Genomic DNA, 60948 nt, shown 5'->3' with positions numbered 1-60948 from the left:
TCATTCTTCCTAAATCTTTGTGAGAAAGGTAAAGGTAGAGATATATCTACTTGCGGCAACACCTTTGATTGCGTCGACAGTTTCGAAGGTCGTACATTAGTCATATGAGTGATAATTTATGGAACTTCTTTATCTAATTCACCGATTCTTCAGATTCAACCTTGTCAACAGTGATCACTCCATCCGTATCTTGAAGTGCTACAGTAAAGTCGATAAATGATTCACCAGTTTGTTTACCATTCTTAAGAGTGATAGCCTTATAATGTTCTTTTCCCCTCAGACTAGGATTTTCTGTGTCACTACATAATGAGTCTGGTGGTCAAGTATTCAGATTTAAAGCAAGTTGTCCTAATTGTGCCTCCAATGCTCGAATGGAGGATGAATTCCCTTATACGATAGCTTCCGTGCGAGTAATATGCTCCCGCATTAACGCATCAAGAGTTGGTAACGGGTAAGAAGTAGAAGCTTGAGTATACGGGTTGTGGTCGATGTCCTTGAACATGCTGATTCAGTATTGAAGAGTGTTGTGGCTGCATTAGATTATGGTGTGGATGTGTCTGGCCTTGTTGTGGATGCATCTAAGTGTGCTGATTGTAGTTCTACTGTTGTTGATTGTAATTCCCTTGTCTGGGATTATAATTGCCCTAAGTAAAAGTATTCCCATATCTGAATGTCGCAGCATTTTGTCCAACATTTTAAGTTCCCCAAAACTGTTGTTTGCATGTAGAATTGTTGTAAGAGTTACCATAAGAATTGTTATGGATGTTACTAATATAACAGACATTCTCTGCATGTTGTTAACAATCTTCATAGCTACGATTGTCACTACAAATCTCCTAACAAAAAGTAGGAACATCAACTTGCTGAGCAACTTGTATAGGTGCAACGCCATTAGTCCCTTGCATATTTTTAATCATGTTTGTGAGAGAAGAACCTTGGCCACTTAGTGTGGTTATTGTATCAATGCAATAACTCTTGGAGTAGTTTTTGCTTCTGTAGCTCTGTACATAGGGTATTGATAATCATTCCGAGCAATTCTCTCAAGAATTCTCATAGCATCATTATAAGTACAATCCAGCAAAGGTCCATCGGCTGATGTGCCAACAAGATGCCTTATATGTGAATTCAGCCCATTATAGAAAATCTTAATTTGTGTTCCTAGTTGAATGTCATACATGGGACCACGTCGAAATAAAGATTTATAACATTCTCATGTGGTGTGAATATTTTCATCATTCAGCTGATGATAAGTAGTAATATCATTTCAAAAATGAGCATTCATTGTTGGCGGGTTAAATCGCAAAATAAACTATGTTGCTAGTGCATCCCAAGAAGTAATTAATCAGGCAAGTAGCCCAAAAACCCAAGTATGGGATCTTCCCTGTAAGGAATAAGGAAATAATTGTATCTTCAAGGCATCATCAAGAACATCTTGTTGACTAAAGGAGGCACAGATCAATAAAAAGGATTTAATATGCTCTCTCGCATCTTCATGTGGTAGTCTAGCATATTGTCCATTAGAGTTCGGTATTTTAAACATTACTTGCTTGAGTTCAAAATCCCCAGCTTGGATTGCTGGCCTAACAATTCCTGGATGTAAATCATCCAAGACAAGCACTAAAAAATATTGTATAGTCCTATTTTGTATGTGAACAGCTTGCGACAATAATGGGTTATTAACATTTTACTCTTTCATCGGGGGTATGGCTGCATTGTTCCTCGGTAGAGTCATATTTCTTTATTCAAAAAGTCTACTCTAAACAGTCCTTTCAATTTCAGGATCAAAATCAGCAAGAAAATTTGATTTCCTTCGGGTCATAAAAGACCTAAAATAAAGTTTAAGAAATAGCAACGAAGAAGAACTAGTTAGTTAATACTAAATAATATATAAGGAAAATAAAGTGCAAAAATAGACAAAAACAAAAATAAACATCAAACAAACGCCATTCCCGGCAATGGCACCAAAAAATTAATCGGTTGTTTAACGTCACAGCAACAATGTGCCAGCATACACTATCGATGCAAGTATAGCAGACAAATGTGAGTCTATCGGATACCAACCACAGGAATGGGTGTCTTTTGTCTATTATTGTCGGTGCAATTATTAGATATAAAGGAGATAAATTGTGAGGATAGTTGTCAATGCAATAACTTGAAAAAAATAAAATAAAATATGATAATGATAAATTGGGATCCCCAACATGCACATTAACCCACCTTCCGATGATGGTAAAAGGGAACTATTTAATCTGAGACTTAAACATGCACATTAACCCACCTTCCGATGATGGTAACAGGGAACTATTAAGAACAAGTGGAAAATTCCTCTAATCCTCACTCAACTTCCATTGTAATGCTTGTTGGCTCGAATTGTCACTACACTTTCCAGTGTCAGTGACTGATATAACACTTCCGTGTTAAGAAACATTCAAACCCCAAGATTAAAAAATAAAAGCAAGATTTACTAACATAACATTTAACCAAGAATTCATGTGTACTTCCATACATATAGAAAACAGAGAGTAATCACCAGCATTTAGAAAGAAATAAGAAAGAATCAAGTGGAGAATATTATTCCTAGACAACTCGACTGAATCTCTATATTCTCTCTTGTCTCGCACTTAGGTCTCCACTTCAAAAGCTAGTCTGCATCTAGTTTTTATGTTGGCTCACCCGTGAGAGGCTTAAGCTGCCATGGCCACAAGCTTCAAGGTAGGAAGATGAAGGTGATGATCGAATGAAAAAAAAACTCCTCTTTTCTTCTCATATCAACCTTTTATATCCTCCTCCAACAGTACAAGTGTCCTTCCTTCAGAATTATTCTCTCCTTGTACGTATAGGTTCATTATACCATACTAGACAGCTCATGCAATTTTAGTTATTATCCGGAAAACTGTCAACTGCGGCGACAATTCTGAACGCTATGTGGAATTAACTCATGCAGTGACATTAATACAAAAAGATAGCAAAATTAAGGATAAAATAGGCTAAAATTCATTGAGTTATAAAATCCAATTTACTAAGTTGAAAATACTAAAATATACGCTAAGGATAACTAAATGGAAACAATTTAACCAATAAGTAAGGAGAAAAACCTATGTTCTTTCTAGTGCTATCACATATACAGAATAGATCAGATTCATATGCAGTTATTCCTACCCCCATCTGCTATACACCATCTTTAGCCATCCCAACACACCGTTAAGGGTGTCCAATGCCCAACCAACCCTACACACCATAGAGTGTCTGTATGACACGTTTAGAGAGATGCAGCCTAACTGCTAGACCGAAATGCTACAAAGCACCAGATTCATATTTATACGCATCGTGGCTTAGCCACTAATTCAGATCAGATTACTTCCTTCTTCAAAATATCCCAACCTATGCAAATGCAAATTACAAATATCCATAACATGTGTTCAATCATTCCAATTCATTTCACAAATAGATAATATAGATTAGTATCAGAAATAGTCATCACAGTACACATACATTTCTATCATCCATAATCAATTTTAGAGCATCAGAGAATCCTCATACAATCAAATTCAAATAATACATACAATGTGGAGGTCAGTGCTCGTGTTGGACAACACTCATGGCCTCAGAAACAATATTCAGATCCTATTTATATGGCAGACGGCTTCGCAAATGCCCATGCCTTTGCTCGTGTGGTTCTAAATTGAAAATAGTAAGTTACACGACTAGGACACACGGCCATGTCCTTGCCCGTATCGTTCACACGGTAGGGCACACGCCCATGTCCCTGACCGTGTGAACCCTGCGTTAACATGGCCATACATGGCCTGGACACACACCTATGCCCCTTGCCTATGTGGCTTAAATTCGATGAACAGTGAGCTACACGACCAACCATACGGCCTAGGCATACGCCCTTGTTCCTGGCTATGTGGTGTCGACAGCCTCGTTTTTCAGCATCCAAATTTCCTAAAATTAAAGGTTTTTGGTATGCAGTTGAAGAGATTTTGAAGCAATACCAACATAGAGGATCTCTGAAGCCTAAAACAGTCATTCAGTTACTCAATTAAGCCATTTAATCGAAAATAATTCCTAATTATGCGCTTAATGCCAATGTCGAAAGTTTCGACATGAAACCTTCTACGAACCCTATACTTATTGAAAATTCAACGACGATCACTGGAATTGTCGAGTTGTTATTCGCTACTTCCGCTATTCCCACCTAATAGGGAAACAAACGATCGTCTATCAGAGATTTTCACAACACGCCACATACTCAATTCAAAAAAAGCAAATTACGAAAAACAAAAGGGAAAATCGTGAAAACGCACGAATTGTCAGTGACTTACAAGATAGCGTTCCAACTGACGACTAACAACAAAATTTCAACTAATCTCGTATTCTTTACGACCATGATCAACAAAAATTAAAAGAAAAGAAAAAGAACGAATAAGAGGAAAAAGAAAAGTAGCGAAGAAGATGAGAAGAAACTAACTATAAATTAAAGTGGAGAACTAACGTTAATTAAAAATTAATTTCCAGGTAGATTTCTAGCGTTTGCCAAAAAGGTTCCTTATCGTCCTCTCCAGGACTCGAACACGAGACTTAACAGAATACAAAGACTTAACCAGTGAACCAGTAGGCTCATTCATGACACAAGTTTACATTGAATTGAACTTAACTATGTAATGCATGGATAGTGGTTATTTTTAAAATAATAAAACTTTTAACGATGCGACTCGAACTCTAGACCTTAAACACAAAAGCAAAGCACAGAACCACAGACACAGAAATTTAATTAACTGCAGAATCTCATGATTAAATTCTCAAAATTTTGGGGCTTTACAATTTAATACGCAAAATCCTAAATTCATGCTTTCGTTGAGCTACTCTGATCATCAAGCCATCAGCATAATTCGTAAATTGAATTATTAACAAGAAAATATTCTAAAAGCTTGAATCGAACATTCATGCAGGTGATTATGTATTTAAAACTGTATATTTGAAAAGATTTTAGAAGTCATTTTATTTAAAAACAAATGATTAGATTTAAATCGTAATGTAATAAAATATTGTAAAACACCATTTCACAATGTTGAAAATACTATAGTAGAGTAATACGTATAAAACTTGTTTAGGAAGATTTATTAAAACATCATGTGTGTCTTCATAAAATAATCATCATTTAATTAGTTCACAAGCCACCTACTATTTCGTAATTTGTCCAATTTTATATTCCATGCAAACTAAGCCCATGATTAATTTCTAAATCACACATAAAACATATAAGACTTACCGCAATAACCAGCGGTTCTTCAAGCTGCACTTACAAGTTAGTCGAACAATTACTCATACCATTCATCAAGCATTCACAATCTATCATTCAATCATCTATTTGAAGCAGTAATCAAAGTTCCAAATCAAACCAATTAAAGAGTTTGTAATGTCCAATTATAACCAAACAATTGTAACAAATTATAATTCTAAATCCTAGTATTTGCTCCCACATTTCCTTCCTCAATTGGATTTGAGAACACATCATCATACCAAGGTATAGTCTCATTATGGATCACTTGGATGACTTACTTCCCTACATCCTCACAAGCTAAATCACTGCAATGATATAAAAGAGTGGGTGAGCTTATGAAAGCTCAATGAGTGCTCAAACATACTATAAATAAACATATCAGTCAGGTTAGGTGAAATCGGCATACTTAAACGATTACTTTTTATTAAAGCTCACACACGATGATAGTTCAAACAAATTAAAAGGTTCACATAGAATAGGCAATTCGCATAAAATAACAGTTCATATGAAATAATAGTTCATGCATAATAATAGTTCACTCTATATAAAAGTTCATACAATGTAACAGTTCATTCAATATAATAATTCATTCATACAACATCGTAACTCTTATATCTTAAACAATGATAAATTGACATTTTTGAGATAATGAAACATATAAGGGACTCTACCACTACACATTAGATAAACTGATCTCCTTATAATGCCTCACTTTTGGACTCAAAGAGCCCTACGTTGTCTCCGATATAAGTGCAGCACAAGTGCTCACTCTCTAACACTCTCGACTCATAGAGCCCTACGTTGTCTCCGTTGAATGGAGCTATGCTCGACATTCCTTTATTCTCCAACGTTATCTCTGGGCATAATGTTCATCACAATAATGAGGGTGAGCACTCACAATCCTATGGCATGCCAACTATATCCAATGGTTCCATAATGTCACAATGCCAAAATATCTCTTTAACACATTCACAATATTAAGTATAATAGGGCTCGCAATTAAGCAGAGCTCGCACATTATAACACAGTTCACAATTCAAAATTCCTAATAGAGCATGGTTCGCAAATAATATAACTTTCATGCAACATATATTGCGCACATAACATAGTTCACATATCATGCATGACATAGCTCACATAAATCATTGTTCACATATTTTATTTAGCATAAGGCACACAATAGCTAAACTTACATATAGTACAACTAAAAATCTCACAATACACAGTTTGACAAATTAATACAGTTTGCCATATTAATACAGATCACCAAATTAACACAATTTGCCATAATGATATAATTTTCCAAGTTAACATGGTTTACAATAGAACACAATACACAAATATAATTGGCTCACAGTATGGTTGTGCTCGCACTTAGCATTTCACGATAATATAATTTTGGACTAATTATAGCTTGCATTACCGTAGAGCTCATAATTCACATACTGGTTCATGGATGCATAAATGTACATTATCAATAAAATTCACATGTTATAAGAGTTCACACTATGTTTTTTTATTAGTTCGTACACATTACAAAACCCATACACATATTTATATATTGTATATACACATACCTTTTTAGTACATCGGCTTGCCTTTAATATTATGCTCACTCACACACGCAGTAATTAAATGCACAATTCACACACACTTCTCATGTCAAGTACATGGTTTACAGCTATAGGCTTGCTATTTTATTCCTATAACTACATGCACGTTTGAAATTCATGCATTTGGTTCATTAAAATTGCACAACATGCATACCCTACACTCAAACAAAATTGCAATGGTTTGCACCAGGATAAATCAAGGTTCGCATATGTTACATTAGTTTGCGTACTGGAGTTTAAATGCAGTATATTAGACCACTCACCTTAGCTACCATTGCTTCAACTACCATGCTCAAGTAAGTTTTTATTTGCATTTGTCCATGCTTGTAGAGGCTCCCAAATGAATTGAAACTTTTCATACACATAAAACACATTACAAATGCATTACAAACAGCAACAAACACCATTAAACCATTCCAAAATCATAGATCAAAGCCTCTTAACCTCTATACCGAAAAGTTAACTAGTTTTTCCAAAATAGGTGTTTAACCACTCTAATTACATATCCAAACCATCAATTTTATCCAATTACACCAATCTAATTTTATCTGGAAAAATCAAGCTTATAGGATCTTTTAAAAAAGGAAAACAATCAATTTGCTTAAATTCATTAAGGATTTGCTAAATTAAGACCAAATACATTTTAATTAGATCAAAATGAGTTAGAAATTACTTTAAAACCAAAGCTTAGCCAAGAAATATGAGATCCACAATTTTCAAGTCAAAAGTCAGGCTAATATATTAATAAATGCCCATTTCCTAAATTATTTACGAAAATGGGTCACTTTTAAAAATAATTACAAGTATAGACCGAAAACCCAAAAACACGCTGACGTGAATGCGTTTTCAGGGGATAACCCAGAAAAACGCTTCCACGTCAATGCTTTTTTCCTCGTGTCAGGCAAAAGCACACTGACGTGGACGCGCTTTTTCCCGTGCTCGAACTAAATTTTTAAAAAAGTCATTTTTTCAAAATATTACAAAAATAGACCAATTTTTTGAAAATTTACGAGATTAACCTTTATAAATAGCTAAAGTAGTAGCATCATTTTTTTTTGGTGCCACCAATTAATGTGAAGATAAAACTTAGAAAGCAGATCTTTATATAGACCCAAAGTCTCATTTCCCTTAGTTTTTTAAGTAATGTCGATATGAAATATGTGTATATATAGAATCATGAATAGGCTTGCAGCTTGTTCCTAGACAATGTGGGATTCCTTCATCTTTTAATTAACAACATGAGATTAAAGGCTAGACTGTATTTTATACTTTTTTACTTATAGAGTTTAAATTTTTTTACAAAAAGTAAACATTTGTTACATTATAAATGATATTTTAAACTCTATAAGTAAAAATATATATAAAATATAATATGAGTATAGTAAAATATTAAAAGAAATAAATATTTAAAAATTACTAATAGTTGAGCGATCATTTTGTAAGTTTTATAATTCAATAGTAAAAAATCATAGTTAAGTGACTACTACATATTTAATCTAGATATAAGAATATGAAAAATAATTATTATATTTTATGTATATTATATATTTCTATAAAAAACTTATTTAACATAATTATATGCTATGTTTAAATAGATTATCTATCTAGTCAAAATACATCTGAAATAAATTTATCAAGATTCATTACGTGATGAAAATTAAATTAAAATTAGGATTAAAAATTAATGAGTATAGTAAAATATTAAAAATAAATATTTAAAAAAGAGATATCAATTTTTAAAATTACAAAAAATACTATTTGAATACCAAATACTCACTATTTATTTATTAATCAAAATTCATAAATAAAATAAAACAAATAATAAAAAATTAAAAGTATAACTTCTAAATTGAAATTGAATAGAAGATTATTGCATGCACAAGTTTCATATGTGCAATTTGTTCTTGTTTTGTTAATGATCCTTTTGTATATGCTAACAATTCTAAAATGCAACAAGGTTAAAGATCTAAAAGATAATTTTATAATATGAGAATATGTTAATAAAATATAAAATAATCGAAATTATTTTGTAAAAAAATTATAAAATATAGTGTAGCCTTTAATCTTATGTTGTTGGTTAAAAGAGGAAGGAATCCCACATTGTCTAGGAACAAGTTACAAACCTATTCATGAATCTATATAGACACACATCTCACATCCCATATTGCTTAAGAAAACAAGGGAAATGAAACTTTAGGTCTATATAATGATCTGTTTCGTAAGTTTTATTTCCATATTAATTGGTGACACCAAAAAATAAAAAAATGGTTTTGCCACTTTGGGTCTTTGTAAAGGCTTAATCTTGTAAAATTTAAAAAAAAAGGTTTATTTTTGTAATATTTTAAAAAAAACCATTTTTGAAAATTTAGTCCAAGCACAGGCAAAAGCGCGTCCACGTCAGCGCGCTTTTGCCTGACACGAGGAAAAACGCACTGACATTGAAGGCTTTTTCTGGGTTATCCCTTAGAAACACATCCATGTCAGCGTGTTTTTGGGTTTTCAGCCCATACCCGTAATTATTTTTAGGAGTGGCCCATTTTCGTAAATAATTTCGGAAGAGTTCGCATACTATAAGTGAGTTTGCACACCACACTTCGACTCTCTAGATTTCACAATTTGTGCTAAAACACGGCATACAAATGCACTCACTTGTAACTCAACACAGCTCATCCAACTAGACAACTTTTTGCTTGCCTTTATCCCGGTTTGTTGAGGCTCCACCAACGATTTTAGCTTCACCCAAAAGTATACATATTACTAAACATTCAAAAAAATCTAACTTATCTCTTTGTGTTCATACAACAGCTCTCCACTCACATATACTTATTCGGCTTATTTCGTACAATCTATTTCGCTTAATTTCTTCTGTTTTTTAATTTAATTAAATCATTAGCTTCTACCTCCTGACCCCCTAACTTGTGTCTAATTATAGATCTAGACCGATAATTTAACTCAATTTTATTAAACACTACTTTTCTCGAAAACCACCATTCATCCTCATTCTCAAAAAAACAACCATTTAATTCCTCAATTTACTTAAAGATTTTATTAAATAGAATTTGTAGACCATTTAATCTCATCAAAATATACTAAAAATTATATCAAAAACACCTCTTAAACTACACCAAAACAGGTTTTTAGCGGCGTTTTTTTTTGCCTTTAGCGGCGCTTTCACAAGCACTGCAAAAAATGCCGCTATTGACAACGTCGCTAACATTTGCAAAGTTTTTAGAAATAAACGCCTCTAAAGGTCATGACTTTTAGCCGCGCTTTTATAAAAACGCCGTTAAAAGTCATGACCTTTAGCGGCGCTTTTTCCACAAACGCCGCTAAAGGCCAGGACCTTTCGCGGTGCTTTTCACGCAAACGCCGCTAAAGGCCAAGACCTTTAAAAAATTTAATTAAATAATATTTATTTCTATCATAAATATTATATTATGTTTTATTTTTGAAATTTAAACTTTAAACTATATACTTTTAAGGATAAAAATATTAAATTAAAATTTCTATTAAAATTTTAACTTAAAGCTAAATATAAAAATTAATGAATTTAAATTAAGAAAATAAAACAAGATACATTCTATATTAGAATTACATAAGAAAATTGTTTACATTCTATATTAGAATTACATAAGTTTTGTGACCGCATTTAGTATAGTTCCTTAATCTTAAAGATATTTCAAAAGACAACAATTTCGCAAAAAAGGGTACAATATTTAATATAAGTGCAACAACAAGTACATTATTTATCATAACCTTCTCCAGGCTCTATGCATCCTCCAAGCTGGAAATCCATTTCAATTCTGAAATCCTAAACTTCAAAACTGGTCATCAGAATGCAGAGAACGTGGTTGTATAACTTCAGCAATAAGTTATGCATTTTGCTATACACAGAAAAAAAGATGGGTCTCAAACAGCTAACTAAATCATACCAAGTTCTGTTTGTTGGGAAGTTCCATTTGAAGGAGGTAAAGATAACACAATGGTCTTCTGAACCTCCTATAAACAGAATCTCCAGAATTCTTTAAAAAAGATCTCAATTATTTTTTTTTAATAAACCTTCCAAGAAATTAAAATATTCATAACAAATCACGCAACTCATCGAGAAAACAGAAGCAATATATAAGTTTACACACTGACCGAGTTCTGATCCAATGGAAGGGCTTCGAGAAATAAATCAAGAATGTCGCTATTTTCAGAATCATTTACAACTCGTGAAAGCACCCGGCCTGCAAGCGTATGAATTAACAGAACCTTGTCCACCACCCGAAATTTCATTAACTCTATCACCTCATCCCATAATTTATCGCTCACTTTTGAGTCATCGGGCAGCCGTAATATTATCTGTTTATATATATATAATTCCTAAAATTCAAAACGCTAGAAAAGATTTAAAAATCAAAACGCTCACTTCTGACCAATTTTCTTGGCAAAATAAATGATCATTTATCATAAAATTTTAACATCATGCACTCTCAAGTCCCATTACATCTAACATAAACATAAAAGAGTAAAAGGAAGAAACAAAATATTCTTTTCTTATCCTGATAAATCATAAAACAAAAGTTACCAAAAATGTACATTCAAAGTCCAAATAAGCAAAAGGAAAATAATGCAGACCATAGCCTACCAAAACTTCATACTTCCCAGGCTTTAAAATCTATCATTGCTATATTAGATGGACACATGACATGACGGCCAAAAAACATAGAACAAATAAACTTAAGATGATCAATGTAAAAAACCCCACTGTCTTAACTTGAAGCAGAACCACTTTGAAGTTTAACTATAAATCTAAAATGGAAAAACTGAAAAGAAAAGACAACATAGACTCCATATCCAATGCGGTTAAAGAGACAAATAAAGAGGATTGAGGCAAAAAAAACAATATAATTTTTCCTTTTTAAGAAATTGAAATCTGTCCCACATTAGAAAGAAATATGAAAAATGCTCAAATAACTCAATGTGAAAGTGAAAACTGAGAGCTAAAGCTAATCTTATAAAACATATATATAATATAAAAAGTTAAGAAAGTAATTTTGTGATATATGTGTCTTTTGCATAATGTAATATATGTGTGTGTACAAGTCCAAGTAAAAAAGAAACCTGAGTCCAGAGCTGAAAATTTTTATTTAGTGTCACTGAAAAATCTTAGGAGGATGGTGATATATGAAGCAATATTTCTCCCTCTAACTCATAAAAATTTTAGAAGCATAAGAGCAAATAGAAAAGCCAAGAATACATACCTGCGTTTGAGTGTGAGGAGAGGAATGGCAACTTCAAATGAGTTAAAAGTGAACAAATATCAATTGGATGCAGAAACTAGTAGTTAATGGAATAAGCAGATTACATTGAATCGTTCAATCCCAGCCAGAATCTGTAGTGCTAGAAACAGATCTGCTTCCAAACAAAGTCAACAGGCCATATTTATGTATTATTCAGAGCATTTCAAAATAAATAGTTTCAGATATTTCTTATTCTACAGTACATTAGGAGTGAACTTCTAAAAGGGTTTCATAACAAGCAGCAGAAGATGATATTAGCTAAGTCAAACAGAACTTAGATCTATGGCTAACTCATTTAATCCGAAATCCAAAGGCATATATAGTTCAGGGGCAGAATGGCATCTAGATGATGCTTGATTTACATTTTCTTAATCACATATTGCTGCAGGAAACAACCCCCTCAAAAAAATAAAAATAAAAATAAAATAAAATCAAACCACATTAATTCAAAGGCATGTATAAACAGGAGAGAATGAAACTAACCATGGAAACTTCATCTCCAGTCGCATATTTTCCAGCATGATCTTTTAAATTCTCAAGCGCTGAAACAAAGAAGCATTAATCAAATCGATATGCTAGATCTATTAAAGGAAACAATAATCCTGATGGCATTTAATCTTAGTAAAAGAGTAAAAGTAGAAAACTATGAAACCCAATAATAACTTGAAAATTGTAGAACAAAACAAAAAGAAAACAAAAAGAAAAATGAGGAAAATAACATTCTATCTTTCCCCTTTGTTTGGTCAGTAGGAAAATGTGAAACAAAAAGAAAATCAACAAAGCAAAACCCAAAACTTTCAACTACTTTTTTCCTACACTTCCCACTTGATTTCACCACACCAGATGAAGGTAAAATTACACCTGAAGTAAACGAAAGCATAGCTTCTTCGTTGCTCCCTCTCGAATTAGGCAACCTCTTCTTGTTCTCCACGAAGAACAGAGAGTTTCCTATGAACAAATTCCCATTCCCACTTCTCTTACTCTTACCAAAATTCAATATCTCTCTGAATTCAGGTTTCAACAAATGAGAAAATGAATTCCCATTCCTCACACTGCTACTCTCATCAAAGAAGATGAATCGTCTTTGGTGCCTCCATTTTAGGGGGAAATTTGGGATTTTTTTCGTTTTTGGGTTTTAGGGGGAAATTTGGGGAAAAACCAGCGCCAATTTTTTTAAGAAAAATAAATTTTGTGGCGTTTTTATAAAAAATGCCGCAAAAAATTATTTCATATGGAATAAAACGATACTATTTAGCTATATAAAATGACGCTATTTTTTTAAAGTAAAATTATTTTTTGTGGCGTTTTTTATAAAAAAAGCCGCTATTACTTACCTTTTGCTGAAAAACGCCGCAAAAAATTATTTCATTTGGAATAAAACGACACTATTTTGCTATGCTAAAAAATTTTTATTTTGTCAGCTAAAAATTTTTAGTTAAGTAATCAATCACTCACATATCGAATTTCTATTAAAGATTGAGACGTTAATCATGATTTTAAATTATTCTTTTCCGATCTAATCTCTATTTTATTAGAGATATTTTTCTAACTAAAATATAATTACTATTATCTTGCTTTTATTTATTTATTTATCAATAAATAGTTACCTATCCATATCAATCATTGCTTTTATTTATTTATTTATCAATTTTTTTTAATCTAATATGTAAATATATAAATTAAAAAACACCAATTAATCTAACCCCTACCCCCTATCTCCTAAACCCTAAATCATAAAAGATAAACCCTAAACCCCTAACCTCTAACCCCTAACCCCTCTTGTACAATTATATAAGAACTTAATTGATATATAAATTAAAAAATACTAACTAATCTAAACCTTCAACCTTAACCTGACCCCGAATCTCTAAACCTTAAATCACTAACTCTTAATCTCTAACCTCTAACCCCTAACCCCAAACCCCTAACCCTTAACCCTTAACCCTTAACCCTTAAACATTATTTAATATAAATTAAAATACACTAATTAATTTAAACCCTAAACCCTAACTTGACACCGAATCCATAAACCCTAAATTAATCCCTAACTCTTAATCTCTAACCCCTAACCCCTACCCCCTAAATCACAACCCTTAAACCAGAATCCCTAATCCATAATCCCTAATTTCATAATCTATAAACCTTAAAATTGTAACTCCTAAACCGGCCTTAAATCCTAAATTAACCATATACCCTAAACCATATATATTAAACCCTAAACTATAATGATAATTAATTAAATATTTTAAAATTAATACTATCGTATCTTGTACAATTATATATGAAATTATTTAATATATAAATTAAAAATCAATCAGTCATGTACCCAAAATATTTTAAAATTATTTTCAATAATAGTATTTTAACTTTTCCATTTTTAACAAATATTTTTCTATGTTTTTTATAAATAAACAAATTATTTCTACATATCATTATTTCAAATTTGTCCATTTTTAACAAATATTCAATTAAAAATAAATTAAATTTTAATTAATATAAATAAACAAATTAAATAGTAAATAGATAGATAAAATTTTTTTGCGGCGCTTTTTCAAAAATGCCGCAAATCTCGAGCATTAGCGGCTCTTTTCCAAAATAGCCGCTAAAGCTCTGAGCGTTAGCGGCGCTTTTCCAAAAACGCCGCTAAAGCTCTAAGCATTAGCAGCACTTTTTCAAAAATGCCGCTAAAGCTCTGAGCATTAGCGGTGCTTTTTCAAAAACGTCGCTAAAGCCTCGAAAGGTCAAAAAACAATGTCGTTGGGCTTAGGTTTTTTGCGGCGCTTTTCTAAACAACACCGCTAATGCTATTTTTAGCGGCGTTTTTCAGAAAGCACCGCTAATTCTCGATCTTTAGCGGCGTTTTTTATCCAAACGCCGCTAAAAGCCTATTTTGGTGTAGTGTTAGCTCTTTATTTCTTCACTCACCATTTTTTTGTGCAAAAGATAGCTTTAAAACCATGAATCTTTAATTTTCTTGCTTAGATCTATGAAAATTCAAATGAAAAATACCTAATAAAAATATAATGCATAAGAAAACAATATATTTACCTTTAATTCAAAAACATCCACGAATTTGTATTGATTGAGCAAAAACGATCTATGTTTAGGTGAGAAATTGGAGAAGAAAGAGTGATTTTCTTACAAAGTTGAAGGAATAGGGAGTGTTTGGATGCCAAGAAAATATAAAAAAGGTTAAAAAGTTTTTGAGAGAAAATTTTTCAATCTGGATCTAACAAATTTTAAAAATGAAAAAAAGGTGGAGAGAGCTTAGGCTGCAAGTGACTTTAATAGCCAGCCAATTTTTTTAAAATTGGGCCATTTGCCCTCTAAGCCCTCTCATATTTCTACCTTCTTCAAATAGCTCCATTTTTAACTACTAGCCTTAATTTACACATTTAACCTCTACTTTAACCACTACTCTAATTAGTCTCTATTATTATTTATTATTTTTATTTTTGCTAATGCCTCGATTATTAATACCATAATTATTTATTTTAATTATTATTTTTACTATTACTAACTAATTCTTTATTGTATCCTATTTTAATTTCTATGACACAAAATTTGATTTTTTTCTCTCAAACCTATAATCTAATGTCCATTTCTACTAACTCGGTTTACAAGATGTGACAAGATTAACAAGATCTCTTTCTTCCATGTACAATTAAAAGTATGGATCATCTCAAATCCACCTATGAAGGAAGCTATGAAGTCTACAACAAGCTAGAACAATCCACCCTTGTCTTTTTTATACTATACTAAGGTGATATTATTAATATGAGATTTTTTTAGAACCAAAATTAACATCTAAACCATATTTTGAAACACTGAATGTATTAAATTAAATAGTTCAAGAGTTGTATTTAGTGGTGTGAAGGGCAAGTCTCAGTAACTAAATCTGGTTATAAACAAACTAAATTGATTGGAAAAATGGCATATGGAAAAGACTTTCATTTATGTTTCCTTCAGATTTTGTAAGCCATTATGAAGTATATATTCTACAATTTTAGGACACTTTTCAAGTTTCACTAAACAAAAGTATATATGTGTGTGAGAAAAGTCCAAGTGAAGATTTTCCTTTTCCTTCAAAGTAATGCTTTAATTCTTTCTTTTTCTTAAGTACTAAATGTTATTGCTGGTTACTCTTCATATGTAAGCTGGAAGCTAAGGATTTTTGAAAAATACAGAGGTGTTCTATCTCTTGGTAAGTTTGATAACTTTTCATGTTAAGACTAACAATGATATGAAGTCTATGGGTAGTAAGTTACGAATAAGAAGCCATGCATGGAGATTCTCTGTAACTGAAATGTAAGCAACCTATCTGTAAATGGGTTTAATGGTGAACGCATGTTCTTTACGCAATTGTTGTTGCTAGTTTGAACTGAACGTCTGAATATGGAGCTAGTAGTTATTGTTGGTGAGTCCCTAATATTGACTCCTATAAGGTTTTTCTAAGAAAATCTATTGTGATTGAAGGTCTAGAATTGGTGAATGAATTCATGATTGACTACTCAAGATGTATGTATTCTGGGAATAGATCTTTTTTAGTTTAGAATGTAATGGAATGTGTGTGAGTGCATGCGATTCTGTTAAGTAACTAAGTGTATGTGCTTGGAATGTACAATGTGAGGTGTGACTGCATTGATGTGTGTGAAGCATGATTTGAAGTGTACTTTGGTTAAGGAAATGAGTTAACCTACCTGACTATGTGTTTATATTGGATATGTGATGTATGAATGGAGATGTTTGGGAAATAGGGGTGTATTTGAGTGTGGAGAGGTTGAGTTGTGAGTTGGTCACCACGGTGGCATACAATGAAGTCCATCAGAATAGTAAAAATGAATTATGATATGCAAAATTTGAAGAAAGTCCATAGACATGGCACATTCTGGAAAGGAAGAATAAACCACATTTATACTAGGGTTCTCTGCGTGTCCCAAGGAGATGATGGAAAAACTTCACGCGATGTAAGTTTAGGTAATTCCATATCACAAATACGTCAGTTATGAGATGCATGGGTGGCATTCTATTAGCCTTTATGGCGTACTCTAATTTGGCCTTTTATGGCGCATTTTGTTAGCCTTTTTTTCATTTTATTAGCCTTTGTGGCATTTTGGACGACCTTTGTGGCATTCTATTAACCTTTTGTGACATTTTGATATGGCTTTTATGGCATTCTATTAACTTTGTGGCATACTCTGTATATTACCTTTTTGCCATAATATGTATGTCGCCTTTGTGGCGTACTCTTTCTAGCCTTAATGGTGTATTCTGGTAAGTCTATGATAAGGATATGATCTTACTGAAGCTCTAATGTGAAAGGTCTTGTGATAAAATGAATTAAGTCTTAAGGAAAGTTCTTAAAAAAAAGTATGATTTAGAATGTTAGAAGAAGGTATCTGTCATGGTTATCTGTCAGATTAGAATACAGGTATATTCGATGAAAGAGTTTGCCATTTTTAGTAATTGTGCTACTAAAGTGGAATTCTGAGTTATTTGATATTCATTGTAACAGTATAGTATGATAAATTGTTTTGAGATCTGATGGGATATGATCTATTCACTATATGAGAATGTTTGAAGTTGAATTAGGGTATGGTCTAAATTATAATTTGATTTAGTAAGATTAGTATAGGTATTCGCTAAAAGTATGAATAGTAAGTGGTATCTGCCAAGGATGATTATTTGTTCAAGATTTATTGTTGGAAGTTATTTGAAGAGAAAGAGAAGGTAGTTCCAACTAACAAGACTTGAAGTCAGCCAAGTAGTAGAATGAATGAAAACATGGTACGAATGGTAAGTAGCATATAAGTATGATAGTATACAACTAACACTATGAATGTATTCACCAAAGACAGAATAGGGAAGTCCAAATATTCAAAATGAAGGACTTATCAAGAAAAGTTAAAAAGGTAAGTAGTGTTCATAACTCACCAAGTTCCTCTAAACTTATTGGTGTTATATTTATGTTTCAGGTATTGTCGCGTCAGTGTAAGTACTTGAGGAGACGATTCCAGGAATAGGCCAGAGTAGCAGCAAATGGGGATACTATGCATACAGTGGACGTATAGGAAGGGTTGATGTTTTGAAAGACTATACCCTTAGAGTTTACCTTTTGTAACTTATGAGTTGTAATAAAATTTGAGCAAGACTGATACAATATGTTATTTGCAATTTCCTCCCTTTGTTCTTTAAATACAAAGCTTTTAATCAAGATTGATACGGAGTAATGAGAAATTTCTTCAGTAAAGAGTTTTTGTCAATTGGTTTGAAAGTTTTTTTAAGTTTTTTGTGAAGTAATACCTGAAACCTGGACTTGGTGAATCGAGTCGAGTCTAGGATGTTACAAAACTTAACTCGGAGAAAGAATTATGTCGGATCATAACCATTTTTATAATATTGATAACTTTAAATTATATAAATTTTTAGAACACCTTTTTACTTAGAATTTATGCAAATCCTTAGTATTTTGATAACCAATTATGTATTTTAGTACATATTGGGAATGTTGGCACAATTAAATCAAGATTATAATTTTTGAGTAATTCGGTGCTAAATTAACATAGTTCTACTCTATGTTCCTACATTTCGGAAATTTCATAATTTGTCTTATAATTCCTACAGCTTGGTACACTGACTTGTTAAATGTTCAAAGCCAGTATGAAAGGCACATGAACATGAATTGGACAACAATCAGAATGGGATGACAAGATAAGGCATTTGGACTCAACAAAATTATTTTCACCTAGCTTGGAAATGGGTTGCTGAAAAGAACATATATGCCTTCTACATTAGAGCTCAAACCATCCATTAAGGTGGAAAGAAGCCCAATTTCGGCAATGACTTGATAGCGCGGCCCAATCAGCTTTGAAATAATTATTTAAGGGTCCTTACATGTGTAAAAAAAACTCATAAATCAGCCCTATTCAAACTCTATAGTTGCCTTCTAATCCATGCCACAAATCAAGCAATAATCAAGCTTGAATCATGAAAAATTCAAACTCTCTCTCCATGATTTATGGTCGGCCATACATGGGAGATTTCTAAAAGATGTTCCTGCTATTTTTAGAAAACTCTCAGCCTTCTCGCATGTATAAATACCACCCCCATTCACCTATCAACGCATCCCTCATCCCATAATCAATCATTCATTCTCTTCTCTCACACGCCTAGCCTTTCATTTCCCTTCATTTTTCCCATCATTTGTTTGAGAGTTCCTTTAGTAAGTAGTTCTTGAGAGAAAATCTCTCTTGGCCGACCACCTTGAAGAGTAATTTGTATCGGAGCAGTGACGGAAATCGGAGGAAGCCACCACAGATAGTTCTCGGGAAATCATCGAATTCATCTCAATGTTTCTTCTTCCTTTCTCTTTTAATTGTTCTTAGTTTATAAACATGGTTGCAAATTATTTTATTTCTTTTTCTTTAATGATAATCACTTAAATTTGTTCCAGCTAGGATGGATACAATGCCTTGATTTGATTCGTTCAATTTATGTTTATATTGTTCTGTGCCTCAATTGTTTATGCTACCAATTAAAATCATTCATGTTGTTAACGCATTAAGATATGTTTGACTGCATTAGAATTAATTTCTTAATCCGAACCAAATGGTGGTTAATGGACGTAATAATTAGAAGATGCATTTATATACGAACAAGAATAAATTAAAGGTTCATAATAATTCCAAAAGAACACTATTAGGATAACATTAGATTTATGTAATTAAATTGTTTCAAACCTAAACCATCCCTGTTACTTTGCATAAATTCTAAGGAAATCCTCAGTTAAATGGTGACATACAAATATGCATGTTTTTCCTAAGTGACAAACCTAAGATCTCGAAAGAGCTTATGATTTAGATTCCAAGTTCATAAATGATCGAGTTGCCATAGAAGTTTTTCGGAACATTGTTAAACATTATAAAGAATTAATTGAATTAACAGTTGTGATTGTTTTTGCTTATTCATGTTATTGCTATTAAAACTTGTGAATTGCTGCTAAAACATTTCATTGCATTTATTTTATTTTATTTCATTTGCATATTAGTTGTTAATTTAGTTAGGACATCCATCACCTCAAATGATTGTGTTTTCTTAACCAACTTGTAAAACATTAATTTTACAATTGTTGATGAATAGATACCGTCCTTGTGGAGACAATATTCTTTTTACTTAGTTATTACTTGATAACGACTGTGTATACTTACAAATCCTGCTATAACCAAATATGCAAATTAAGTTAAAAATAATATAAAATTTATAATATATAACCTTTATAAAAAAATTTTATAAAGTGTCAAATTATTTTATAACACTTCTTATAAATAATATAATTCTTTGCCATAATTTTAGAAGTTATTTATTTATTTTACAAGTTATGATTAAAATCATATAGCATTTTCTAATGAATAAGCATATTATGTTTATAATAGCATGGAAACATAAATAAGTTATGTCCACACTTCTTGACCATAACATTTTATAAATAAAATATTATCACTTTTATAACATATAAATCATTTTATAATAAACTCCTTAACCATAGCTTTAAAAAATATTTAAATAATATAATTTTTTGTTATAACTTTATAAAATACACAAATTATTATTATAATATAATTTTTAGATTCATAATGTAATAAATCTTTGCCCATAACTAAGCAATTATATACCTTAATTCTTACAATATAAAAATTCATAACTAAACTTGTAAAAGAAGATTTTTTAAAAATTAAATTTGGTTGTACTTATATAATTACTTTAATTTTCACCCTTTCTTTAAAAATTGAAAATTGTAACACTTAATTTAGTGTAACTCGTCGATTATGATGATTAACATGCCTTCCTCCTATAATTAGAAACTATTTGTTGGCTTTCTAAACAATACAGAAAATAACTATGGGATTCGAAGAAATTGCATAACTGAAAAAAATAAAAAAAATCAACAGATTCAGCAAAATTTTCTACTTCCAAGTATTTCTTAACGTTTCCACGATAGCAAATATCATGAACACTTTTATTAGAAAGATATCATTTCATACATATTCAAACTTCAAAGATTGAAAGGAAAGATCGGATAGCAAACTTCAAAGATTGAAAGGAAAAGAAACTAGCAGATTGGAAGAGGGGCACTGTTCGACTCCTTTAGACATTCCAGCATTGGATCAATGATCTTCCCTTGGCACATAGCAGTGAACACCTTGTCAAACTCCTCACCAGGTAAGGTAACTTTTTGCCCAGTTAGCAACCTAGTTCCAAGCTCCTCCCTCACGAATTTGTACAACGGATATGATCTGCAATCTTTGATCTTGTTTGGAATTGATGCATTTCCATTCTCAACTCTAGCCCTTGAATTCTCAACCTCCTTGGGCAAAACAGCCTTCAATTCGTCTTCAAAAGCTGCAATATTTTGGAAGATTAAAGCACTTGGATTCTTCTCCATCTCACCCTCTGTCATTGCATGCTCCACAAGAACTTGTCTCACCTTTTGCATCAATGGATAGGTAGCATTGTAAGGGTCATCGATATAAGTAAAAATGTAAACGTGATCCAAAGCTTGGAGTAAATCCTTTTCACAGAATCTTAAAGGGTGGAGTTCACCATCAGCACCGGTAGTAAGTGTTTTCTTAGCTATCTGACCCACTGTGTTCTTCACTGTGTCCTTCAAATTATCTTCTAAATGCCTCAAATCAATAGCTTGGCAAAGAGCCACCAAGAATGTTGTCAACATTAGCTTCAAGAGATCAATAGCTTCAACAATTTTTAATGCAGAGATTAATCCCAAGGAGTTCACATCTTGATTATGTTGCTCAGTACTTTGAACATGGTTGGTGACTGGATTGGCCAAGTATTGGAGCTGTGAACAATAGGAAGCTATTGCAACTTCAGCACCCTTAAAACCATAATCCAGACTTGGGTTCCAACCACTAGAGAGGTTTGTAGGGAGGCCATTGTTGTAGAAATCATTAACAAGTTTAGAGAACTGAGCAAACATAAGTTTCCCAATAGCCGCAATAGCTAAACGATGTTTGAACAATGGCAGCAGCAACCAAGAGTAAAACACAAAATAGTAAAATAAAATCAAAAAGAAACAATGAACAAGAGAAAGTAACAGAAAGAAGTGTTAATAATTTCATTTACTTTTTGAAATATATAGATGTTACAAAATAACTTGGACAGTTACCTAAACTTGTAATTGCTCCCACCAATTTTGGCAAGTTGCTAACTAAAATAATACAAAAGAAAAGCTAAGCAATTCAGCTATTACATCCATCAGTTTCAAATCTAAAAATACTAAGGGTGAGTTTGGATGGGCGGTGGCGTTTACTGCATGTCGGTAAAAACAAAGAAGGGCGGTGAGATTAGATCTTGTAGCGATCATCAGAGCGTGAGACAAAAAGTAAGCTAAACGCACAGTACCGCACCTAATAGCCTATCCAAACCCACCCTAACTTTGCATATCAAGTTACATACCAACTTGATCACTTTACAAAAGTACAAAATTTAAACAAAAAATAAAGTTGCTTCTGGTTCAATCTTCATGCTGACATGTAGACATTGTTATTGCTGCTCTCATTGCTGGTTGTTTGTTGCATTGCAGGCCAATGCTCAACACTCCTCATTGGACTGTAGGCAACAAACACCAATTGAATCTCTTAAGAATTCAAACCTGGTTGTGCCAAGAGGCTTTGTCAAAATATCAGCCAATTAATCTTGTGAACTACAATGAATAAGACTAACTTCTTTTAATTTCTCAGCCTCTTGAACAAAGTGGAACTTGATTTTAAAATGTTTAGTTTTGCCATGAAAGACTGGATTCTTGGCTATGGCAACTGCTGACTGATTGTCCACCATGATTTTAGTAGGTTCAAGTTGCTCTTCATTCAAATCACATAGCAACTGTCTAAGCCAAATGGCTTGACTAACTGTTGCAACTGCTGCTATGTATTCAGCTTCAGCTGTTGACTGAGCTACTATCTGTTGCTTCTTTGAGCTCCAACAGAAAACTCCTGAGCCAAGTGTAAAGAAATAGCCAAAGGTGCTTCTCATGTCCTCAACTGACCCAGCCCAATCACTATCTGAGTATCCTTTTAGCTGCCTTGAAATGAGTTGTATTGCAACAGTGCATGAATCTTGAAATAGATTAACTGCATGTATGAGGTCAGGTCTGGTTGCTGTCAAGTAGAGTAAGCAACCAATTAAGCTTCTATACTCCCTTTCATCAACTCTTTCTTTACTTCCAAAGCTGGTCAGTTTCTCCCCTTGAGCTAGTGGTATACTTACTGATTTACAGTTTTCCATATAGAATTTAATGAGAATTTTCAAGGCAATGGCATGCTGACTGATAAAAATACCTTGATCAGACTCGCTTACTTGCATACCAAGGAAGTATGTCATAACTCCTAAGTCATCCATGTCAAACATTTCTTGCATTCTTGTTTTGAACTCTTGAATCAGATCAGCTTTGCATCCAGTCACTAACAGATCATCTACATAGATTGAAACAATCAGTAAGGTTTCATTTTCATACTTTTTTACATAAAGTGTTGGCTCACTCAAACTTTTCTCAAAACTGAGCCTAGACAAGTAAGCATCAATCCTATCATACCAGGCTTGAGGTGCCTGTTTCAGTCCATAGAGTGCCTTCTTTAGCCAATAGACTTTGTCCTCCTTTCCTTGGACTTTAAAGCCATCAGGATGTTCAACATATATCTCTTCCATAAGAAGACTATTCAAAAAGACTGACTTGACATCAAGTTGATGGATTCTCCACTGCTTTTGTGCAGCCAAGGCAAATAGAAGCTTAATGGATCCAGTCTTGCCACTGGAGCAAATGTCTCCACAAAGTCAATGCCAAATTGCTGGCTATACCCTTTTACCACAAGCCTTGCCTTGTGTTTTTTTAAAGAGCCATCAGTATTGAATTTGGCTCTAAAAACCCATTTGAGACCAATGGCCTTCTTTTGATCAGGTCTATCCACAAGATCCCATGTATCATTCTTATGAATCATATTAATCTCAACTTGCATGGCTTTCTTCCAGTTCTTGTTTCTCATAGCTTCTTCAAAGCTCGAAGGCTCAACTATAGTCACATTGCATCTTTGATAGATGTCAGCAATGGACTTGGTCCCTCTCACAGGAGAATCATCCACATTAGCATTGTTGAGCTCATTTTCTGTTAATTCTAAGCTACTGTCAATTTGATCTTCTTCAAACTGACTTGTGTCAGAGCCATTTAAACTCCAAAACCTTCCTTCATCAAATTTGACATCCCTACTTACCAAAATTTTCTTGGTTGAGGGATCAAATACTCTGTAACCCTTCTTGGTGCTACTGTAACCAACAAATATGCCTAGAACTGACCTTTTCTCAAGCTTAGTTCATCTTTCTGTAGGTACAAGGACATAACACATACATCCAAACTCTTTTAAGTGGGAAACAGTTGGTTTAAGATCATACCATGCCTCAAAAGGAGTTTTATCCTTCACAGCATGTATTGGCAGCCTATTAAACAGGTACACAGAGGTGTTGACACCTTCAGCCCAAAAAGTGCTTGAAAGTTTGCTTTGAAATAGTAAACACCTAGCCATATCCATCACTGTTCTATTATTTCTCTCACACACTCCATTTTGCTGAAGAGTGTACATAATGGTTAACTGATGATGGATCCTAGCTTGCTCATATAGCTTTTGAAATCTCTCAGACATGTATTCAGAACCATTATTTTTCCTCAAGGCTTTAATCCTGCAACCTGTTTGATTTTCTGCCAAAGCTTTGAACTTTCCAAAAGCTTCAAATACCTCAGACTTCTGTTTCATGAAATAAACCCAGCAAAATCTGGTCAGATCATCTATAAACAATATAAAATACTTACTTTCATTTAATGAAGGGGTCTTCATTGGTCCACAGGCATCAGAGTGTACCAACTCAAGCTTTTCTCGAGCCCTACATGCTTGGTTAACTGGAAAAGGCAACCTAGCCTGCTTACCAAGCTGGCACACTTCACAAATAGACTCACTGGCTTCAACCTTGATCATGTCCTCTGTCAAATTTATCTTGTGCAGCAAATTAAGTGACCTGAAGTTGACATGGCCTAATCCTTTATGCCATAGGCCAGTATTGTCAGTTAAGCTTGTATAAGCTTTTCTCTCAAGCTGGCTTACATCAAGCATAAAACACTTGTCTGCCATAGGTGCTGAGATAAGTTCTCTACCATGAACATCATTAATAACACAAGAACCATTCTTGAAAACAAGTGAGTAGCCTTTTTCAACCAACTGTCCTACACTAAGTAGGTTCTGATCTATATCAGGTATAAAAAGTACATCTGAGATAACTTTGTTACCTAAATCAGTGTTGATCACCACATCACCTCTGCCTTTGGCTTCAATCAGATTCCCATTGCCTATCCCGACCTTTGAGTTAAAACTTCTGTCAAGGTCTTTGAACAAGCTTCCATCAGCTGCCATGTGATGTGAGTAGCCACTGCCCACAAGCCAGGTGGATTTGCCATTGCTTGTGGTTGCAAAGCATAAGGCAGTAAAAACATGCTCCTCCTGAGCTTGAAGATCCTCAGCAGTTTTGGCCTGAACTTGCTACTGAGTTTGAGCCTTCTCTTTGTCTTTATAGATCTTCTCATGGTGACCATACTGTTTGCAATTCTTGCATTGAATATCTGGTCTACTCCAGCAATACTTTTCCAAATGGTTTGTTTTCTTACAGTGAATGCAAGGTGGAAACCTCCTTCTCCCGGCATCTTTTCTTGATCTCTCCCTCCTTTCAAACCAAGGCTTATTTACTTTCTGACTTGAGCTAGAGCCTTCTCTAACTTTTGTTTGAAAGGCTCCTTCAGAATGCTCTTCTTGCCTACTTCCCTTCTCTGCTCAAGTGCATAAAGTGAGTTCACCAACCCAGACAAAGAAATGGTTGTGAGGTCCCTCAAGTCCTCCAGTGAGGAGATTTTTGACTCAAACCTCTCAGTAAGAGTGGTAATAACCTTCTCAATAACCCTGCTGTCACTAAAATCTTCTCCAAGGGTTTGATATTGTTAACAGTAGCCATGATCCTATCAGAATATTGCTTGATAGTTTCTGACTCCTTCATTTTCAAATTTTCAAACTCCCTTCTAAGATTGATTACTTGTTGCTGCCTTGTCTTGTCTGATCCCATGAACTCCTCTTTCAATCTATCCCATGCTTGCTTGGGTGAATCACAAGCCATGATGCGAGTAAAAATAACATCAGACACACCATTCTATAGGCAGGCCATGGCTTTGTGCTTCTTGGCTCGCTCCTCACCATGCTGCCTAATCTGAGCAATGGTTGGATTTGCTCTTAATGGTGGTGGTTCAACATCACTTTCAACTACATTCCACATATCATGTGCTTAGAGGTAAGTTTTCATTTTAACTACCCAAATGTGGTAGTTCTCTCCAGCAAACACTGGTGGTAGAGGAGGCGCAAAGCTCATGTTGCTGAAACAAGTGTGACAAACTTGAATCCTTCCTTTTTCAAGTTTGTTTCAAACAGAAAAGAAAAACTTAAACAACAATAGAGGTCCTCAAAGACAAGAGGCTCTGATTACCATTTGTTGGAACAATGGCAGCAGCAACCAAGAGCAAAACACAAAATAGCAAAATAAAATAAAAAAGAAACAATGAACAAGAGCAAGTAACCGAAAGAAGTGTTAATAATTTCATTTACTTTTTGAAATATATAGATGTTACAAAACAACTTGGACAGTTATCTAAACTTGTAACTGCTCCCACCAATTTTGGCAAGTTGTTAACTAAAATAATACAAAAGAAAAGCTGAACAATTTAGCTATTACATCCATCAGTTTCAAATATGAAAATACTAACTTTGGATATCAAGTTACATACCAACTTGATCACTTTACAAAAGTACAAAATTTAAACAAAAAATAAAGTTGCTTCTGGTTCAATCTTTATGTTGACATGTAGACATTGTTGCTACTGCTCTCATTGCTGGTTGTTTGTTGCGTTGCAGGCCAATGCTCAACAAATGAGCATTGTCCATTGAGACACCAATTGGGGTACCATGGAAGTTGGCACAGTGTAATGCCTTGTTCTTTGACACATCTACCAAAGGGTTATCATTGACAGAGTTAATCTCTCTTTCAATCGATTTGGTTGCGAATCTGATCACTTCAATCTGTGGACCAAGCCATTGTGGAGCTGACCTTAGAGCATAGCGATCTTGTTTCGGTTTCTGCAAATGGTCAATTTCATGGATCCTCTTAGCCGCTGTAACGATAGTGCTTCCCTCAAGTATGTGTTCCATTATAGCAGCGACCTCAATTTGTCTGGATGATGCTTCAATTTATAAATCAAATGGTCAGTGAACTCAGGTAATCTACAATTCATGGCTTCAGCAAATATTGTACCCAAAATTTCTGACAAAACAACCAATATGTTTGCTTCAAATAGAACCATGGCCGGCATGGCAGAACCAACTGCAGTGCCATTGACTAGCGCAAGGCCTTCTTTCGGCTGCAACTCAAAGAACCCGGAATCAATATCGGCTACACGAAAGGCTTCTTGGGCATCAAGGGGTTCCCCATTCAGTCCAATGGCTTTGGAATTAGGCCTGCCAGTGAGCAATCCAGCAATATAGGAAAGAGGAATAATATAAGCAGATGTAGTAACTGACCCACAAAGCGGCAAGCATGGGGTGACGTTGTGGTTGAGACGCTTGGTGATTGCCTCCAGAATTTTGAACCTGACCCCAGAGTATCCCTAGAGCAAGGTGTTCATCCTAACAAGCATGGAGGCTCGAGTTGCTGAGGGAGAAAGTGTGTGGCATGACGCACTTCCATGCCCAAAGATCCCAACATTCAATTACCTAAACCAACAAAACATATTCAATCAATGAATAAAACTTTATTGCACTTTGTGATTATAGCAACTTCCTTCTTTTTCATTTTAAAATATTATATTAATTAATTAATTAATTAACAAGAATTTATTTTATATTTTTGATTTTTTTGTGTAAAGGGTAAAGATGGATATTGAATCCCTCGTGAGTTTCACCGGAAACTTGGCTACTAGTGAAAATTTGTACTTTCACTAGTGTTCACTTGAGGAAACTTAACTGAAGATTATTCATCCAAACAGATACAATGGTAAGATTGTATCAAAAAGTAGGGTTGAGCAAAAAACCCCGATCATCAAGAAACCAAGAAACCGATTCTACCCCTGTCGAAAAGTACCCAAAAACTCACGGCAATGGAGTATATAATCTGATACATGCCTTAAGGTACATATTTCTCGTATCCAGTGGGGCAGTTTATAGAAAATGCATACATTGTTGGTGCATGGATATAAAAAGCTCACCTAATAAGCTCCTTTTGAAGGGCTGCTCCAAACTTGGTTCTTAGACGAGAATTAGCACTTATACTCGAAAACCATATGTTTCACTTCGTCCAAATGGCTTCCCTTGAGAGAGTCAGCTGCAACACCCCAGCTCAAAGGGTCGACAACTCCACCCTTAGCAGCAATAGTGGTGCAAACACTCTCCAAAGAGCTGCTTTGGTTACCATCTTGAGGGATTGTCTCCATGTTAAAAATTCACTACACCAAAATAGGCTTTTAGTGGTGTTTTTAGCGGCGTTTGGATAAACAACGCCGCTAAAGATCGATCTTTCGCGGTGCTAACTAGAAAACGCCGCTGAAAATAAGAATTAGCGGCGTTTTCTAAAAAGCGCTGCAAAAAACCTAATCCCAACGACGTTGTTTACCGAACATTAGGGGATTCAGCGACATTTTTAGGAAAGCACTGCTAATTTTCATGGCTTTAGCAGCGTTTTTGAGAAAGCGCCGCAAAAACCTAAGCCCAACGACGCCATTTTCTCGATATGCCACTGAGTTCATTCCAACAGAAGCTGATAGCTGCAAGAGATTTCTATGAGGATTAAGAGATGAAATCAAAGTACAGCTGGTGTCATAGCGAATTAAAGAATTTATGGATTTGATTGAGAGAGCTAAGATGGTAGAGCAGGTTTTAGGTTTGGATAAAAAGCCTGAGATAGCTAGATCGACTCGGAAACGAGCTGGCATTACTATTTCAAATCCTCTACCGAAAAGATCCCGAGAATTCAGAGACAGTTGGAAGTCAAATTTTTGATCAGATCGAGGTGATAAAAATCGAGGTAAACAGACTGCTGTTTCTACCGGTAGTGTAAAAAAACCTTCACGAAATATTGATATCCCCGACTGTGAACACTGTGGAAAGAAGCACTTTTATGAATGTTGGAGGATAACTTGACGGTGTTTTCGATGCGGGTCCATATATCATTTCATCCGAGATTGTCTAAAAAATGAAGGTGCTATACCTGCAGCATCTCAGAGATCAGTATCTACTGCTAGAGGCAGAGGGTCAGGTAGAGGTGGTTCGGTTTCAAGGGAGGAGGTATTAGGAGGAGCTGTGATATTGCTACCCAGCAGTTTGAAGCTAAAGTACCCGCCAGAGCTTACGTGATTAGAACTCGGGAAGAAGGTGATGCCCATGATGTTGTGACAGGTATATTTTTATTGCATTCTGAACCTGTTTATGCTTTAACTGACCCAGGGTCATCACATTCATATATTAATTCAAAAATGGTTGAATTGGGAAAGTTAAAATCTAAAATGTCTAGAGTTTTAATAGAAGTGTCTAGCCCTTTGGGACAAACTGTGTCTGTAGATAGAGTATGCCGGAGATGTCCGTTGATGATACATGATAAAATGTTTTCCGTTGACTTGTTGATTATGCCTTTCGGTGATTTTGATATAATATTGGGTATGGATTGGTTATCCGAGTACGGGGTGATTTTGGATTGTTACAAAAAGAAGTTCAGTATTCAGACAGAGGATGGAGACAGAATTGAGGTGAATGGCATCCGTACTAGTCGATCGACATGTATTATTTTAGCAATCAAGGCTAGTAAATTGCTTCGACAGGGTTGTACAACATATCTAGCTTATGTTATTAATTCTGATTTGGTTGGTAGTCAGTGTAGTCAGATCAGAACAGTATGTGAGTTTCCAGATGTATTCCCTGAAGAACTACCGAGCATACCACCTGATAGAGAGGTTAAATTTGCTATAGAAGTGTACCCGGGTACAGCACCAATCTCTATACCTTCATACCGAATGTCACCCACTGAATTAAAAGAGTTGAAGGTGCAGTTACAGGACTTGCTAGATCGTGGATTTATTAGACCGAGCATTTCACCTTGGGGAGCTCCAGTATTGTTTGTTAAAAAGAAAGATGGGTCAATGCGGCTTTGTATTAATTATCGGCAGTTGAACGAAGTGACAATCAAGAACCGGTACCCGTTGCCTCGTATAGACGATTTATTCGATCAACTAAAAGGAGCTTCAGTATTTTCGAAGATTAACTTGAGATCTGGGTATTATCAGCTGAAAGTAAAAGAAAGTGATGTTCTGAAGACTGCATTTCGTACTCGATATGGTCATTATGAATTTTTTGTGATGCCATTCGGGTTGACTAATGCTCCAGCTGCTTTCATGGATTTGATGAATCACATTTTTCAGCCATATTTAGATCAGTTCGTGGTGGTTTTTATTGATGATATATTAGTTTATTCGAAGACTAAAGTAGAACATGATCAGCATCTCAAAATCGTGTTACAGATTCTGCGAGAAAAATAGTTGTACGGGAAACTGAGTAAATGTGAATTCTGGTTATCAGAGGTAGTATTCTTGGGACATATTGTATCTGTTGATGGGATTAGAGTTGATCCAAAGAAGATTGAAGCAATTGTTCAATGGAAGGCACTAAAGAATGTATCTGAGGTACGCAGTTTTCTTGGTTTGGCTAGGTATTACAGAAGATTTGTAAATGGGTTTTCGAAGATAGCTTTGCCGATAACCAAGTTACTACAGAAGAATGTTCCTTTTAACTGGGATGATCAGTGTCAGAGAAGTTTTGAGACATTGAAACAAATGTTGACAGAGGCACCAGTTCTAACCTTACCAGAATCGGGGAAAAATTTCATAGTGTACAGTGATGCTTCTCTGAATGGTTTGGGTTGTGTATTGATGCAAGATGGAAAAGTAATAGTTTATGCATCTCGACAGTTGAAGCTACATGAACGGAACTATCCGACACACGATTTGGAGCTAGCAGCTGTGATTTTTGCATTAAAGATTTGGAGGCATTATCTTTATAGTGAAAATGTTATATATATATATATATATCGATCACAAAAGTCTCAAATACCTTCTGTCGCAAAAGGAGTTGAATCTGAGACAGAGACGATGGATAGAACTTCTGAAGATTATGATTGTGTTATAGATTATCATCCAGGAAAGGCAAATGTGGTAGTAGAAGCATTGAGTAGAAAAGCAGCGGTTGAATTACAGGCAATGTTTGCTCGGCTTAGAATTAATGATGGTGGAAGTTTGTTAGCAGAGTTAAGAGTCGAGCCAGTAATGTTTGATCAAATTAGAGCAGCATAGCTAGAAGATGAAAAATTGATGAAGAAAAGAGAAATGGTACGGAATGGTATGGTGGAAAATTTTAGTATTGATGAGCATGATTGTTTGAAATTTCGGAATCGGATTTGTATTCCAGCTACTTCTGAGATTAAAAAGTTGATTCTCCGAGAAGCAGATGATAGTACTTTTGCTTTACACCCTAGTGGAACGAAGATGTATCATGATCTACGAGAATTGTATTGGTGGCCAAGGATGAAGAAAGATATAGTCGAGTATGTTGGTAAATGCTTGACTTGTCAGCGGGTAAAAGCAGAACATCAGGTACCGACAGGTTTACTTCAGCCTATTAGTATTCCTGAGTGGAAATGGGATTGTATTACTATGGACTTTTTTACGGGATTACCGTTGTTAGCAAGCACAAAATAATGCTATTTGGGTGATAGTTGATAGGCTTACCAAGTCTGCTCACTTTATAGCAGTCAGAACTGATTGGACACTACAGAAGCTCGCCGAAGTTTATATTCGGGAAATTGTTAGATTACATGGTATTCCGGTATCGATAATTTCAGATCGGGACCCTCTATTTACATCGAGATTTTGGAAGCAATTACATGATTCGCTGGGAACTCAGCTCAATTTTAGTAATGCATTTCATCAACAAACTGACGAACAATCCAAGCGCGTAATTCAGATTTTGGAAGATATGTTGAGAGCTTGTATCATCGATTTTGAGTCAAGTTAGGAACAATATTTGCCACTAGCTGAATTTGTTTATAATAATAGTTTCCAATCTAGTATTCAGATGGCTTCATATGAAGCACTATATGGTCGAAGGTGTCGATCACCGATATTTTGGATAGAATTGAATGAAAGAAAAGTAATAGGGTCAGACTTGATTCAAGAGACAGAGGAAACAGTTAAAAAGATTAAAGATAGAATGAAAGCCGCATTCGACAGACAGAAATCTTATGCAGATTTAAAACGATGAGACATTAAGTATTCAGTTGGTGATAAAGTATTCCTCAAAGTATCGCCGTGGAAGAAATTTTTGAGATTTGGTCGGAAGGGAAAATTGAGTCCACGTTTTATTGGGCCGTATGAGATTGTGGAAAGAATCGGATCGGTTGCTTATCGATTGGCTTTACCTCCGGAATTACAAAGGATTCATGATGTTTTTCATGTTTCGATGCATCGAAGATATAGATTAGATCCTTATCATGTTATTTCCACTGAAGACATTGAAATTTGATATGATTTAACTTATGAAGAAGAGCCGGTTCAGATATTAGCACGAGAAGTGAAAGAATTAAGAAATAAACGGGTTCCTTTAGTAAAAGTTTTATGGAAAAGCCTTAGTGTGGAAGAAGCGACTTGGGAATCGGAAGAGACGATGAGAGCACAATATCCTCATCTCTTCTCAGGTAAATTTCGAGGACGAAATTTATTAAGGGGGAGAAATGTAATGACCCAAAATTCACAAGCATCGAAAAAGTACATTATCGGGCTTCCGTCTTAGTAAACTGAGTCAAAAAAATATAATAATAATATTTGAAGTCATTATGAGTTTAGTTGAGTGCTTAATTAGGTATTAATTGGGTGAATTTAGTTTAATTAAGAGAAACTAGGAAAAAGGACTAAATTGAACTAGGGGTGAACTAGGGGTAAAAGTTGAACTATAGATTAATAGAAAATAAAAAGGATTAAAATGACAATTAAGCCATTAACAAGAAATGGGACGGTATAAGTGATAAAATATTACATTTTATGTTTTATATATATTATTTTATTATATAATATATTATATTATATTGTATTGTATTGTATTATATTATATAAATTAAATAGATGACAAATGTATGGTAAAGATTAAGACAAGTGTAATAGTAATAATTACATAGGTACACTTGTAATAACAATAAATATATGCTTAAATAATAAGTAAAAGATTTTTTATATAATATATATTATTAATATTACTAGTTAAAATAAAAGAAATAAAGTAAAGTAAGTAAAATAAAAAGACAAAGAAACAAAAGAAGAACAGAATAGAAACAGAGAAAGAGACGAAAATAGGGGAAGAAAAAAGGGAAAGAAAAGAAAAGGGGAAATTGAGATTTTAAAGCTTCAAGTTTAATTGGTAAGCTAAATTTAGTCCTTTTCTCTTCATTTTGATGTTTTAGAAGTTTTAAAACAAAGTTTTGTTGAAATCAAGTGGAGGTTATTGAAGTTCATAGGTTTTTGAACATGATTCATTTTGAACAAGTTGTTAAATTAGGGTTTAGTTGATAGAATTTCTAGTTAGAATATATAAAAGATTGATCTGTAAACTAAGTTATAAATTTTACATAGTTGGGATTAAGTTATAAAAAGCCTTAAATTAGGGTTTAATTATGAATATTGAATAGTAGAGTTAAATATGGCAAGACATTAAGTAGAAAAGAAGTATGAATTAAGTTAGAAAAATAAGTAAGCTTAGTAAGAATTAAATTGGGAATAAGTAGGAATTGAATAAAATTTAATTAATAATATTTTTTAATGCTGTAATTAATAGTGAAAATAATTATTATTTTCGTAGCTAACAAGGAAAACGAGGCATCGGCATCCAAAGGAAAAGAAAAGATCATTGAGGAGTAAACGCGTATTCCGGGTTTGTATTACTATATCTTAATCTATTTAATAAATGCTATATTGAAATTGTACTCATGGGACATTTAAAGTAAGGTAAGTAATAACATTTGAAATTAAGTAAGAATATGTGTGAATATTGAATTATATGTGAATTGAAATAATAGATGTTTTTAATTGTTTGAGTATTTGAAATTGTTGTGGAAATGAATTCGAAATTGGAAAAGCAAAATAATACCCTATTAACTTATCGGACTAGATTGGCTACAAATGGCATGCCATTGGATTTGTGATGTGATGATGAGATTTGTAGTTCGGCCGAGAAGATGATTATATTATTATATGCTTCGGTTTATCCGAAGAGGCATTTAATGCCTTATTGGTGTGTTATGGAGGATTTAAATAATTCCGGGTGTGTTTAGGTTGGATATTCTGGTGTGTTTGGGTGGAATCCTCGTATCTGTCAGAGTTCGAGCCTTGTTAATAGGGTAAATGATTGAATGAAAATTTGAAAATGAAATTGGTTGATTTGACACTATAGAAAAATACGAGAAAGAATGTATGAGTTAAATTATAAATTGAATTAGTATGTAAGTATATATATATATATAAATTTAAGATCTATGGAATGATATATGAATATGTATATTTAGTTTAAAGTGATTTATAAGATTATAGTCAATATTTGAAATTTTATTATTATTAAATAGTTTAATTTATAGTAATACCACTGAGTATGAAATACTCAACAGTCTGATTGTTTCCGTCTTGAGTTGTAGAAGTTAAGTACTGAACCAACATCCAAAACCAGACCCAACTTCAGCAAATTTTGGTGATGTATATTTTCTTTTAGTAATGTGGCATGTACATAGGATGTGTATAAATGTTATAATGTTTTGAATATAAATAGTTAAAAATGTTAGTATTATAAGTCTAAGAATTTTAATGAAAGAAGTTTATCCATTCCAATTTAATTAGTACATTGATAAATTTAAATTGATATTAAGTTGATTGAGTTTGATTAGGAGGTATTTAGAATAGAAAATGAGAATATGAAATGAATTGGGTTGGTTATGTTTTGAATTTTGTAGGGGGTTTTATGTAAAAATAAGCAGAAATGCTGCCGAAATTTTTATAAAAAAAATTTCAATTAGTAAAATTTATATGAATGCTTGTATAATTTTAATATGTTGGTTATTTATGATACGTTTATTTGTAAATTGTTTGATATGTCCGATAATGCCTCGTAACCCTGTGCCGGCGATGGTTTGGGGTTAGGGGGTGTTACATAGCAAATTCGTGAAAAATCATATGTCAGTATGGAACTCCAAACGGATCATATCTGACAATGTACTAAATTTGAACAACAGCATAATATCAAAAGTTTGCAGTCTGTTCACGATTAATGCCATATCGCCCAAAAAAAAGATGGCGCAAAAAAAACTCTACCGGGGCAATGCCTTTCTCTTGGGCCCATTGCGGTTTTGCCTATTGAAGACAAAATTCTTTCTAAGTTTTTGAATCCAATTCTGATTGAAGAGGAATGTTTAAAGTTGTCCATCATTGTCAAATGCGTCAAAAGAAAATGATGCAAGTTCACAAAAAAAGGTCCGTCCTAGAGAATTCCTTGAGAGGGGCCTAGTATTGAAGAAGATTCTTCCCATACAAAAAGAACTTCATCCCAAGCTGGAAAGGACCTTATGTGGAAGACCCTTATGTGGAAGGCCTTATTTGGAAAAGCGTCGATTTTGATCAAAAAGGATAACAAGGACATGCCTAATCCTATGAGTTCAGATTCAATCAAAAATATTTCAAAATATAAAAAAAAGTAAAAAAAAAAAGAGAGAGAGAAAAGAAGAAAGAAAATGGAGAGGCCAAGGTGAAAACTCGCAAAGGTCGCCTTGAGACCAAAGGGGATTTGAGTTGAAGGCTTGAAAAGGGCGGCTCAAATATTGATCAAAATGGGGCATGAAGTGATTAGAGCAGTTCAAATTTTGATCTGATTGGGGCATATGGTGATCTTGAATCAACAGGAAAGGGTAGACAACATATTGGGACATCGACAGGGTACTGTAGATCTCCTAAACACATGTCAAACTCAGAAAGTTTGTATAGAGAAGTTCAAGTTGCGATATCTGGGGCATCCAATTTTTATATTGAATTTGCTATTTTTGGAATACTTCATTCTTTTCCAAGATACACATTCCCAATCAATTTCTTTGTTATCCTTGTTTACTATTTTTTGATAATCTATTCTTTTCGAGCTATGCTCAGAACCAATTGTGTTCTCATCTATTGTTATACCCTTTCTGCAAGCATGTTGCATTAAAATAATGATTAATTGACTAATAAAACTTTCACAAGGGAAGTTTGGCATATTACTCTAGAAGTTTCTAAATAATACAGGAACCTGAAATAGGAATATTGTTTAGAACGCACCATGTTTAAAGGTTGGAAATCTGAAAAGGAAGAGTCTAAATTAGGACTTTCTCTTTGGATTTTGTTGTTAAAAACATTGATTGAACAAAATGACAAAGCTTAAATAAACAAGTAAACAATGATCACCAGACAGTAGGAAGAGGTTTCCTCGGAGAAAAAAGCCTTCATTTATGCATGAGCCTTTGGTACGATACCCTGGGAATGGTATAAGGGACCAGAGAGATTTAGATCCTGTATCCTTGAATTGTGATAGGAGAGGATCGAGAAAAAGTCATATATTCCTACCTTTGGGTTACAGTGGGAGAATGATGGTATAAATTTTACGCCCCAATGGATTGAATTTTGAGGTTTACAGTGGGGGCAACCTGATTAAATGTTTCTTCAAAAAATCCAGCCAAGCAAGAAGTCATTGTAGCACATCAGTGTTAAAGCCTTAATAAACTTCGAGCAATGACAACCTAAGTGTGATCATTCTCAGAAAAAAATTATTAAAAGATTATGCATTCGTACAAACACCATTCACACATGTCTAGTTAGCAGCATTTGATTCATTTTATGTCATCCTAATCATTAGCCATAATTAGGTTCATTATACAGGTCATGTTCCCTAGAGAGCAGATCAGTAAAGATAACAGATCTTGCCTTCCTGCACCGATAGCGAAGCAGATCGAAGACACCAACCTTGCTTCCCTGGGTTGTAGCGGAGCAGGTTAAAAATAGTAGATCTTGCCCTCCTACACCGACAGCAAAGCAGATCGAAGACACTAGCCTTGCCTCCCTGGGTTGCAGCGGAGCAGGTTAAAAATAGCAGATCTTGCCTTCCTGCACCGACAGCGAAGCAGATCAAAGACACCAGCCTTGCCTCCCAGGTTTGGAGTGGAGCAGGTTAAAAATTGCAGATCTTGCCTTCCTGCACCGACAGCGAAGCAGATCGAAGACACCAGCCTTGCCTCCCTGAGTTGTAGCGGAGTAGGTTAAAAATAGCAGATCTTGCCTTCCTACACCGACAACGAAATAAATCGAAGACACCAACCTTGCCTCCCTGGGTTGTAGTGGAGCAGGTTAAAAATAACAGATTTTGCCTTCCTGCATCGACAGAGAAGCAGATCGAAGACACCAGCCTTGCCTCCCTGGGTAGCAGTGGAGTAGGTTAAAAATAGAAAATCTTGCCTTCCTGCACCGAAGGTGAAGCAAATCGATGACCCCAGCCCTATCTCCCTGGACAGCAGTGGAATAGGTTGAATATTGTAAGTTCTATCTCCCTGGTCAGCATTGGAATAGGTTAAAGATTGTGAATCCTATCTCCCTGAGCAACAGTGGAGTAGGTTGAAAATAGCAGATCTTGCCTTCCTGTATTGGCAGTGAAGTAGATCGAAGACATCAGTCTTACCGCCTTGACGTTGCAATGGAAAAGATTGAAGCCACAACGGCGAATCTTATTTCCCTGGCATTGCAGCGGAGTAGATTGAAGCCACGACGGTGAATCTTATCTCCCTGGCGTTAAGGCTTGGATTAGCTGAAATGGAGCAGATTGAAGCTATGGGCAGCGAATCCTATCTCTTTGGCATTACAGTGGAGCAGATTGAAACCACGACAGTGAATCTTACTCCCCTAGTGGTGTAGTGGAACAGATTGATGCTACGACGGAGAATCTTGTTTCCCCAACATTGCAATTTAAAAGACTGAAGATGATGAATCTTATCTCCCTGAAGTTGCAGTGGAGCAGATTAAAGCTAATAATCCTATCTCCCTAAAGTCGCAGTGGAGCGGATTAAAATCACAGATCTTATCTCTCTGAAATTGCAGAGAGCAGATCGCATCTAGACTTATCTCCCTGAAGTTGCAGTGGAGCAGGCTAAGTAAGCAAGCCTTATCCTCCTGAAGTTGTAGTGAGGCAGACTGAAGATGGCGAATCTTATCTCCCTGAAGTTGCAGTTGAGCAGATTAAAGCCAATAATCATATCTCTCTGAAGTTGCAGTGGAGTGGATTAAAATCACAGATCTTATCTCTCTGAAGTTGCAGAGAGCAGATCGCATCGGGTCTTATCTCCCTGAAGTTGCAGTGGAGCAGACTCAAGAAATCAAGTCTTATCCCCCTAAAATTGCAGTGCGGCAGACTAAATAAACAAATCTCATCTCCCTAAAGTTGTAGTGGAGTGGATTAGAATCTCTCTAAAATTACAGTAGAGCAGATCACATCAAATTCATCTTTAAAGTTGCAACAGATCAAGATGAAGTTATAAGTCTTATCTCTCTGGAGTTGCAGTGGAGCAGATTAAAGATAGCAATTTTGAAAAACTACAACATGCAAATCCTATCTCCCTGGCATTGCAGTAGAGTAGGTTGAAGCATCAGTTCCTATACCTCTGAAGATGCAGTAGGAAGGAATGAGGCTATTTGAAGAAGAATAAGAGCGCTAAAGTCCAGCACGGCCAGGCAAAATTGGCTATTTCTAAAGTCTTTGATCCGTTCTGTTTACATGATAATGAGCAAAGAGGGGCAGCTGTAATAGGCCAATTTAGCCCGGGCACATAAAAATATAATAAACCCAAAATAATAAAACAAAGTCCAAAATTATATCATTCGGCCTGATCGGGATGGCCCATTACTTGAAAAGGTTGAAGGTCTATCTACAAGCTTGATGCATACGGAAACATAATCTTCAAGGATATGCAATCTTAGATATGATATGCAGTCTTAGATATGATATGTAATCTTAGATATGATATGCAATCTTAGAAGTTATAATTTTGTAATCTTAGAGATTTAATTTATAGATACCTTTTAATCTTAGCCGTTGATGTAATTAATCTGTACCGTTGGATTTTGGGAGGCTCAACTATAAATAGATGCCTCTCCCTTCATTGTAAAGGACGGAAGTGGGGAGTAATAATAATTCTTAAGAGTATTTACTCAAATTTCTCTCTCTCTTGCGTTCTTATTTTGTTGATTTGTGTATAATTTATTTATTGATTTGTATATTGTTGATTTCAAATCTCTTTTTCCCTTATTATTCATTTTCAAATTCATTATTTTCAAATTTGTTTACATTTTATTTGGTCTTATATTTTTTTATTTTATACTCTTTGTTTTAAATTCATTGGTCTTTGATTATTGATGCTATTTAATCCTCTATTTTTTATTTTAGTTTTTATTATTAAATTAATTATTTTAATATTATTAATACTATTATGTGGCATCATTAATCTTGTATCATTATTATTATTATTTATTATTATTATTATTATTATTTTATATTCATGCATGCATCGTTTTTATGTAATATATATATATATTGTTTTATATATAGTTTACGTATGCTTATATATATTTTATACATATGTTTTTGTTTTTATTTTACTTCCTAACTTTTATATACATATATATACTTTTATATTTAGTTTCAATTTTTTTACTTTTGTATATATGTACATGTATGTATTTATATATTTTCTAATGAATATTTATATATATATATATATATATATATATATATATACACTAACATGTCTATGTTTTTATTTGCTTAAATACAAACTTATATTTTCAACACATTTGTTATAATATATATATGTATATTTATATATTTTTCTTTATTTTGATAAATGCATTATATATATTTTGTTATAAATTCTATAGTCCAAAATTTTATATGTAAACCCATGTGTATGTCTTTTATTCTTTATAATTTCATGTATATATTTTGTACCTTTTTTCTCTTTATATTTTTGTTTATTTCCTTCATTTGCTTATTGATTTATGTTTTCATTTATATTTTGTTCATTTGATACTTTACATGTCGTTGTTTTTATGTACATTAATTTAGTTTATTTCTATGCCATTGTTGTATTTATTATTGTATTTTACACTTAATGTAGCATTACATCATTTTTTTACTCGATTTTAAAATTTTCAAAATTGAGATAATACTCGTATTTAGGATTTTCAAGGAAATTGGGCCCTAACGTATTGGGTTCCAATTTTCTTCGTTAAATCAAACAATCGAGAATTGCTCATTAATCAAAAAAATAAAATGAAAAGCTTGTTGTCGGGAATTTAATATGTTGTATTCTAACGTATTGGATGTGACGTATTGATTTCTCGAGACAAAGATTTTTTTTTAAAAAAAATAACAAAGGAAATATTCCAAGTTTAGGATTTTGAGAAATTGTGCCCTAACGTATTGGGCCGCGATTTCTTTATAAATCTTAAACAAATGAATATTCTTTTAAATTTTATTACACGAGTATTTTGGACTAATTCATTTTTGAGGAATTAGAATGTCGTGCCCTAACGCATTGGGTGTGACATTTTCTTTCTCTGAAATGATAAGAGTCTTAATAAGTAACGTTTTTTAAGTTTTTATTAAGTATCATATTTTTAAATTTTCGAAATTAAGACACTAATTAATTAACTAGGTACCAATTTTGGGCGTTACGAGGGTGCTAATCCTTCCTCGTACGTAACCGACTCTCGGATCCATTTTTCTAAAACTCGTAGACCAAAGCTATTTTTTAGGTGATCCAATCACACCTCAATAAAAGATTGGTGGTGACTCCCAATTTTTGTTTTTTTAAAGTCGACAACTAATTTTTGTTTTTTTTCCAAAATAAAAGTTGGTTTCGACAAACATATTATTCACTTCCGTCTTTATCTACAATAAACATGCCATATTGCATTGCATGGGGCGGGACGCTTTGAAAAGGTGAAAGTTCTAGCAGATTAATAATCTACAACTCTGGTGGTTTACCTATAGACTATTTGGCGGCTTTTATCTGCAAACATGTTGTGTATTAACAACCATCTTGCAACGTATTAATCTGCAACACTAGTGGTTCACCCACCCATCTGGCAGCTCTTATCTGCAAATATGTTGTGCATTCACAACCATTTGACATCATATTAACCTGCAACTTATGTGGTTTATCCATAACCCGGTGTGTAGGGATGAACAAGTTCTGGGGAGCTCTTACTATGGTGTGTAGCGGTGGGTAAGATTGTTTTTGTCAAATCCGAAAATTGTGTTGCATTCACAAAGTATGTGCAAACAATTCTGAGATTTCTGAGATGGTATATATGTATATATATGTGTGTATGATGTTGATCTGTTAATTCGATATTTTGAATTTGCTATTGCGAATTATTATATGTGATGTGATTTTGTATGCTAATCGGTTGTACTGATTATCTTGTGATGGAACTCATATTGAGCTTCATAGCTCACTCCTTTAATTTTCATCCTTACAGATAACCCACCAAGGTAGTACATAGAGACAACATACAGAGGGTCTCGACTCGGTTTTGTTTAATATTTTAGATGACTATTTGATATTTTATTTTTATTCAGAGATTGTATTATTTTATTTTGAATTGTGGCATAAGACTTTGGGTTTGGAGTTTTAGTTTATTTACATCTTGCATGACATTTAATCCAATTTTAGGTTATTTAATTATAATTATTAAATAGTTATACATGAACCCCCAATTTTGATAAAATCATAAACGTATATCACTTTTCCATTGCTAAATTATAATTAGAACTTGAGTATTAAATAAATCGGTAATAAATGAGGTTTTCAAAAGTAAACTATGTACTTAGGATAGTAAACTTAAATTGTTTTCTTTCAATTTAGGTAAGTTTTTCTAAAATAGACTAAGCTCTACTTCTAAAAAAAATTTAAAATGACTATTTTCAAAACTCCGATAACTTGTTAAGCTATTTCGATAGCTAATGTAATCATTTGAATTTAGGTCTAACGTCTAGGCGGGTTGAGAAAGTTACAAATTAAATTATTTAAAAATACTAATTTGTTCAACCATAAATCTAGTAATGTTGAATTTTAATACTAAAAAACAATAATTAAGTTATTGAAATTATTAAAAAATTAAAATTAGTTTAAACATTTAAGTTTGTTATATTCTACTCTTTCTTATTTATATTGTTTAAATTAATGTTAAGAGTAAAAACTAATTAAAAATATTTTTCTGAATAAAATTAATATATAACTGAATATATTTTTAAAAGAATTATGCATTTTTAATTTATAAAATTATTATTTATCTTTTATTTTTCAATATATTTAATTTTTGCACGAAAATTTTAAAACATAAATATAATTAAATTAAATTAATACATAAAATCAATCCAAGCATTATATGGCTAAAAAATTAATATATATATCTATAGTAATATTTGAAAAAAATGAAAACAAACAATTTTTTGATAAGTTAGTTTTATGTTAAGCGACACATGGTTACTACCAAAATGGAAAGAAACAGTTACTCTTTTTTTAACATATTATCTAATTACCAAAAATATTTATTTAAACTAAATTAATACCCTTAACTGTACTTTTCTTCGCTCAAATAAATGTATTTCATTTCAAAATAACCACACTAATTGCTTCTCACCTTTTCAATATTTAGTCTTTAATTCATCTACATAATTGCATTAATACTCAGACCTAATTATTTTTAGGGATAAACATTAAAATTATATATAAATTTTGATATAATTTACAATCTTATACATTAACTTTAATTTGATACATTTATATACATTGAACTTCAATTTTGGTTTGATTTTCACACTTCACCAATCCTATTATCTATGTAACACAATTTTCTATTATGTCATATATAAAGTGTTAACATGAAATTTTATTAGGTTAAAAATAAATAAATTTAAATTACTTCCACCTAGATTTAAAAGATAAACTTTCTTATTTCCTCTAGGGAGCTGTTTATTTATTTGTTAAATTTAGTTGGAAATAATTTTAATTTATTTGTTTGTTTTTTAAAATGACATGTCATTAATGTAACTTAACTGAAAATTGTGCAATAAAGGTGTTGGAGTTAGTGAAATGTAAAAATTTAACCACGATTAAAGTTTAATATATACAAATGCACCAAATTAAAATTGATGAGTAACATTACAAATTATATTAAAATTTATGTATAATTTTAAAATTTATTCCATAGGCAAATCACATTTGATGTTATCATTTTTAACAGCGTTTTCTACTAAACTACTATTATAATTATTAAATTGTGACTTGTGTGAAGAAGATATGGTTTATTTTAAAAGATATATTTTTATTATCTTTCATAATAATATATAACACTTAACCTTTCCCTAATTAATGGGAAAAAATCACGGCATATCAATTATTTGAGGAAAAAATTTTGAACCTTATTTATACAAAAGGCAATTATCGTATCAAATGAAAATTTAATATTTCTAATATCCTGACTACTATTATCCAATTAAATAGTTTATATATATCGAATAAAAATAGTTTTTATATTTATAATCACTAAAACCATATGTGTGTATATCTATATATATATATATTACAAAGTACATAAACATATATGAAAACTACCATATGTGAATGCGTTAATTTATTGACAAGCGAAACACTTGGTAATTGACGTGCCATCATTTTATTAAGTATTAAAAAATTGTGAGTGCAATTAATAAAAGGGAAAACTACAAAAATAGTCACTTTTGTTTGCCTCAGGTTACATTTTAGTCACTTATGTTTAAAATGTTACGTCTTAGTCATTTATGTTATTATTTTGTTACGAAGTGATCACTCTTCCGTTAAGTTCCGTTATCTCCCAACAATAATCCTACGTGGCAGTCTAACTAGATTTTAAGTGCCAGATTGGATTTCCTAATGGGATGAGAATAGATTTTTAATTAAATAAATTTAATTAATTAAAAATTTTAAACCCTAAATCTTAATTAAAAAACCGTTCATCTCCTTTTTTTTTTAGTTTTCTTTTTCAGTTGACTAAGAAAGTTATTTTTTAGCCATGGTTAGATACACACAGCTGACCATGCATTATTATTTAGTTTCTAACATATTACATGTTATGCAGTACTCTTAACTTACAACCATTGAATTTGCTCTGAATAAGATTGATAAACACTGGGACAATAACAGAAGCCTTAATCAGCATATGAATGACCTGAAAAGGAAAGTAATGGAATTGAATGGTGTGAAGGAAGATATAGATTCTAGAATGAAAGCAGAGCTGCAGCCAAGAAAGAAACTCAAGAGGGAGGTCCAGATATGATTAGAAAACGTTGAAAGAATCAATGGCAAAGTTCAAAACCTTAATGAACGAATCGGTGAAAGCAGTACTCTTACACGTGGATTTCATGCAGACGATGTGTTAAAGAGGACAAGAGAAGTTGAGGAACTTATTCAGCAAGGCAAATTTCAGGAAGATTTGGTGGTTGACAATCCTCAATGGATTGGATAGGTTTTGTCGACAACAAGATTATCAGGTGAAGGTACCAAGGTCTGTATGGAAGAGATTTAGAAGTGCTTGATGGATGATGAGGTTCGAAAGATTGGAGTTTGGGGGATGGGTGGTGTGGGGAAAACAAGCATCATGAAACTTATAAACAATCAACTCTTACAATAGAGGGAGAAGTTCGATATTGTGATTTGGATCACTGCATCCAAGGAGATGAGTATTGCTAAGCTACAGAAGGCCATTGCAAGTCAAATTAAAGTAACTTTTTGTGGTGACGAATGTGAAACAAGAAGGGCACGGATGCTGTTTGAAACATTGTCTCGGAAGAGTAGATTTGTGGTGATCTTGGATGACATATGGGAAGCGGTTTCCCTTGAGAAGCTAGGAATTCCTGAGCCATCTACTGGGATTAAATTAGTGTTGAAAACTAAAAAAAGAAAACTAAAAAAATGGGGGAGATGAACAGTTTTTTAACTAAGATTTAGGGTTTAAAAATTTTAATTAATTAAATTTATTTAAATAAAAAGCTATTCTTATCCCATTAGGAAATCTAAGTTGGCACTAGAAATCTAGTTAGACTGCCACATAGGATTACCGTTAGGGAGATAACAGAACTTAACGGAATAGTGATCACTTTGTAACAAAATAATAACATAACTGGCTAAAACGTAACAATTCAAACATAAGTGACTAAAATGTAATCTGAGGCAAACAAAAGTGACTATTTTTGTAGTTTACCCTTAATAAAAATTTGTTATAAAATAATCAAATAAAATAACACTTAAATAAACAGAGAATTTTCTCGTATCTTCTTTTTATTTATAGAAGAGTTTTATTTATAAGTAAGTTGACACTTAATGCAATACAATAACACTTAAATGAAGCTTATTTAAGTGTATCATTAACACATTAAACAACTTGCATAATGAATTGGAGGTTTTACCTTATAAATGAGGGGGCTGGGTTAGAATATGGACATCCACATTTATTTGTAACATTCCCCTTGGATGTCCACTAGAGAAAACTATGCCTCATTAAAACCTTTAGTAAGAAAAACTCTGTGGGATAAAAACCTAAAAAAGGAACACTACAGGAATTTAAGGTTTTACTGGCATTTTTAGTGGCGTTTGGATGGAAAACGCCGTAAATATTATACATTAGTGATGCTAACGGAAAAACGCTACGATAGGTAAAGCAGTAGCGGGGTTTATGAGAAAAACAACTGCAAAAGGTCAAGCATTAGCGGCGTTTATAAGAAAAACGCCACAAAAGGTCAAGCATTAGCAGCGCTATAAGAAAAACGCCGCAAAGTATCATTTTATTTTAAACGAAACGGCATCTTTTTGCTCTGCTCAGTTTTATTTGCTCTGCTCAGTTTTATCCCCAACTCATCGTTGAAATCCCTTATTTTTTTCCCCTAAAAATTTTCCTCAAATCCCTAATTTCTCAAATCAAAATCCCCAAATCTTTCCCTGACCATCTGCCGCATCGCCGTCAGCTATCCCCTCTGCCACATCGACGTCGAAATCAATAGGTATGATATTGTTCAATTTTTTTTCTTTTGCCCCTCTTGTTCATATCGTGTTCGAGTCAGATGCAAGAGATGAAGGGGATCTCTCATCTCATAGAATTTGATTTATTGAAGTTATAGGTTATGAAATGGATTTATCTGTATTTGATATGCATTCTATTTGTTAAGAACATAGCTTTTTCATAATGATATTATTGACTATATATCTGATTTTATGGCTGTTTTAGTCAACTTTTTCCATTTAACATGAAATCAGATATTGCTAGATTTCATGAAAAACACCCAACTTGCCCGGACGAGTCTCTGTTTAATTTGTTTTGTTGAGAACGAGTAGTAGTTAAAGAGAAGCGAAGAGTTGGAGCAAGAATTCATGTCTTTTATAAACGAAATAGAGTGGAGATTTTGTCTTCCACATTAGAGCCGCCATGAGTATCTGCTAACTTATGTAAGACAGAACTGACAATTAATGACCCTGACGATGTTTTGTAAGATTACATGTTTTGATGAAGAATAATTTATTCATAATCTGAAACATTTCAAACCCACCCAATTTGTCAGCTGAAAGAAGTCCAAGCAATGAAGCACTAATTATTCAGCTGAAACACCAGACGTACAACCAACCATTTTTGTTCAACAAACTTTGGGGGAAAAAAGCATAAAACAGCTTGGAACAACCAATTAATTTGCTACAAATTTGGACTTTCTTCATGTGTTTTATGCTCATTTTGATCTGAACTCTGACTGAAAACAAAGATGTAGAAATGAAGATAAGACACAAAAAAGTAAAAATAGAAAGAAAGGCATGGTGTTTTCTGGCTCAATTCTTTTTGATAATTTCTGCCATCCTTGCACTTTTTTTTATCTTGTAAACAAAGAAGCTATTATTTTGCTGCTTTGAATTGTATTTTGTTCATTCTCACTCCTATTTCCCGTTGTTTAGAAGACTTGTGGTTCTGAAGTGGTCATTGCATTGCGTAAAAGCTTTTATTTTTATTTTTCTTCTTTTTTAAGATGAGTCTAGGAGATGCAATTATGGTGTTTTCTGCCAAATATTTCGTGCATGTTAGTGGCAGATGTTTTCTGATTTTATAATGTTAGCAAGAAGACTTTTTCTTTTTTCAACTAGCTAATGAGGCCTTCTCTTTTGTTAATTTCTTATCTTGTCAACGATGATCCAAACCTTCAATTAACTTGCACAGTAATTCAACAAATCTAATTTAATGGAAAAATATGTGTTCCCCAAACCTATTTCATTTAGTAGCTGCTAAATTCATAGAATATCTCGTATTAATTGTTGTTTGTATATGATCTGTTTACCTTAAATAGGGTTCTCACCTGTTTTGTGCATTATACATTTAATATCTATAGATACAAAGACGTCTTGCACAAAATCGTGAGGCTGCTCGTAAAAGTCGTTTGCAGAAAAAGGTAAGTGGATGTTGGTTTGCACTGAAACAGATGGGCTAAAGGCAACATTTGAACTTCTGTAATAACTTGATTTGGAATTGCCTTTCAAGCATATGTTCAACAGTTAGAAAGTAGTCGTTTAAAGTTGATTCAATTGGAGAAAGAGCTTGAACAAGCAAGAGAAAAGGTTTGAAGAAGATTAATATTGTTGCGATTTTTGTTTTTTGTTTTTTTCACTTTAGAATTGTTTAAAGCTACTTAAGCAATAAAACTTTTGCAGCTAGGTCTTTATTTTTATTTTAAAATTTAAGATAACTTGAGTTCTAACTTTTGGATTTTAATTGTGTTGTTAATTTATTATTTTAAATTCTAAATTTAAATTGATTCATTTTATACTTAGTTTTAAAGTTAAAATTTTCATAGAAAATTTAACTTAAATAATTTTTATTTATCCTTAAAAGTATATAGTTTAAAGTTCAAATTTCAAAATAAAACATAATATAATAATTATCATAGAAATAAATATTATTTAATTAAAATAAATTTTAAAGAAAATAATATTTATCTTAATGTTAAAATTATTTTAATATTTTTCATAAATATTATCATAAAAATAAATTGATCGATTTTAATGTGTAGTATAAAGTTAAAAATTTCATGGAAATTTAATTTAAATATTAACTCAAAATAGATGAAAAATTAAAAAATATTAACTTTATTAACATATAATTATTAATTTGTTAACACTACAGCAAAACAGGCTTTTAGCGGTATTTTTAGCGGCGTTTGGACAAAAAACGCCGCTAAAAATTGAGCATTAGCGGCGCTTTTAGGAAAACGCCGCTAAAATACAGCATTAGCGGCACTTTTTGAAAAATGCTGCTAAAATAGAGCATTAGCGGCGTTTTCCAAGAAGCGCCGCAAAAAACCTAAGCCCCATGGTGAGGTTTTCTAAGCTTTTGAGGATTTAGCGGCGTTTTAAAAATGCGTCGCTAATGATTGGGCCTTTAGCGATGTTTTTCAAAAAGCGTCAAGAATGCTTGGGGCTTTAGCGGCATTTTACAAAAAACGCCGCGAATGCTCGGGACTTAAGCGGCGTTTCCCAATAAGCGCTGCTAATGCTCTGGGCTTTAGCGGCGTTTTTGAAAAAGCGCCACTAATGCTCTATTTTTAGCGACGTTTTTGGAAAAGCGCCGCAAAAACCAATTGTCTGTCTATTTATTATTTAGTTGGTTTATTTATATTAATTAAAATTAAATTTATTTTTAATTGAATATTTAAAATCTTCAGAAAAAATATAATGACACGTAGAAATAATTTGAAATAAAAAAACATAGAAAAATATTTGTTAAAAATGAAAAAATTAAAATACTATTATTTAAAATAATTTTAAAGTTGTTTGGGTACATTCTTGGTTGTTTTTAATTTATATATTAAATAATTTCTTATATAATCGTAAAAGAGATAGTATTAATTTTAAAATATTGAATTAATTATCACTATAGTTTAGGGTTTTTGGTTTAGGGTATATGGTTTAGAGTTTAAGGTTTAGGTGTTACCATTTTAAGGTTTATGGATTATGGGTTTATAGGTTATGGTTTATGGTTTATGGTTTATGGTTTAAAGGCTGGTATTTAAGGTTTAGAGGTTATGTGTTAAGGGTTTAGGGTTTTAGGGTTTTAAGGTTTAGGTTTATGGTTTAGGATTTAGATTAACTAGTGTTTTCTAATTTTAAAATATTGAATTAATTATCATTATAGTTTAGGGTTTATGGTTTAAGGTATATGGTTTAGGGTTTAAGGTTTAGGAGTTACTACCTTAAGGTTTATGGATTATGGATTATGGATTATGGTTTTAAGGGTTAGGGTTTAAGGTTATGGGTTAGGGGTTAAGGGTTAAGGGTTTATAGTTTATGTTTTATGATTTTGGGTTTAGGGATAGGGGTTAGGGGTTAGATTGATTAGTGTTTTTAATTTATATATTAAATAATTTCTTATATAATTGTAGTTTAAATTATTTAAGAGATAATAGATCAACTTTATATATATTAAATGGTTTAGGATTTAAGGTTTACTTGAGATTTGTTAAATGATGAAATTTTATACAATCAATTAATGCATTTATATTTAAAATATTTAATTTAAACCATTTGATATATTTAAATATTAGATTTTAAAAAATTGATAAATAAATAAATAAAAATATGATTGATATGGATAGATAACTATCTATTTTGGATAGGACCAAATTATAACAAATAAAATGAAATACAAAAACTAAAATCATTCCACATCGAACATCTAGCAAAATAGTTATATTTTAGTTAGGAAGAAATATCTCTAATAAAATGGAGATTAGATCGGAAAAGAATAATATAAAATCATGATTAACGTCTCAATCTTTAATAGAAATTTGATATGTGAGAGATTGATTGCTTACATTGGATAATTCTAACATAATAATTAATTACAACCATTTAATCATTTGTTTTCTTATTAAAATATACTATATTTCTTTTGAGAGTACTGGTTTTTTTATAAAATCCAATTTATAAAAAAAGTAATAATAAATGTTTTATAAAATCACTTAACTAATAATTTTTAGCAGAGCAAAATAGCATCGTTTTATTCAAAATGAAATGATTTTTTGTGACGTTTTTGTGAAAAACGCCGCAAAAGGTAATCAAAATTCCGCTCACTCCCAAAAAATTATTTTTGGTTACCCGCTTGTTACTCCCTCTCCTTCTCATCTCCGTCACACACCCTAAATCCCCCAAATAAAAGTTTGTTTTTCTTCAGCTGAAATCCCAAATTTCCCATTTCCAACAACACCAAGTCAATACACCTACACCAATCACACTTCTTTTTCTTTTCCATTTCACTGCACTGAATTCACTCACCATAGCTACTCATTTTCTCTCGATTTGTTAGGGTTTCTTTTAATTTTAGGCTTTCAAGTGAATATACAATTTCCTTTTAATTTTACTGGTGATTTCTATGGCTTACGGAAACCCTAGATGACAAGAAATCGGAGGAAGAGAAGGTGAAAGATAAAGAAAATGAAGAGGAAAGTAAGGAGGTTTTTGCGCTTTGTTTTTCCCCCTTTCTTTTACGTTGCCTTTACTAAGATGCCATTGGCTGTTCGCCGAAATAAAGAGAAGAAAAAAAGGTCATGATTGGGAGCTTAGACCCGGTGGCATGTTGGTACAAAAGCGAGACCTAGACATCAGTCGTCCCCCTATCCCACCGTCGACAATTAGAGTCAGAGTCTACAAGTCAATCTATCATGAAATCGGCATCAATTCTCAAGTTACATTCAGTAAATCCCTAACTCTTTTTTATCTTTTAATTCTCAAGATACATTTGGATGAAAATCTTCTTTGTCTGACACGAGATGCTAAGTCGGATTCTGTTCCAGATCTTCAACAGCAGGTAGTATATAAGTTTTCCTTTTGATGAATACAATATTTCATTACAGACCAAACTAATGTTTGGCAAGTTGAATAGATAATAGGCTACATCTTACGCAAAATGTATATTTGCTTGCCTTAAGTTCATGCATGAGAATTTTGTTGTCCTCTTTTGTGATGTTTCACTCTTTAATTTATTATAAGCATTCACATGTAGGTTGTAGGGTTAAAGGTCGAGTTGTGCAGGTTGCTGGAAGAGAAAAGATCAGCTATTCTCAGGTTAATAATTTATATTATGTCTATTACTCTTGGTTATTCGATTGTCAATTCTCTATAGGCCGTAGAGGAAATGTAATTTATTTTCTTGGTTATAGGTTGCTCTTTACCTCTGCTATGTCATAATGTTTTATAAACTGGATATAAGTGACTATTTAATCTTTGCATTTTAAGGAGGAACTTATCTGTTATTTATTTTAGAATTGTTCTTATTCAGCTGAAATAACCCTTGACAAATGTGACATTGAATTCCTCACTTGTATTAGATCTGATGAACTGGAGATAGCATTGATGGAGATGGTTAAGCAGGACAATCGACGCCAATTATGTGCTAAGGTAAACTGGAATATGTTACCCAATTTGCCAAAATTTACAGTCAATTGCCGACTTGTTTTTAAAGATAATTATAAAACTATGTCATTCCTATGATGCAACTCATTTTGCTTGCTTTTTACACGCACCTTAAGCTTTTCATGAAATTTAATGTCGTTATGCATTACGAACTTGCTAAAAACCCGTGTTTGGTTTTCATGAATCATGAATTGAAAGTTGCTAGTTTTCTTAGCGGAATATATTGCATCTTGAACATCTGTATGTTTCTATCTTTATAATGAATTCTTGCTTTTTAATCCCAATTTTAAGTCATTGACGTTCAACAAATTACTTTAGACTTATCGCATAATATGTTAATTTGATGGTTAATATGTTAATCCCATTTTAATCATTCATTTTGATAGAATTTAATATGTTAATTTGATGGTTAAGATATTCCCTGTGACTTAACAGGGGCACAAGGCTTTGATCTGCTTTTGTAATTCATCTAAAAAAATTTTATATTTGAAGATCTAAATTCAAGTTTAGAAAAATCTAAGATTGATTTGGATTTACTGGTTTCCCAGGCAAATACAAAAAGGTTACAACCAGTTTCTGGATTATTATCGGCTTTACTAGTTAAATATCCAAACATGTTGCAGCTGGCCCAGAGGGCCTTTATCACATATAGAGCAATGATTTTCTTTTGAAGGATGATGGACCAAATGTTGAAGGAAATACTAGTGAAATTAGAGATATCGTGTATGCTCCTTATTTATATATTTACATATAGAGCAATGATAAGATGGCCTTGCAATAATGAAAAAATAATTTCATTTATGTACTAGTAGGTTAAATGGTAAATTCTTTTATATAGCTGCTTTGGCTCGTAAGCTTACCTGGTTACGTGGTAACTTGCACAGATTCTAGTTTTTCTTTTTCTAGGAATAGGTAGATCGTTTTACATTAGTCAATTATGTATGCCCCTAGGTAGTTTTACCTTAAATATTTGTTTTATTTTTAGTCCATTACTTGAAATCAGTTTTTGAGCTGGTTTTCTTATTTTCAGGTCAGCAACACAGATCTTGAAGAAAAAAAGGCTGAAGATCAATGTTCATAGGCCTGTGGGGACAAGGGTTGTCTTTGATGAGGAAGGTAACACAAAGGCACCACTTGCTATGTTCGCTGACAAGACAAGAAGCGATATACTGCTTGACCAAGGTATACGTTATCTCTTCTGTTGGCCTATGTTGCTGCTATTTTTTATTTTTCTTGAAATGCCTGAATCTGGCACCCATGTTTGAATCATGTTTGGACATGATGGGTATAGAGTTATGACCCTTCAGATTCATGGAAAAACTTGGAAAAATTGAATATACCTGTATTGGAAAAATTGAATATATCAATGATCAATTTAATTATTATGGTGTTCTTCTTCTTCTTTATGTGCCTTAGTTCTCTTTTATGCTATATAAGACATTTCTATATAACGTTAAACAACAGTAGTGCAGCATGTTTCTGTTCTACTTTTTGCAAATTAATACTATTGTTCCTTGTTAAAAAATTGAATAGTTTAGACAATCATTAGAAAGAATGCCTATTTGTGACACATGGAAGAGCTATGATTGAGATTGTTTGTTAGTATGGTTCAACCTGCTACTAAAGCTGCACATAATTGTTTGTTATATATATATTTTTAGCCCTAATGCCTATATATATTTTTTTATTTTTAACATCTCTGTTGTTTACCAAGTTTGTTGGTTTATCTGATCATTGGTTTTGCATCCTTTAGATATTGGAGGTGTAGCAGAGGATTCAATCTCTCCAAGCTGGAAAAGCCAAGGCTTAGCACTTCTTCAAGTGGAGTGTTATTTAATGTTGCATTCCATGGTCGTTTATCTTAGTCGGAACTTGAATTTGGTGTTATTGAAACAGGATTTTGTAGCTACCTTGTGTACTAGCTTCTTTAACCATGATTGTTAATTATTACGTGTTTTGTAGCTTCTTTTATAGTTCGCCGAGTTAATATAGGTCAGATGAGCTGTGAGGTAGATTGCACATTTATTTAAACATAATATTTTAATTCTAAATTTAAATTCATTAATTTTTATATTTAGCTTTAAAGTTAAAATTTTAATAGAAAATTTAATTCAATTAATATTTTTTTATCCTTAAAAGTATATAGTTTAGAGTTTAAATTTAAAAAATAAAACATAATATAATATTTATCATAGAAATAAATATTATTTAATTAATTTTTTTTAAAAGTCATGTTTTAGCGGCATTTGTGAAAAAGCGACTCTAAAAATCATTCTTATAGTGGCGCTTGTGGTAGACGCGTCACTAAAGGTCATGATTTTTAGCGGAGTTTGTGGTAGAAGCGTCGCTAAAGGTCATGATCTTTAGCGGCATTTGCGGAAGAAGCGCCGCTAAAGGCCATGAGTTAGTGGCGTTTTTTCTAATAAACACCACTAAAATTAGCTGCGATGTCTATAGTGGTGATTTTGCGGCGCTTTAACGGCGCTTAAAAATGCCGCTTAAAGCCAAAAAAACGCCGCTAAAAGTCTATTTTGCTGTAGTGTAATTTTTGTCTTTTTAAGTATAGTAAGCATAAAGGTGATAAAAAAACACAAATTTATAAATTAAAAAGTATAATTAAAGGGTTAAAATTTCAAGTTAAAATTTAAAGATGATAATCATAACTTATATAAACATTTAAAGTTTATGATTATCATAATTTATAAACATTTAAAGAGTAAAAAAACTTTGGACCATAACTTATTTAACTTACATAATACATAATTATATATCATATCATAACTTTGGATCATAACACATAACTTACATAATACATAAATATATATCATATCATAACACATAACTTACATAACTTAAATAAATATATATCATATCATAACTTACATAAAAATTTGGATCAAAATATATAAAATCACGAAATTTGGGCAACACTATTGTTTTTCCCTACTCTTAATTATACTTATAAAACAACTTACCTGAATTAGTTTACACCCATTAGATACTTGATACTTGATAAGTATTATCTATTTTAGTACAATGACATGATTTAACTCAATTTAGAACACTTAAGTAACCGTAATTTATTGTCAACTTTAGACTTCAAGAACTACGAAATGGATAAGAGTTGGATGAATTTGTCAAGGGTAAGCAATGACTATCGAAATGGAGTACAAACTTTTCTAAATTTTGTATTTCAAAACGCAAGCCAAGAGAATATGATTCTTTGCCCGTGTAAGAAGTGTGGCAACATCAATTGGCATATTCGTGAAGTTGTCTACGAACATCTAATTGTTGATGGCTTATTTGGGGGTATAAAAAATGGATTTTCTATGAAGAGTGTACACCTCGTAGAACCTCTTCAACGATTAATCCGGCTTATCCTCATAATGCTTACCATCAGTCTGTTAGAGAAGATGGCATAGAAGGCATGTTGTGGGATGCATGTAATATGCGCAATCATGGTTTGCAATCGTTTCCACTTGAAATTATTGCATCCAATGATTGTGATATTGGTGGAAATGCTTTTACCAAAGTAGGGAAAAGTGTACCTGATGAAGAGCCAAATGGAGAAGCGGCAAAGTTCTACAAGTTACTTAATGAAATGAATGAAGAACTTTATGAGGGATCGAAATTTTCAAAACCGTCCTTCTATATTCGTCTTTTTCACTTAAAATGTTTGGTAGGGTGGACCGAAAACTCTTTGACACTGCTATTAGAGTTTTTGAGAGATATGTTTTTGTTTGCAAAAGCCCTTCATTCATGCAAAGATATGAAGAAACTGATAAAAGATTTAGGCCTTGGGTACGACAAAATTCATTGTTACCCAAATGACTGCATGTTGTATTGGGGTGATTGGAAAAACCAATAGTCTTGTCATGTTTGTGGTAAATCTCATTGGATGAATATGAAAATAGAATATGTGAATAATGATGAAGGTGAGGCACAATCAAGAAAGATTTTGTGATATTTTCCACTAATACCAAGGCTTCAAAGGCTTTTCATGTCGTCAAAAACAGTCGAGTCTATGAAGTGGCATCATGATCAACGAACCGATGATGGATTATTAAGGCATCCTACACATTCTTTAGCTTGAAAATCATTTGACAGTAAATTTCCAAGCTTTGCAAGAGATCCTCGGAATGTGAGGCTTGGGCTAGCATCTAATAGATTAATCCTTTTAAAATCATGAGTACTTCGTACAATACTTGGTCTGTAGTGCTTGTTCCTTACAATTTGCCTCCATGGATTTGCATGAAGCAATCTTCTTTTATCTTATCTATGATTATCCTTGGAGAGAAAGGTCCCAGGAATGATATTGACATTTATATGCAGCCACTTATTGAATAGTTGAAACAGTTATGGGCAGGTGTTGAAATATATGATGTTTTAAGAAATGAGAACTTTTATTTAAGTGCAACTTTCTTGTGGACTATTAATGATTTCCCGGCTTATGTCAATTTATCTGGTTGGAGTACCAAAAGACGCTATGCTTGTCCTTGTTGTGTGGTGCAAACATGTTCGAAGTGGTTATATAATAGGAAGAATTTCTCTTATATGGGGCATTGTCGTTGATTAGCTGGAAATCATAGATTTAGATTTTAGAGGGCTCTTTTTAATGGTACTTAAGAGTTCAGAGAAGCTTCTGAGTAGACCATTGGATCTGAAATCTTGTTCATGTTAAAAGATATCAATTTCAGTTATGGAAAGATGAATCAACCACCCAACCCGCAAACAAAGAGAAGACCGAGAGAGGCATATGTTAGCGATGTTGACCGGCAAATCGATGATGAATCTAATGAAGAGGATGATCCTAATGAGGTGAACTTATGGAAAAAAATTATTTTTTTTTAGTTTCCTTATTGGGAGCATCACATTTTGCGACACAATCTTGATGTCATGCATATTGAAATGACTGTTTGCGAGAACATTATTGGGACACTTCTGAATGTCGATAGAAAATCGAAAGACACTCTTCAGAGTCGACTTAATCTAGTTGATATGGGAACTCAGTGTGATCTTCATCCCCAATTACTTTCAAATGGAAAATCTCAATTGTCACCTTCTATTTTTGCAATGTCAAAGAAATAAAAAGAAGTGTTCTGCACGTTGTTGAAGGATATAAAGGTCTCAAATGCGTATGCATCAAATATATCTCGATGTGTGAGTCTTAAATATCAAAGACTATATTCCCTAAAATCACATGATTATCACATCTTGATGCAAGATTTACTACCAGTTACTTTACGGTGTTCTATGTCAAAAAAGGTGACGTCTTGTATAATTGAAATATCTAATATAATGAAAGATATTTGTGGCAAAGTTTTGATTATTGAAGAACTTGAGAAAGTACAAGATCGAGCCGCCTTGACTTTATGCAATTTGGAGAAGATCTTTCCACCTTTGTTCTTCACTATTATGGCACACTTGCTAATCCATCTCCCTCATGAAGCAAAACTTGGTGGACCGATTTTCTATTGGTGGATGTATCCTATAGAGAGGTGCTAATTTATTTGTAAAGTTTCATTAATTCATGAATATACCTTTAGTTACAACTTTTGATAATTTTGTATATCGTGTTTAGGTTCCTATACAAATTGAAGTCTTATTGTCGTAATAAGTGTTATCCAGAAGGATCAATTGCTGAAGGTTACTTGGTAGAGGAGTGTATGACTTTTTACTCTAGATATTTAGAAGATGTTGAAACAAGACTGAATAGACCAAGTAGAAATGTTGGGCTCACTGATCATAACTTAGCTAAAACTTATCTATTTGGAAGTTATAGAGAACCAATCAATAAAGTTGAAATTGCACACTTAAATGATAGATCTTGGGTACAAGCACATCGATATGTTCTTGTTCACCACGATTCAATTGAACCATTATGCAAGTAAGTTTTAGAATTTGATAAATATTCATCTTTTTAATGTGTTTATCTTCTAACCAAGTAATCCACTTTTTAACGTAGTGAGTACAAACAAGTCTTGAGATCTCGTTCATGTTCCCGAAGATTACAACATTGAGAGAATCATAAGTTATTCACAGAATATTTTCGTGAATAATTAGGGCAAACGATATGCAACTGAAGCTTTCATTGACAAATAAAAATGTTTTCGTATAACATTTATAATTAATCAATTTACTATCGATTCAATAGGTTTGGAGTGGAAAGGACATCATTAAATAGCTTTCCCAAGGTCCGAATAGAGTAGTAAAAAGATATACTGCCTTCCTCATTAATGGATTCAGGTTTCATACAAAATCTCGCAAAAGATTGAGGAGGACTCAAAATTGTGGAATAGTTTTTAATTCTTCAATTACAAGTTATGCTAGTACTAGGGACTGTAATCCTGTTGAGGGAAATTTGGAGTATTATGGACTTCAAACTGACATTATTGAGTTGGATTTCTATGGCAAATGGAAGATTGTCTTATTTCGATGTGATTGGGCTGATGTTAATACTGCTCATGGAATTAAAAATGATCAATTTGGTTTTACAATGGTGAACTTCTCTCGATTAATTCACACTGGACAACAATTGATAGACAAGCCGTATGTATTTTCTTCTGAAGCCAAACAAGTTTTATACTTGAAAGATCCAACTGATGAAGGTTGGTGCGTTATACTCCGTAACACCCCTAGAGACTTGTTTGATATGGGCAATGGAAGTAGAGATGACATCGACGAAAGATCAGAAAATTTGCCTTTTCTAGAACAAAACTTAAATGAAACTATCCCTAGTACTAGTACACAATTTCAATAGGTTCGCCAGGATGTGGATGAAAATATTTATGAATCATGAAGTACTAAGATTTTATGATTTTTTTAATTATATGTAATATTATAATTTAAATCTTAATCTTGTTAAATATTTCAACTATTTTATATGTACTATTATTGTTGAAACTAGTTACTAATATTTCAACTATTTTATGTGTATTGCAGAAAAAATGCCTAGAAGAAGATTGCAAGATCTAAGTATTATTCAAAATCCTCTAAATTTAGAAGAAACAAATAGTGAACAACAGACTGCTATTGGATCTTCGAATGTTCCGAATACGTCTTTCGACCCTGTAGAAATTCAAAGTAATGTTAACTTTAATTTACATGCATGTTGATTTTTATTATTGATTTTTGTTTCAAATTCTTATATTATAACATACTATTTTTTTAGCTAAAAGTGGTGGGAGGCGCAAAACTTGAGGACGTACGCTATTAAAAGATTTATATGAGTTAAATTCTGTCGAGCGTGTCAAAGTAGCTAGAAACAGTTATGGTCAGCCTATTGGATCAGAAGCTCGATTTTTAGCAGGATACTTGGGCATTATAGCACGAAATGCGAATTTGTTTCCTATCAACTACGAGTCATAGCATCATATGCCTGATAGTAACAAAAATCAAGCTCTTGAAAATATTAAGGTAATAACGTGAATGTAATTTATAATATTTTGGTTTAAGTTTCATTTATATTTATCTTCTAAACTTGTGTTATTTGCAGGAGAGATTTTCTTTGGAGGTCTCGGCTAATTATGTGAAGAATGCATTAGGAAAAAAATGGAGAGACCATAAAAGTGTTTTAAAGAAAGAATATTTTAGGAAAAATATAAGCCTTGAAGAGAATTTGTGAAATGTCCTGCCTGGAATGCTGAGGTACCAATGGGAAGATGCAATTAGATATTGGAATTCAAAGAAATGAGAGGTATTACGTACTTCCAAACTCTTAAAATTTTTTTGGTTTATAGTATTTACTATATACGTAATAATAATTTCATAATGTAGGATCATGAGCGAGTTGGAACTACAAGTAGGCAAAAATAAAAATTCATGCACACAGGTGGGTCGAAAAGTTTTGCTTGTGTTGCTGATGACGAGGTATTTTTAATTTATTAATTGTGTCAAATATTAATTACTTTCTACTAAATAATATTTTTCCTACTATATTGTAGGAACTGTCATCTGGTCAAAAAGTTGGACAACTTCAACCTTTTCACATTACACATAGAAAGAAAGATGGATCTCCTATGACTACTGAAGCTTCAGAAATTATGGTATATTTACTTAATAAAATTTGAATTATTTTAAATGTTTATAATGTTTAAGTATAATGGTTTAATTCGTCGTTTGTAATGCAAATAATGTTAAGTTATGTTGCATTTTTTTATTATATATTTCGTTTATAACTATTTGATTTATTTATTAGGAGAAACTAAAGGATAAAAAGGCAGAGTATGAAGTGATCACTTCAAGTGATAGTTCTGTTAATCTTGACGACACTGATAACCGAATTATTATTGAAATTTTGGTTCCTGGAAGGTATGGTTAGGTTTGATTTCAAGGATCTTTTGTTAACACAACCCAATATTTTGGATCCAACTCGCAACAATACATGCCTTCGGGGAATCAGGCCCAAGTTGAAGTTCAGAGACTAAGAGACCAGATGGCTCAGATGCAAGCGAGCACAGTTGAGCAAATTGCTCAACTTAAAGCGGAGGCAGCATCGAGAGAAGCAAAGGATCAAAGAAAATATGAAGAACTCTAGGCAGAGGCAACAACGAGAGAAGTAGAGGCAAGCAGAAAATATGACGAACTCCACTCTGACTTGAAATATGATGAAGTTGTTTGATGATGAATACTCCATCTTAGACGTTTTTTTTCTTATTGTGACAATATTTTAACAATATAACTTTTTAATATAATATTTTTTTATTTCATTTATTAATTTAGATCATATACATATTTCTTTCGTTAGATTTGAAGTATCATTTAGATTTGCAGTTTTTGGTTGGATTTGATGTTACAGGAAATTATGTTGACAATTTGAGTTCTATATGAATGAAAATGGGTTGGTAAAAATCTGTTAAAGTTAGTGGCATTTTTCCACAAACGCCGCCAAAGAACATGACTTTTATCGGCGCTTTTAGTAAAAGCGCCGCTAAAGAACATGACCTTTAGCGGCGTTTTTGGGGAAAGCACCGCTAAAGGTAATGTTCTTTAG

The 60948-nt window shown here is 32.8% G+C and overlaps 2 protein-coding genes, 1 long non-coding RNA gene and 1 pseudogene across 4 annotated transcripts; 2 read left to right on the top strand and 2 right to left on the bottom strand.

Moving 5' to 3' along the window:
* Positions 1-10455: 10455 nt before the first annotated feature.
* Positions 10456-13342, bottom strand: LOC105768048 (uncharacterized). Of its 2 annotated transcripts, XR_008195126.1 has the most exons (5): positions 13047-13342; positions 12669-12727; positions 12147-12297; positions 11041-11244; positions 10456-10784 (listed from the first exon to the last, which is right to left on the bottom strand). It is a non-coding gene; the product is annotated as an uncharacterized LOC105768048 (long non-coding RNA). The 2 variants fall into 2 exon arrangements; XR_008195125.1 differs by having other exon boundaries at positions 11041-12297.
* Positions 13343-21294: 7952 nt separating this feature from the next.
* Positions 21295-28764, bottom strand: LOC105767274 (phenylalanine ammonia-lyase-like; annotated as a pseudogene).
* A 15939-nt stretch (positions 28765-44703) lies between these two features.
* LOC128040437 (probable disease resistance protein At1g61300) lies at positions 44704-45444 on the top strand. Its single transcript, XM_052629185.1, has 2 exons — positions 44704-44784; positions 45151-45444. Exons 1-2 carry the CDS (start codon positions 44704-44706, stop codon positions 45442-45444), a joined length of 375 nt encoding a protein of 124 aa, XP_052485145.1.
* Positions 45445-51117: 5673 nt separating this feature from the next.
* LOC105768051 (uncharacterized) lies at positions 51118-53101 on the top strand. The gene is made up of 4 exons (XM_052629184.1): positions 51118-51351; positions 51547-51608; positions 51872-51941; positions 52505-53101. The coding sequence occupies exons 1-4, from the start codon at positions 51118-51120 to the stop codon at positions 52625-52627; spliced, it is 489 nt and encodes a 162-aa protein (XP_052485144.1). The 3' UTR covers positions 52628-53101.
* Positions 53102-60948: the final 7847 nt, after the last annotated feature.

The sequence above is a fragment of the Gossypium raimondii genome, chromosome 4, assembly GCF_025698545.1.
Source record: "Gossypium raimondii isolate GPD5lz chromosome 4, ASM2569854v1, whole genome shotgun sequence".
Classification (NCBI taxonomy): domain Eukaryota; kingdom Viridiplantae; phylum Streptophyta; class Magnoliopsida; order Malvales; family Malvaceae; genus Gossypium; species Gossypium raimondii.
Note: the sequence above shows the minus strand (reverse complement) of the source record. Positions and strands in the feature narration are given on the sequence as shown.

Coding starts and splice junctions, on each gene's coding strand:
- LOC128040437 (XM_052629185.1), top strand. CDS start 44,704: ATGGAATTGAATGGTGTGAAGGAAGATATAGATTCTAGAATGAAAGCA. Junction 44,785..45,150: donor GAAAGAAACTCAAGAGGGAG/GTCCAGATATGA, acceptor CTCTTACAATAG/AGGGAGAAGTTCGATATTGT.
- LOC105768051 (XM_052629184.1), top strand. CDS start 51,118: ATGTTGGTACAAAAGCGAGACCTAGACATCAGTCGTCCCCCTATCCCA. Junction 51,352..51,546: donor TTCCAGATCTTCAACAGCAG/GTAGTATATAAG, acceptor ATTCACATGTAG/GTTGTAGGGTTAAAGGTCGA. Junction 51,609..51,871: donor AAAAGATCAGCTATTCTCAG/GTTAATAATTTA, acceptor CACTTGTATTAG/ATCTGATGAACTGGAGATAG.